Source organism: Pinus tabuliformis, chromosome J (genome assembly GCF_031772625.1).
Source record: "Pinus tabuliformis cultivar Carrire ecotype Pingquan chromosome J, CPIR1, whole genome shotgun sequence".
NCBI lineage: Eukaryota > Viridiplantae > Streptophyta > Pinopsida > Pinales > Pinaceae > Pinus > Pinus tabuliformis.
Window position 1 is genome coordinate 188,069,014 of NC_142295.1, and position 72,089 is coordinate 188,141,102.

General features: G+C 37.1%; 3 non-coding genes across 3 annotated transcripts; all 3 read left to right on the top strand.

Moving 5' to 3' along the window:
- Positions 1-23,170: 23,170 nt before the first annotated feature.
- LOC149226309 (small nucleolar RNA R11/Z151) lies at positions 23,171-23,263 on the top strand. The gene has a single exon (XR_016248570.1). It is a non-coding gene; the product is annotated as a small nucleolar RNA R11/Z151 (small nucleolar RNA).
- Positions 23,264-23,316: 53 nt separating this feature from the next.
- LOC149226310 (small nucleolar RNA Z152/R70/R12) lies at positions 23,317-23,410 on the top strand. Its single transcript, XR_016248561.1, has one exon. It is a non-coding gene; the product is annotated as a small nucleolar RNA Z152/R70/R12 (small nucleolar RNA).
- A 2,166-nt stretch (positions 23,411-25,576) lies between these two features.
- Positions 25,577-25,670, top strand: LOC149226311 (small nucleolar RNA Z152/R70/R12). Its single transcript, XR_016248557.1, has one exon. It is a non-coding gene; the product is annotated as a small nucleolar RNA Z152/R70/R12 (small nucleolar RNA).
- The last annotated feature ends 46,419 nt before the right edge of the window (positions 25,671-72,089 follow it).

Sequence of the window (72,089 nt, forward strand, 5' to 3'; positions counted from 1 at the left end):
ACCTGGAATCTATCACAAGCTTCGCTCCTTCTTCGACTTGTACGCTCTAATCCTATTTTTGATCGTTATAATTAGAACCTGCACAATCAAACAAGACAAGCCAAAGATCTACGACATATATGTAGCAAAATACAATCACTTCATTCAATAGATCAACATGGTATTGAAATACATGAAATCATAACATCACATATAGGAAAATAAAGAAATTGAGAGAGTTACAACAAAAAATAGGAGTTGATCTTGTAGAAGAACTCCCCAAGTTGACTTGTCCTTTCCTTGCCACAAAGTATGCCTCTATGTCACCCTAATGCATGGAATAATGACTCTCAAAACAACAACATGAGGGTAGAATCGATTTCCAAAATTCAACCCCTTGCCCATGGATGGTATAATATATAGATGTGGGAGCTAGTTTATGAATTCTTATCCATTTACTAATCTAGGCTAGAGATCTAAAAGTATTGGGTGGATGAGCTCAAGGGATAAGATGGTGATTTCTCCATGGTAGAATAAGATAGGATTCAAATGTTTATCTAAGGTAAATGGTCGAAACAACCTCAAGAAGCTTCTAGAAGAGGAAGCTTTAGGATTATTTTTATTTTTCCCAAATTTCTAGAATCAGTGCACACCCAAGACCGAGCAACCTGCTGGTGATCAACGCAGGTGCAAAGAGGGTCAATTTGGTAGTCAACGCTGGTCCCTAAAGGTCCAGGGTACGCTGATCCTTATAAGCTTGGGAATTCAACAGTTAAGAGCAGAAACTTAGGGATTCAACAGAGTCATGCTTAGGGCTTTGTGTAGGGATGATGACAATATGTTGAAGGATGTGAATTGATCCCGTTTGAAGGCCTATTTACTAGATGCAACACAATGGCCTATAACACTCCCCTTATCGATCCTACTTTGCATTGATTTTAGTATAATTGGACCACCCAAAATAATCACTCTACTAGTTCCAACCAATTGCATGTTCCCAATTACTTTTGAACCCAATGTAAAACCACTGAAGGCCTCTATCAAAAATATAAATAATGAAACTTACAAAAAATCATCTCATGCCTCTTGTGTTTGGATTGCATGTGATTTCATCATCCCTTATCCCCCTAAGTCTACACATGTGCACTACCAAACAAATATTGGATTAAAAGAATGATTGGTAACAAAGCCCTAATGAATACTCCTCCATCTCAAGTTGACTAGTTTGAGTTGGATGTTGAGGAATACCATCATGAACCAAGGTTAATGCATTGACTTGATTATATCAAGAAGAATATGGCCCTATAACACAAATAAATCATAATACCATTCTTAGTGAGTGGCAATATCCCTTTTGATACTTTGTTACTTAAGTAACATCTGCCTTTGGAACAATGCAAGGAGGGCCCTAAATTGGTCTACTACCACATGAGATCAATAAAGCCATAAAGAGGTCACTTATAAGTACACATGAATGTTGGGTGTGTGTTGTATTCTTTGCATGATTGACCCAAGTGTGATTCATATGCGTTAGGTGCTACAAGAGTGTCATGGGGGGCAGAGCCCCAAAAAAACAAATTTTGGGTGGTTTTTTGCATCAGTGTTTGATAGTTTCGTTTTTTTCTTTCAGATTTTTTTCACATAGTGGTTTAGCCCATATTTCTCTAATTTTGATTAATGAATTAAGATTGTGATATAATCCGAGTTAATGGATTATGGATTTTGGATGCTACAAGATCATATATATTGTAATGTAAAATAACGTAGTTGGCTGATGATAAAATTTAGAGGTGTGACTCTGAATGGTTTGTTGGTTTTCCAGGTTTGGTTTTCTAGGGTAAATCTATATGTAATATGTGATTTCCATTTTTTTAGTTTTATGTTTATTAATAATTTGTGTATGCATTATATTATTGTATAAGGTTTAAACATTACAATACATTAATGGATAACAAATAGAGAAGATATAACCAAAGTACAAGCACACTTGGTAGAAGAAGGCACATGTGAAAGTTAGTTCTTTGGATATGTGGTGTGAATCCATTTAGGGGGTAAGGAATGTTAAGGGAAAGTTTTCTCCCCATCTTCCTTTCTTGACATCTCCAAATGTATAACTTGTGTTAATTCTTATTCTTAACCACCCTAATATCTTCCCCTCCTTATTGATTCCACTTCATGTAGGTCTTAGTGTAATTAGACCACCCAAAGAAATTTCTCCACTAGTTCTAACCAATCCCATGATCCCTATCACTTTTGAACCCAATCTAAAGCCATTGAAGGACTCTATCAAACATAAAAATAATAAACTTACAAAAAATCATTTCATCTCATTTGGGTTTAGATTGCATGTGATTTCATCACTCCCTGTCCCCCCAAGTCGCGATACAACATTAACCCCATCAACATTCTCAATGACGAACCACCCACCATGCCCACCCCCATTATAGAGGAAATATTTGTACCATGCACTTATCTTGTTGTCCTTTTCCATTTACATACAATTTCTATGGTGGACACCCCTTTTTCCATTCCCTTCAAGAAGCTCCATCATTCCAAAATTGTCTACACATGTGCACAAAAATCACTCCATGTCATCCATTACTATACATACACATCATAAGTGACTCCCGTGTCTTACCTTCTTCTACCCCCGTTATGGCAGATTATTTTGTCTCCTCGTCCCTTTTCATTTACAACTTTTGTGATGGACACCCCTTTTTCTATTCCCTGCAAGAGGCTCCCACCATTACAAACTTGCCTACACATGTGCACACAAATCCCTCCATCCCATCCATTACACTACATACACCTCATAATTGACACTCATATATTACCATCTTTTATCCCCCTTATGTCATAGTATGTTGTCTCCTTGTATGTTCCCCACTTAGAGTCCTACCTAGAAATTATTCTACTTTCACCTCACTCCCCTTTGTGGACTCCTACTACTAATTCAAAGGATCCTACCCTTCCCAACTCCTCTACTTTTTATATCCCTAATCCCCCTTGAGCATTTATGCACAATCTAGTCTTACTTTATTCTCCTTTTAAAGACTATGTTATGTTATAGCCCTATTGCATAATTGCATTCTCTTGATCCCTCATACAAGTGATTAAGGGACTTAGACTTACTCGTGCAATCTAAGCGCCAAAACATTTTAAGTGATAATATCCATCTATTTTTAGTTGATAACATCTTTATAGATTGTTTTGAGCAATCAAATATTCATGTTGGGGGATTTTTGTGATTCCCATTAATTTACCAATTATTTCTACTTGTGTATCTTGCTAGAGAATTTCAAACACATGTAGATATCCTTTGTTTCTTTTAAAAGATGTCATTCATGTGTCTAAATATGATTATTTCACATACAATCTAATACTTCACATAAGTCTAGAAATTTGTAAGGGATTAAAAAACAATGGTGTGTGATGCAGGTAAGTTCCCTCTACAAACAAAGACAACCCCTCTAGCCCTAGAGTGGGTCAAGTCACAGCAAGACAAAGACAATAGCTAATTCCTTAAATAGTTATCATTGAAGAGGCCTACCTCATACCGGTGTTTGATGAAGTCTTCATCAAGTCACTTCAGCTATCACTTTCTTCTCCTTGATGAATGATTCACCTGAAACAACATATGAAAATGAAAAAACACATAATAGAGCACAACATCGAACTATCTAATTATAGAGTCAAGGAACCATAAGCTATCAACATACATTTCATACATGATATAGGAAATAACCATTGATTGTATTAATATAAACAATAATAAAGCTTACAACCACGCCTTGACGTCGCAAGCTTCCTTGAAGGGTCCGATCAATATGTCTCCATAAGCATTCACTCTCAAAGGTCTCCCAGAAAGACTGATGACTCTCTCTCACCCAAAAGCACAAGTATGAAACCAAGGCAATCATAACAAGGCTTCCTTCTTATAAAACCATTTCACACTATCAATCCACAACATGAGAGGGTTATTCTCCTACCTCACAAACTATTGCTAGGCTATCAGCAATCCAAACTGTAAGCTATCAATCCAACAAACCAAGAACTAGCTAACTAAGAACCATCACTCCAAAAAAACTAGCTGATCATAGCCATGGAGGATGCTTTTATAAGAGGGGCCTCCATAAATGAGGGGAGAGGAAGCTTATCTTCACGGGAGGTTACTCAAAAGGCAGAACCACCATCTCAAATGAGGAGAGACGAACTTCTTTGACCCAACAACTAGCTCTAGAACCACCTAGAAGCATTCTTTTTGAACTAATTCGCCATATCTGGGTCGTCGCTGGTCAAACACTCAGACTCAGAGACGACGTCGTGAGGCGTTAGTTCATTCTAGGCCATCGTCGCAGGGAGGATACTGATGACCTGCGACGATCTTGAAACATGAGTAAAAAGGGGTCAACTTCAGGAGTAAAGAGTTTAGGCAATCTTCTTGAGTAATAGGAAGATTTGGACACATATTTTTGTATATGACAAAGAGTAGATGTCATTCAGGGACCGACTCTATCCACGATTAGGGGATGCAGGGTCGGTGAAAAAATACTGTGTAACAGATGCCCCCTAAAGCATGAAGGCCGAGAGAGTGGGAGGGGTGAAATGCTTTACGAAACCATAACTGAATCAGAACACCATCGTAGAGAACCTGCAGATGCAAGTACAACTGATATCTCTGATAGTGAAAGAAGTACACATAGTCGAGGTATGGGCGCAGCCATCCAAAGACAAATAGAACTAGTATGTGGTATGGACGTAGCCATCCAGTCAAAAAGACCATATGAAAACACAGGTATGGTCGCAGCCATCCAGAAAAACTCAGGTATGGTCACAACCATCCAATCAAAAGAGTCATGTATAAATAATCCACGCAACCTGGACTTGTGTAATCTGAGCCCAGGGTCTTGAATCCCGACTTGTCCATCGTACAATTTCTAATATGTGAATAAATGTGTTGAAGTCGAGCATACTAGAAAATCACTTGATTATCGGTCAATGATGTGAACCGTTAACAAGCGCGAGAGAGACCACCAGTAATGTCAATGGTTCTCAAGGTACTGCTAGTACAATCCACAAAGTGTGAAGAATGATCTGGAGTCAAACACTTGTGAAATCACCCGATCGAAGACCAATGATGTAAGTCTGTCGTCGAATGTGAAGAACTTGCCATTGAGGCATGCAAGTTCCAAGGTACCCGAAAGGAGTCTCTAGATCAACTTCCTGGATAATGAGTTGATGTCAACAGGAAGCGATCCATCACAGGAGGGCCATAATGTTTCCCACATCAACAACATGAGACAAAGGAACAAGATGAAGATGGATGAAACAGAGAATCAGAGGAGGATGTAAGGGTGAAAACTACAAAAGGATTAAGCTCTTGAACATATCGGTGACACGACTCTAGAATGTGGCAGCATTTTGGTACCAAGGGATTGAAGGTCATGCAGAGACAGTAGGGATCGAATGGAATGAGGCAAAATGAAGAACCCAAATCCCAGAAGGCCAATGACGAAGTGAGGATATCCCAAACCCGATGAGAAGTAAAAAGTGTCGATGTTCAAGAGCGACAAGCTACCGTAGGTAATCAACAGAATATTCCCAAATTTCCCCCCACCATTGCTGGTGAGTACCCCAATTATTTTTGAAACACAAGCTTGAAGGGGATAACATATGATTTCAATATAAGTTTGTCCTTCGGACAAATCCAACACAGTGATATTTTTACGAGCCCTAGGGAGGAGAAGCTCGGGTCTCATCATGGCGACGAGTCCAATGTCGTCAGGGTTTAACGAGTCCGACATAGGTAAAACTCGGAGTCTTTTTCATGTTTAGAGAGTTTGAAAAAGACACAGAAAAGAAAACTCCAAAGGGGCCCTTTTCGTAAATTTGTCCCTCAAATCCGAAAAGGTAGAAAACAATATCCAAGGGAACCTATTGACCATGGAAGATCAACGTATACCTTTTTCATAAGTAATCTATCCCAGCCTGAAAAAGGGGTAAATGTATACTGGGTAGATGACGCTTCACAACGTTTAACAAGTTCAAAGCGACAAGAGCTCGAAGATATTTTCATTTTTAAAAGGGTCAGAAAAGATCTTGAAAGTGGGCCCCCCATTTTATTTCCTTTACGAGTTAAAATGGAAAAATACTTGGCAATCTTTTTAGCTTATACGAGTCAGAAAAGAGCTTAAAGGTGACTCGTCCTAGAGGAAAGAGTGTTATAAAGGGTAGCAACTGGTTCTGACAATGGTGGAACTGCTCAAAACATGTAATGGTCAAGAGGTTGGCTAATAAAACCACTTATCGTTACGGTCCCTTACAAAAAGGAAAAACAACCAAGTGAAAGCATATGATCGGCCAAAGAGATGGTGGTGATGGAATGAAACAACCAAGGCTCATCTAGCAGAAATCAGATGATTAAAATGACAATCACGAGACGTAAATCAAGTGTGGGTTCAGTTTTACACAAGCTTGAAACGAACAACTATGCTTGAATAAGTTTCGCATGCCCCCAACATAATGATTCAATCAAGGTATATCCCCCCCAAGCTTCATTGCATTCAATTAGGTGGATGTAATGAAGGTTCAGTTTCGAGATCCAGGAAAGACTGGACTAGGATTTTACGAGATCTCAATCAAAGACTCGATTGGGAAAAGGGAGTTGTTGTTGAAAATGCAACAAGATGAGAGCTTAGTGGAAAGGAGTCGCCTTCACTAAGTGGGCCCGCAGGCTATTTTTGGCGCAAAGTTTATTTTTAGACTATGTCTATTTTTAGACATATGGATCATGGTCTATGAGTTGTAGGATGCTATTTGTGGATGATTGGTCATGTTGGTAAAAATAGATGGACTTCTATTTTTTAGACATATGGACAGAGTCTATTTTTAGACTGCCAGGCTAAAAATATAACAGTCGAATATTATTAGCTCTTAATAATATTTGGACTATAAACATTATCTTATCCTCTTGGAGCACTTCAGTTTGAGCTACGGATGTGGCACATGCAACTGCCAGAAGGAAATACGCTTTTCTTATGGGTCAGTTGAGCTATTGCATGGTGGACTTCAGTTAGAACTCAAGTGATTGAGTTTGGTGGAGTTGATGGAGTTGTGTTCAGTTTGACTTGGTTGAACTAGTTGTATTTAGTCTAACTGCAGAATACACTAGTGATGATTGATGTGAATTAATTATTCATTAATTCACTAATTATTAACTCATAAAGCAACTAAAGAATACATCAGTTAACTTAGTGCATGGACAGTTCAGTGGAGACAAGTGTTAGAGGTGGGTGAAAGAGTGAGACTGCTATCAGTTGTGACTATAGCTGTGCATGAGATTTGCACATGCAATTGATGGAGATTGCCAATGAGGATTGTGCAGTACAAGCCAAGGAAAACGAGCTTGGATCATTCCTATTCTTGCTTTGGATTGCGCAGTAGAGGCAGGCAGACAACGGAGGAGATTTGAACCTGTGACTTGATTCAGATCTGAGCTAGTTTGTGTGTAGCAGGTGGAGATAGTACTGAGTACTTGTGAGGAGTATTGTACTATGTATTCTTACATGTTCTCTATCATTACAATATACAGATAGTTGGGGGTTTTCAGCTATATGCTTTCCCCGATTACATACTGTGTTGATATGTGTTATTGATGTGTTTCAATGTGCGCATGCGAATGTTTTGATTCTACAAATTGATGATCAACGTAGAGGAGGTTATGTATTATGCATGCATTCCACAAATAGTGTATAATCAGGATAATCTCTGTGAATAAGTGTCATATTATTCAAAATTTCTACATGGTATCAGAGCAGAGTTGATCATCAGATCTATTATTTAGAAAGTGATTACATTTTATTTCTTCAGGCAGAGTCTGTAATCGGGCTAGGTAGCCTCTGGATTCATCCTTCTTTTGGAAGGTGAGATATCCGGTAAAAGCCCATACAGTCAATCTCTGTACGAGAAATACTTTGTTCTCACGAATTTTAGATCAGAAGCGGTTGAGTTTTGAGCTGGTGGAATTCGAATTTGTAGCAGTGTTTTCTTGGTGTCAAAGTTGAAATGTCTTTCAACGGATTGCGATTGGAGTATGCTCTTGAGGGCAGCTTGAATTATATTGCATGGAAAGACAGGATGGAGGCGGTGTTAGATGACAATGGGTTGAAGGAGTTCATAGAGGCTAAGGTCCCAAAGCCTACTGATGCTGCTCACGTTGAGGTTTGGCAAAAGAAGACAACAAAGTGTCGAAGGATTCTGTTGGAGGGCGTGAAGGATCACATTGTATCTAGCCTGCATGGAAAGGCTTCTCCATACTTGATGTGAAAAGTGTTGACAGACTTATTCCAAAGCAAGAGTGACCAGAGGAAGTTGGCGCTCAAGGATAAACTCAGAAACATTAATGTGAGAAAGGAGACAATATGCCCAAGTATCTCACGAAGTTCACTCAATGCTGGGATGAGCTGGGAAGTGTGGGGGTGACTGTCAATGATGAGGACTTAGTGAGCTTGGCTCTACTTGGTCTTTCGAAGAGTTGGCATTCCTATCAGGACTTTGTCAATGGTCAGGAGAAATTGCCAGGATGGGAGAGACTTTGGTCAGATCTTGTGCAAGAGGAGATCAGGCGGAATACCGGGGATGGATCTTCATCAAAGGCACCTGATGAAGAAAATTGCGCTTTGGCTGCCAAAGCAAAGAAGGGGAAGAACAAGAAAGCTTCTCATTCCGGTGCGAAAGGCAAGAAGCAAGACATGTCCAAGGTGAAGTGCTTTCACTGTCACCAGCACGGACATTATGCCACAAATTGTCTACAAAAGAAGAAAAATAAGCAAGCTGCTGGATCTGCAGTGGGAAAGACCTTAGCCTTGTAATTTGAGCTGGATTTTTCATTGATCGCATGCTTGGTATCAAGTGTGATGGGATCGATATGGTTCTTGGACAGTGGTGCATCTTTTCCCATGACAAGAGATCGAGATTTGTTTTCTGATCTGGAGGAGAAAGATCTTGGAGTGCACATCGAGATGGGCGATGATGGTAGATACAGTGCGATCGGTATTGGTACCATTTCATTTGAGAGGGAGTCTGGTAAACCCTTCGTATTTAAGGAAGTGATGCATGTTCGAGGATTGAAGAAGAATCTTATCTCTGTGGCGATGTTAGAAGACAAGGGATATGATGTTGTTTTCAGCGAGGGAAAGGCTTTCCTGCGCAGTAAGACAACTGGAGAAACCCGGAAGATAGGGGTTCGAGTTAGGAACCTTTATCAGTTGCATGTAGATGGCTGCATAGCAATGGCATGCAAGGCAGAAGGATTGGTGAGCCAGGATGATGGCGAGCTATGGCACAGGAGATTGGGCCACCTTCGCCATGGAGCCTTGAAGATACTGCAACAGATTACTACTGGGCTTCCTAAAGGCACTCTTGCACAGTCAAATCAGTGCAAGGGGTGTACTTTGGGAAAATTTGTGAAAGCCACCTTTCGCGAGAAGGATAGTCACGCCACAATGATCCTTGAGAGAATTCACACAAACGTGTGTGGACCTTTCTTAGTAGCTTTGACAGCAAAGCACATGTACTATGTGATATTTGTTGATGATTTCTCTCGGAAGTGTCGGATCTTCTTCATGCAGAAGAAGAGCGAGACATACTCAAAGTTCTATGAGTTCAAAGAACTGGTCGAGAAGGAATCGGGGAAGAAGGTGAAGGCTCTTAGGAGCGACAATGGTGGTGAATTCATCTCTGGCGAGTTCAAGGACTTCTGCAGCGCAGAAGGGATTCGAAGAGAGCTCATAGCTCCCCATAACCCACAGCAGAACGGGGTTGCTGAGCAGAAGAACAGAACGATCGTGGGTGCTGCATGGGTGATGTTGCATGATCAGGGCCTACCCCTTCACTTGTGGGCGGAAGCATGCAATACTGCAGTATATGTGCAAAACCGTTGTCCTCACAAGATACTTGGCATGAGTACACCCGAGGAGGCTTATTCTCGTAAGAGGCCTGATATTTCTCATTTGAGGATTTTTGGTTCTAACGTTTACATGCATGTGACGAAGGATACCAAGAAGAAGCTGGAGCCGACCGCAGAGGTTGGGATATTTGTGGGGTACACTGATACGCCCCACAACTATCGTGTGTATTTGCCAGATAGTCGCAAGACTGTTGTGCGACGGGATATCAAATTTCAGGAGGAGAAAGCCATGAAGTGTTTGCTTGAGAGGGAGCCACACTTGCATGCAGATGAGGAGCTATTAGTTCCTAAGGATGAGCTTTAGGAGGTGGATCAACCACAAGATGAAGTTCATGGAGTGGAAGAGACCACTCATGCAACGCCAACCATCAGAGGGCGAAAGCGCACTATAGAAGATGAGCGACTGGCTCAAGATGCAGAGAAGGTTGTAGGACCACCTACAGGACAACGCAGACAGAGACAGTCACCTGATCGATACACTGGATACATGTCTCTTGTGAGCAAATGTGTTGTGACTGAGCCATCCTCTTTCGAGGAAGCCGTGGAGGATCCTGCATGGGTAGATGCCATGGTGGAAGAGTATGATTCGATTGTCAGAAACAGTGCATGGGAGATTGTCCCAAGACCGGAGGGGAAATCAGTGGTGGGTTCGATATGGATCTACAAAGTGAAGCAGGCAGCTGACGGGAGTGTGGAGAAGTACAAGGCAAGATTTGTTGCCTGAGGCTTCTCACAGATAAAGGGGATCGATTATGAGGAAACCTTTGCACCTGTCGCAAGGTATTCTTCCATACGGATGATTCTTGCTCTCTCAGCGTAGATGGGGTGGCACATTCATCAGATGGATGTGAAGACTGTGTTCCTCAATGGAGTCATTGAGGAGGAGGTGTACATAGAGCAGCCCGAAGGTTTTGAGATCTTCAGCAGTGAGTCACATGTGTGTAGGCTCAAGAGAGCGTTGTATGGGTTGAAACAAGCACCACGTGCTTGGTACACATGGATAGACAGTTATTTCACTGGACTTGGATTCTCCAAGAGTGAGGCGGATCCTAACCTATACCAGATTGTGGTGGAGGGTAAGTTGCTTATCATTGTACTTTATGTAGATGATTTGATTTTGACGGGAGATGAGTTGTTGATACTTTCATGCAAGGAGGATCTTGCTAGGGAGTTTGAAATGAAGGACTTGGGCCTCCTTCATTATTTCCTGGGATTGGAAATTTGGCAGCGCAGTGATGGACTATTTGTTTCTCAGGGTAAGTATGCTCGGGAGATACTGGAGAAGTTCAACATGCATGGCTGCAAGCCTGTTGATACTCCTCTTCTTGGAGGTTGGAGGAAGGAGGATGCTACTTCAGCGGAGGTAGTGGATGCCACTGTTTATCGACAGTTGGTGGGGTCACTTATGTATCTGGTCAATACACGACCCGATATATGCTATGCTGTTAACCAGCTTTCACAAGCTATGGTTAAGCCAACCAAGCTCTTCTGGAAGGCAGGCAAGCATGTATTGCGTTATCTCAGAGGCACATCGGGATATGGATTGTGGTACAGACAGGAGGATGAGGTGAAGCTATGTGGCTTCACGGATGCAGATTGGGCAGGGAGCCCAACAGACAGAAAGAGCACATTTGGAGGGATTTTCAGTATCGGGTCAACAATAGTTTCTTGGTACAGCAGGAAGCAGAGATCCGTGGCACTAAGTTCAGCAAAAGCCGAGTATATGGCAGCAAGTTTGGCTGCATGCGAGGCTCTATGGATGAGGAAGATCCTGGTCGGGTTGTTCGGGTCACACTTGGAGCCTACAATGATTTATTGTGATAACCAGAGTTGCATTAAACTCTCGACTAATCCAGTATTTCATGATAGATCCAAGCACATCGACATTAGGTACCATCATATCAGAGATTGTGTGCAGGGGAGAATCATGTTACTTTCATACATTCCAACGGAGGATCAGGATGCTGATATCTTGACGAAGGCGCTCACCAGGAGCAAATTCAAATACCACCAAGGCAAGATAGGGGTTGCAGATAATCCATATCTTGTTGAGAGGGAGTGTTGAAAATGCAACAAGATGATGGAGCTTAGTGGAAAGGAGTCGCCTTCACTAAGTGGGCCCGCAGGTTATTTTTGGCGCAAAGTCTATTTTTAGACTATGTCTATTTTTAGACATATGGATCAAGGTCTATGAGTTGTAGGATGCTATTTGTGGATGATTGGTCATGTTGGTAAAAATAGATGGACTTCTACTTTTTAGACATATGGGCAGAGTCTATTTTTAGACTGCCAGGCTAAAAATAGAATAGTCGAATATTATTAGCTCTTAATAATATTTGGACTATAAACACTATCTTATCCTCTTGGAGCACTTCAGTTTGAGCTACGGATGTGGCACATGCAACTGCCAGAAGGAAATACGCTTTTCTTATGGGTCAGTTGAGCTATTGCATGATGGACTTTAGTTAGAACTCTAGTGATTGAGTTTGGTGGAGTTGATTGAGGAGGTAATGGAGTTGTGTTCAGTTTGACTTCGTTGAACTAGTTGTATTTAGTCTAACTGCAGAATACACTAGTGATGAGTGATGTGAATTAATTATTAATTAATTCACTAATTATTAACTCATAAAGCAACTAAAGAATACATCAGTTAACTCAGTGCATGGACAATTCAGTGGAGACAAGTGTTAGAGGTGGGTGAAAGAGTGAGACTGCTATCAGTTGTGACTATAGCTGTGCATGAGATTTGCACATGCAATTGATGGAGATTGCCAATGAGGATTGCGCAGTACAAGCCAAGGAAAACGAGCTTGGATCATTCCTATTCTTGCTTTGGATTGCGCAGTAGAGGCAGGCAGACAGCGAAGGAGATTTGAACCTGTGACTTGATTCAGATCTGAGCTAGTTTGTGTGTAGCAAGTCAGGTGGAGATAGTACTAAGTACTTGTGAGGAGTATTGTACGATGTATTGTTACATGTTCTCTATCATTATAATATACAGATAGTTGGGGGTTTTCAGTTGTATGCTCTCCCCGGTTACATACTGTGTTGATATGGGTTATTGATGTGTTTCAATGTGCGCATGCGAATGTTTTGATTCTGCAAATTGATGATCAACGTAGAGGAGGTTATGTATTATGCATGCGTTCCGCAAATAGTGTATAATCAGGATAATCTCTATGAATAAGTGTCATATTATTCAAAATTTCTACAGTTGTTTCATTTTTTAACGAGGTTGACACAGTGAAAGAACTATCCTCAGGACATTTGTTTCATTTTTTAACGAGGTTGACACGAGATCAAGAACTCTCATCAAGACGCCTTGATTCATTTTTTAACGAGCTTTACACAAGACAAGGAACTATGCTCCATACTCCTTGTTGCATTTTTTAACGAGGTTGACACAAGAAAAGAACTATCCTCTGGACCCCTTATTTCATTTTTTAATGAGGTCGACACAAGAAAAGAACTATCCTCGATCAAACTGTTCATGGACCATATGAAAACAGGGCTCCCAAGAGGTCTTCACTAGACAGAAGGACCACACTCTAAGAGGAATACAGGTCATTAGGTACCAATGATAGATCGGGTTCTAATGCCCCCAATACATGATGTACGAGACCATCTGCGTGATCATCAACAAATGTGGAGACAGAACGGCTAGCCACATAATTGACCTGTGGCAAGGAAGGTACTGCTAGAAAATAAGAGCCGATAGGGGATGATGGTTGCAAAGGAGGTACTTGGTGACCAAAGAACGACAATTGATCTATAGTCACAATTATTCTGTCATGTGGAAAACAAACCACATGGAAAAGCAAAGAAACAAGAGCTCCCATGACATAAATATAGTCGCGGCCAAGGAGAAGATTGAAATCCAACGCACCTTGGACGACCATCACGTCTATATAGACGATTTTACCTCCCAAAGTAATAGGGAACTTCAGAAGGATCCCTAAGGGTTGACTGGTTCCTTCGTCGAAAGCCAACAGATTCTGGGTGACAGGCACAAGCTGTGGGGAGCCCAAATCTTGCCAAGTAGTGGAAGACATGAGGCTAATAGATGCACCTTCATCCAAGAGAGTGCCAGGTACTGCCATATTATAGGCGTGTACTGTGATCTGGAAAGGCACATAAGATGGGAGGCGGAAAGTAGTCAAGTGACTCCAATCGAAGGAAACGATAGAACTACTTGGTGGGGGTATCGTATGATTGCCCCCATGCGCTGCGGGAATAGAAGGAGGACTCTCTTGATTAGCTGGGACAGGAGGGTCACTTTTGGATTTATGAGAATCTAAAGAAACTATAAGAACATGAGCAGTATGATCATTATGCTCTTCCGGAACAGAATGAACAACTGGTGGCGAAACCAAGCCGACACTCTCTTCGACCAATGGTTGGTCAGGAACAGACATAACACAGTCAGGCTCAGGAAGAGCAGGATGGGCAAGAGATGAATCCAATTCAATCTCTTTACCAATCTAGGGAGGGTTAGAAGAAAGCCTCTGATAACCAACAAGAAGTTGGGGTTGAGGAGCTGTAAGGTTTTCCAAAACTTTGGAAGCTTTATCCATGAGAGGACAAAGGTGAAGAAGATGTTCGCCTTCACATAACCTACAGGGGAATCTAATCTTCCCTTTCTTCTTACCACTGCTAGCTGAAGGTGTAACATCGACATGATCTTTAGAGGTCGATAAGGATGGTTGAATCATATCTCGAGACCATACTTCTAAGATCCTGGGAATACCAGGACAATCTCAAAGGAAATGGTCACCCTTGCACAACTTACAAGGAAATTTGACCTTCCGTGGAGGATCAGAAGGTTTTTCTATCGGAGGTGCACTTAGAGCAATAGTCGCACGGTTGGCCTCTCGCTTATCTAACTTCTTCTTCTTCGTCTTCCTCTTCTTCTTCTTAGCCTCTTGGTTACTGGATTTGGAACTTTCACCAGGCAAAGTAGAAGAGGAGGGTGAAGAAATAGGGGAAGAAAGCAAAGGGTCAACCCTAGAATCATCGTGATGTGATTCAAATGAAGGAGACAACAGAGCAGGAGTCGGGATGCTCGGGACCATCGAGGTTGAAAACAACCAAACAGGTAGGCCAATGGTTAACCCAGGCAGGGACAACGTTGCCATATAAGGAGCACCAACATTTCCAAAAGAAGGAAAAGGACCAGGATTCCAATCTGGGGGGAGACCTTGACTGGTAGACTTTGGAAATGTTGCCATTGGAATTGACTTGAAAGAAACACTAATTGTAACCAAGAATATTTCATGCGTAGTTAATTTTACAACATTGAAACAAAACTTTGCCTTTTCATATTTTAAGAGTCGAGAAAAGGACGAAAGGTGACTCTCGAAGTTTAATGAGCCTGAAAGGACAAGTGCTCATATGATCCTTTTACTTTTAAGGAGTCGAAAAGGAATGAAAGTGACTACTCTAAAAACTCTAGACAAGAGGGTTTACCAGACAAATCGTAAAACTACATATACACATTGGTAATAAAATGAAAGAGAAATGACCAAGGAATTTCCGTACGGCAGTCAATCTTCCTGAATTCTGTGTTTGGTGTGTTATGATCAGTAAGGCGACAGACTCAACTTCCTAGGGATAAAAGGATTTCAACCTAATGGGGTCTCCCACCATATACTCGACGGTACAGGGAGCACAAGTCCATACTAGCACTTATCGAATCACAGAGGAGGAATCACCCAACCTCAGTGAAAACAACAACCACTAGGTTTAACGACGCCGAAACATGTCTCTAGCCTAGACCTCTAGATATAAGTGTTAAGTTCTAATGTGTTTTTAGGTTAATTCAATGAATTTTAACAGTGGATCTTGAATTAAGTTTCGACTTCAAGGCCTTACTGAATGTATCTTTAACACTCTTATAATGTAATTAGATGAGCAAAAAACCATTCCTTTCGATGAACGACTACCTAAATGAGGGTAAGGAGTTCATTTCCAAGCGAACAAAAACAATAACAAGCAAATGCAAGCATGGCAGTGCAAGCAAGTAATCCAATCAATAGGAAACACAAGGCATCAATTTTCGCTTATCTCGCAACTATATGACGAAAAATGAAAGATTTGAATTTCGCTTTTCAATTCCTAATCATAAAGAATCTACTAATGCAAACATGCTTTCATTTTCATATACTATATGAGTGTAACCCCTCTAGCCCTAGAGTGGGTCTAGTCACAACAAGACAAAGACAATAGCTAGTTCCTTAAATAGTTATCATTGAAGAGGCCTACCTCATACCGATGTTTGATGAAGTCTTCGTCACGTTGCTTCAGTTATCGCTTTCTTCTCCTTGATGAATGATTCACTTGAAACAACATATGAAAATGACAAAGCACATAATAGAGCACAACAACAAACTATCTACTTATAGAGTCAAGGAACCATAAGCTATCGATATACATTTCATACATGATATAGGAAATAACCATTGATTGTATTAATATAAACAACAGTAAAGCTTACAACCATGCCTTGACATCACAAGCTTCCTTGAAGGGTCCAATCAGTATGTCTCCATAAGCATTCACTCTCAAAGGTCTCCCAGAAAGATTGATGACTCTCTCTCACCCAAAAGCACAAGTATGAAACCAAGGCAATCACAACAAGGCTTCCTTCTTATAAAACCATTTCACACTATCAATCCACAACATGAAAGGGCTATTCTCCTACCTCACAAGCTATTGCTAGGCTATCAGCAATCCAAACTGTAAGCTATCAATCTAACAAACCAAGAACTAGCTAACTAAGAACCAACACTCCAAAAAAACTAGCTGATCATAGCCATGGAGGATGCTTTTATAAGAGAAGGGGCCTCCATAAATGAGGGGAGAGGAAGCTTATCTTCATGGGAGGTTACTCAAAAGGCGGAACCACCATCTAAAATGAGGAGAGGCGAACTTATTTGACCCAACAACCAGCCCCAGAACCACCTAGAAGCATTCTATTTGAACTAATTCGCCATATCTGGGTCGTCGCTGGTAAAACACTAAGACTTAGAGATGACGTCGCGAGGTGTTAGTTCATTCTGGGCCATCGTCGCAGGCAAGATACGAATGACCTGCGACGATATTAAAACATGGGTAAAAAGGGGTCAACTTCAGGAGTAAAGAGTTTAGGCAATCTTCTTGAGTAATATGGAAGATTTGGACACATATTTTGGTATATGACAAAGAGTAGATGTCATTCAGGGACCGACTCTATCCAGGATTACAGGATGCGGGGTCGGTGACAAAATACTGTGTAACATGGTGAAATAAGATATATCCATTGAAGGCATAGAAATGGTATGGCTACAACTTTTAAAAGAGTTCCTACCATTAAAGTCTTGATGTGAAGTGCATCATGTGGAAAAAAGATATGAATCGCAATTGTCTCATCAACTTGAGAAATTGGGAATGAAGTACTTTCATGAAGTACACACTATAAACACATGAAGATACAAATGTTACAATTGAGGTTTAATTTGAGAAATTGGTAATGAAATACTTCAATGAATTGAAAATTGCAAACATATGAAGATATTATAAGCGATGTTGCACTTGTTTGCAAGTTTCTACATATTAGCTCTTGTCTAAAAAACAATATAATCAAATGAGATAGAAAATGTTTGAGCCTGATGTCAATTATGAATAAGTGCAATAAGTGTGATATTTAAGTTTAGATCTTGAGAAGGTATGTGGGAAACGTTAAAGGATTTAAAGGAAGTGTTGGTTTTCTTTGAAAATTATTATGAAGTTGCCTTTGCTTTATAGGTTGTTTTTTTGTTTTTTTAAGTTAGTAACTCATGTCTTTAATATTATTAGTCCCCGTCGTCAGGGGGCATGGGACTATTGTAATTGATTTTTTGTCATGGCATTAATCTATCTTGAAACTAAGCTTTTTATTGTCTCTATTTCATAAAGTGTGGTTGCCAAACCTATCAAATAAATGTATAAAATTTTTGATCATCTTATTTGGCCTCTTCCCAAGGCAAAGAGGCTATATTGGTCGTATAATTTCTATATTTTTCATATAATTTTTCAAAACCGAAACTAATGTTGGTATTAGTTTCCCGCCATTAAATGTTTGGTTCTTTTTCGCTTACGAATGGTCTATTTCTATAAGTATGGATGTCTTCTCAGGTGAGCAACACACCATAACACATATCACCAAGTTGCGAGGCCACATGGCCATGTGCATGTGAACCTGTAGACAGTTCTTCAGGTGTGACAGATGCAGGTAGACATAGGTTACGGTTATCCAAATTGTCATTACCACCAAACCCTGTATTGCAGCTTGCCGAAAGCCTGACTTCATTAGATTTCTGAAGAATTCGATTTTTGCAGATTTCACAAACAAATGTTTGTTGGGATGCTCAAAATTGTGCAAAAGCCCAGCTTCATTAAATTTCTAAAGATCTCAATTTTTGCAGATTATGCTCAAAAGCTAAAAATTGTGCATGTGGTTGTTGTAGTGGCAAAAACTCAAAATCTCTTAGATTTCTAGTCCAAATTCACCAATTTGCGTTTAAAAACATGACGAAACAAGCCAAGTGGTAAGTATGCCACAATAGACAAAACTTGTGAAGGTCAAGGAGCTTATATATTTTGTGATTTGTAACTATCAAAGCCATCGAAGTAGCCATCAAAGTCAGAGAAGCCAGAGAAGAAGATACACTCCTGGAAGCCAAGAAGATTGAGACAAGCAGGGCTAGGAGAAAAAGACGGAGAGCCTAGGCAGCCCATATGGAAGTAAGGAAAGAGCCAGGCGTACTGGGGAATGAACTGAAAGGGATGCATGGATGGATGCATGGAAGTGGGCAGAAGTGATTAAATGAATGTATGGCCTACAAGCAAGCAGATGTAACTATATGCGGGGAGTGTACGCGGGGAAATTTTCCATCCTTAGATCGGTAAACATGCCACCCTTATCACTCAACTATTTACTGCTATTTTCTTTTCGAGTACTTTCTATGGATAGTGAAACTAGGTGAATTCTCTGCATGCAGTCTAGTTGGTAGCATAACATCTATACACAGTAGCTAGATTCAATTCAATAATGAGGTGCTGAAGGAATAGGTAGGATAGAAGAGGGAATAACTATCACAAGTAGAGTAAAAGGCAAAGCACTAATAATTTTAGTAATTTATGTTCAAAATTGGTTGCTCTATTTGGTTCGCTACAAGCTTCTTCGTGCTTAGGGTTCGCTCTAGCTACCACCTAGCTCTTGGTAAATCTTTTTTGCTACATGTACTAGGTTGGTTTTGTTCCCTGTGTACTTGACTAAATGATTTCTCCTGAGATCGCAACATGGACATTAATAAGGCTATAATGAACCTAACTACGGGTTTTAGTTACAAACCTCCCTTGATGAATGACTTGACATCGAGCAAGGGAGCGAATTCTCATTCGCATTATGAAATCTCATGTGAGCGAGTAAAGAAATTCCACTCGAGAAGCAGAAGTTGGGCTATGGAGATATGGGGTTAGTTCTTTTCCTATCCAAGGTTCCTTCTTTTACACCGCAATGCTACCCCATCGAACCAAACACATAGTTGTGGTCTCTCCTTCCCGCTCGCACAAGAACTAATGAAGTCTAGTTTAGTGAGGCAGTATTGAATAAATCCAAGCAGTTCCAATCTCTGCTCTGCTGGGAGTAGTTCCTCACCCAATTCAAGAAAGCAATTCCGACAATCCATCCAACGAAGAGTAACTAGTTCCCATTCCTTCACTACCATATATGTGTTTCTCCAGAACCAGTCTCTATCTCATGGATTCAATGTCCTTCTACTGCCTAAATATAAACGTTATCCAACCTTTGGCTAAAACAAAACATACCCTCTCCTCCGGTGGTTGTGATGCTTAAACTAGTGCTTCTACCTAAAATAGTGTTTTGACTCGGTAAAATGTAGCATAGTGGATTAGCCACTTAATTCTATATCTGCTGCCTTTCCTGCCTCCAAAGAATATACTGCATGCTTAGAATGGGATGCCGGACTACCTCACTACTTCTTAGATCAACTATTGTTATTCACCATCCATTGTCTCAGATCCTGTGTTCGTCCTCTCCTGCGTCCAGATAAGCATTTAATGCCAAAGCACCCACAAAGGGCAAAGAAAGATATGGACGAAAATGCTACATGTGATGTGATGCTGGGTGTGGGATTGCAAAGAAAGCACATGGGCTACATGCAAGCTTGAAATGCTTACCGTACAACTTTTATAATTTATTACACTATATTTAATGATTATTTATATTTTTTATATGTGGCTAATAACATTATTTTATACACCGTCAACTACCATTTGTCGGGCACGCATGTTAACCACTTTGCCTATCATATACTTATGTTCTTGTCACTATCAATATTAGCGTCCAATAAATTATTATGGTATGTTTTCTTTACTGTTGATGTGTTATTAATGTGTAGACAATAATTAGCATTTTCATCTTATTAAACAATTCAAATTTGTTATTATTCAATATTCTAATTAAATAGATCTCTATTACTCTGTGTCATTATTGTCAGACAACCGCAAGCAAATGACATAATTGAGGCATTCAATAAAATCTTAGAATGAGGCCTAACTAAGGTTTGTGCGGTCAATCACAATGACTTTGGAGCACACAATGTTAGAATTGATGTTCTAAAGGAAGGACAAAATAGTCACCACACCGACTATTTTCTTTGGTTTCGTTATTGTTTTTTTTTTTTTCTCTTTTCCTTCCCTACTATATTTTGAAATAATATTTTATGGGTCACAAAAAAATTATAGTTAGCACGCCAACTAACTACTATTTGTTTTTCCTGTTGGGGAAGCATCTCGCGATCAAACCATAAGGTTGTATGAGCGGTGGTCAAGTCTGAAGGCCGCCGGTTTGGCACAAGGGACATTTTAGAAGTGGGGGATGAATTTATTTTTTATCCCTACTACATCGAGAGATCCACAATGTCATATTGTCATATTCTATTTTTTTGTTTTTTGTTTTTAATGTTATTATTTCCCTTGGTCTTTCCCTAGTGAATTAGAAGTGGAAAGAATGATTACAGTAGCTAAACTGCTTAGCCCATTCTATTAGTCTAGTCATCCCTTCTCTTTCTCTCATATAAAGCTCATAAGATGTAATGAAGTTGTATGCCACTCCGCAACAATGGGTGGTTGTGAGTCTGAAACTCCATGTTTGCTAAAGTTCTTGTATGTACTTTATGATCAAAGCGGAAAGTCTGGGGTTCAATTCTCTCCAGTGTTAATTCAGGGCATATAGTGTTGTTTCAAAGTCCTTAGATCCGCATGTTAGTGAGTGCAGTGTGATTCGTCTTTAGCTTGTAGAGAAAGCATTGAATTGCCAATGATAACCTAGATGTACTTGAGGATTGTCATGTAATAGTGTGCACACCTCTAATAATGGCGTGATCACAACAGATCAAACTCAAGAAATCTGGGATGAAATACAACACTTTGCAAATAAAGAATGTTGAATACAACTAGCAGATATGCTCTTCTAGCTAGAATACCATGTTGAAAAACATTGGTTAAACATAAAGCTCCATCACCCACCCATGCTTGAAAATGCAAGCATGAAGTTTGACATTCCACAAACATTTTTTTTTGGCATATTAAATAGGTCTTCTGAATTTTATACTTCATAGGTATAACCATATGAAACCATAACATAAGCTTAGTAAGCATGCAAAGGCAAGATACACTCCCTGCTTGGCAAGGACTTGTTGCATAACAACCCTCCTTGTTTCTCTTATAACCTATCACTACGCTGTTAGACATATACAAAAGTTAAGTGGTTTTTGGACCATGTTGTGTAACCATGGGAGACAAATTTGTATGAAAATGTAAAAAAATATAGGTGTTTAGTAATTTTGATAAATACGTGGAAAATATTAAAGATAATAGAAAATAATTTGGAATACCAAGAGTGAGAATTGCTTTGCTTTTAAGAAAATTTATAAAATTAACAAAAACCAAAATTTGGAAAATAAGTAATAAAAATGTATTGAAATATATCAAAATCATATAACATTATGGTAAAGATGAGAAGATATAATGTATAAATGTCATATAACCAGCCTAGATCCATCTTAACTTTGGATTTACCAAGTGGCGAGAGGGATCAAATATCTTCACTATAACTAGATTTGCATATCAAGAGATTTGATCCCTCTCGCTCTTGGTAAATCCAGAGTTAAAATGGATCTAAGCTAGTTTAATTTCCACTTTAAATATGATATATTCCACATGAATATTACAACATCTCTACCATACTCGGTTAAGATGGATCTAGGCTAGTTTAATTTCCCCTTTAAATAAGATATATTCCACATGAATATTACAACATCTCTACCCCAATATTCCTACTAGAGGATACATACTCTACCCCCTTCTGGTTTTGAACCTGTGACCTCTTAGGAGGAAATACACGCTCTTAATCATTCTGGTTTTGAACCTGTGACCTCTTAGGAGGAAATACACGCTCTTAATCATTAGGCCCACTCACGCTGTATAGATGTTGTAATGTAATGTTTAATATTTTGACTAAGTTAAATTCCATATAAATAAATTAAATAAAAAGATTAATATAATGTAATATAAACATTTTAACTCAAAATGAAATAAAAAAATAAAAATAAAAATAACCTTGTAAAAATAAAAATGAGTCATGGTATTTACCTCCTATTAAAAGTCCATAATATTGACCCATGATATTTATGTGAAATATAAACTATTTAAAAAATAAAATTAAGCCTACCTTTTAACTTCATGCGTGAAGCTAAAATTCAAACCCTACCCCTTTATTAGAATTTAAGATGATGCCAAAACCATTCATTTCCATGATGCTACACAATAATTCCTCATTTTTCAATCGTTTTTATATATAAAATAATTTCCCATGGAGGATTATTTCATTTAAAGCATGATTATTTATTTGCGTGGAACTTATAGTATACTTGGAGTTTCATTTTGTGGAACCCTAACGACAAAAGCACTACCGTCCCTAAAACCTAGATATGTTGAAACCCTAAATCGTTGGAAACCCTCGTTGCCAGTCCCCCAAATTTTCTACAAATGGGGGTTTCCCAGCCAGCAGAACTCATCGCAGTCGTCTGCCAATCGCTCAGATTCAACGACTGGTTAGCGGCTGTGTCTTTCTTGAGGTAAGTCGTGGCCTTCGTTCGTAAAATTTATGGGTATTTGTATAGTTGGCTGGTGATGATAAAATAATCTTAGCGGATTTCTCTGAGGCGATGCATTTTATCGCTAGAGATGTGTTATTTGTTACACACCCTGAAGCCAAATCTAATAATAATTATAGATTTTTTTTGTGATGCGAAAGTCTCGCTGTCTGCAACGCTGTGATGAGGTTACCTTAATGTTGTTTGGCAGTGGCGGCTTTGCTGCCGTGAGCCTTAACAAAAACGACTTCTTCTTCCACTGAGCGTTGCTTTCCTTTACCCATTTAATTTTGGATTTGTTTGAAGCCTGCATGTATTTCTATAATCCGTCAATCTTTTCTTTTCTTTTGTCTCTTTGTTTTATTTCTTTTCTATCCTTGTAAAGATTTACGCGAAATGCTATTAACCATTTGTTTTATCCATTTATTTCGTAAGTCTCTCTGCAACAGTCAGGACTCTGCATCTAGCTTAGGTGTGATAATCCAATATATTTACTTACGGAAGTTGGACCCGATCAGTACTGTTTAGTATTTGTAAATGCTTTCAACTATCTTGAAGGTTCCATTATATGGTTGGACAATTTCTGGGTTATGGCCTGTATAGAGCATGCTAGGTTTGGCAATGTCACCTGGGCGTAGTCTCATCATCACTCTCTCGATTTTCTAACCATTGCCCTCTTTGCCTAATGTAGTCATTTTGTCTTTTTGGTTTTTTTGGTCCTAACATTCTTATTTTCTTTTCCGCTTATTTGGTCTTTAAAATTGGTCTAGATTATAGAACTGATTCTCTTATAAATAGTTCTGCTAATCATTCTGATATCTAGGTAGATCATATCAATCAGCGTTAAATATTTAGAAATCGAGGCAGATCATACCTACTGAGTTAGATCATATAAGGTTTTGATTTGTTTTTTAAATGAATTTAGGTCGATAATAGAAGCCAGTGGGAATAGGAACTTGATACCCATTTGGGGATTCTTACCACCCTTTTGTTTGCTGGACAGTGTGACAAGACTTTCAGGTTCTACAACCTAAACTTGTTAGAATGAAATTGAGCATGGATATAGATGTTTTTGCCGATATAGGACTTGGAAGGGAATGTGGTTCAAAATTGATTCTTGATAAGTCTCTGCCTACATCTTCCATTCCTTCCACATCAGTTCATAATAAGGCACACCATGGATATATTAAAACAGTGGCATTGCACTTTGTGAAGTGACATGCGTTCTACATCCCAGTAGTGAACTGATTGTAAACCCATGTCGTTATATTTCTGACCATGACTATGCAAAACTGTAATATAATAGTAAATGAACCCCACATATCGACATATCAAACAGTGAACTGCATGATACCTCTATATAGAGAGAGAGAAGCTTTGTCCTCAAAGAAGGCATGGCCGCAGTGGAAACCCACATTTACCTTTCACCATTTACTAAGGCATTCACGAATAACCATTTTTCATAATGTCAAGATCTTGAGGTACATAAGTACAATGTGAAGGCACATGATAATGTCTAGTTTCTCTTCAAAGGAAGCATGACAATACAAAACACTGAAAACCCACATTCAGTATTCACCAGCGCATTCACGGCCAAAGAAGTTGCATTCAAAGGAATCATGTCAAGATGCGCTGAAGCCCCACATTTACCATTCACCAAGACAATTATGGCTAGCAACTTTCAATGATGTCAAGATATTCAGGTACGTAATCACAATGTTAAGGCACATAATGATGTCTACTAATTTCACCTAGTGAGCTGATGCACTCACTACATTGCTTTCTTTCTTACAGTCATCATCAAAAAATTATGAAGTGAAATGCATTCGATGGTGAAAATAACCATATGTGAACTAGAAATGGGAGGGAGCTCACGTCAGAATCATTTGTATCACCAAGACTACAGAACTAGGGTTAAGTGAATGAATTCTGGAATTGATGGTATGTAAGGTTACACTGAACACAATATAGACGTCAAGGCTTGATTTGATGTTATTTAGAGTTCATAGGCCTAGGGTATATGGAGTTTATATTTTATAGAAGTTATGGCATGAATTGATGTGTTTTGATGGTTTATAGGTCCAGGGTATGGGGTAAGTTACAAGACCCTTTTGATACGTGCAAAGAAAGAAAGTCTTAGATAGAGATAAAAACCTTCAAATGAATAATTTAAAAAAATGCTCTGGTGGACAGAGCGGTGCTGTAGCCTGGTATCCCAGGCTATCATGAACGTAGCTGACAAGTAAAAATTTTCTGAAGTCCAAAATGAGCGCGACTGTTATCTCGCACAGCATCCTGGGTATAGTGCTTGGTTATAAGCTAGGAGGATTTCTCTAAGTTGGTTCATTTCGTTGCCAGATATGTGTTGTTTGTTACACCTAAAATCAATTTTTTTAATAGAAGTTGATTTTAATGTGGAAATCTCTCTGTATGCAACGCTGTGATGAGGTTACACTAATGTTGTTTGGCAGTGGCAGCTTTGCTGCCGTGAGCCTTAACAAAAACGACTTCTTCTTCCACTGAGCGTTGCTTTTCTTTTCTATCTTTTGCATTTAGATTGTCTGTGATCTACACAGTTTTTTTGATTTTTCTGTTAGCTTGTTTCTTCTTTTACTTTAAGATTTCTGCTAATTGTACCAAGCATTTTCTGCTTTTAGTTATGTAGCTTTTGCTGTATTCTGTTGTGATTGAGGCTCATTATGGTTTTGTTTCTAATCTGAATCCATAAGATACGTCTGTAATTTTTTAGATAAAAAGTTTTATGTATAATGTTTTATTTCTCCCAGAATAAGTATTAATGCTACAAACCATAAGATATGTTGCCTCTCTATCGCCCAAAAGACAAGTGATAATGTCCATGCATTTAGCCATTTTCATCTCTATGCCACAAAAAAGGAAAGGAAAATACTAGCATTTCAGGGATGCAACCAGATTATACCATACACAGACTTTCCATTCGAGGAACACGACAAAACCAGTCTTGGTTGAAGATCTTCCTATTTGGTGAAGAGAGAAATCGTCATGTCCTTGATCTTCAGCCATTACCTGCAACCCCACTTGTGAATTGGGTGCCTCTTTCCCCAGATGATGACCACTGCATTGTTTTTTCTGTGCACATGGGTGAAAGTGATATTTGTGAAGGAATGCTCGACATCATGGCATTATCGTAGATAACTGTTTTGGTTACATTTAGCCATTCCATGTCAAGTCCTGATCTCGCAGAAACCTTAATTTCGTTCATGTCACTTTGTTGCACCGCTGCAAGGAGTATTTATATAGCTCTGGGGTCAGCCTAGTTGTTTGAGGCTCTGCTAAAAACCCAAGGGTAAGTTATGTCTTTCTTGACCTCCCTTTTCTCTTTGTCTATTGGGGATCTTCATAGTTGAACGTGATCATACAAGCGTGTTACTATATAGATGTAACATCAAGGAGGGCATGCAACAAATGTAGCCATTGTAGGGAATCGACTCCAATATTTTTTGAATGAAGCTCAGCTCTCAATCACTCAAGCTAGCCACCATGTTTATTTATTTATCTTTGTTAATGATAGAGATGTTTTGGAAAAGATGGTAATAAACCTGTTGTTGATTACAGCCCGAGATTTGGTTACAATACCTGAATTGGTAGGAATATCTAGGGAGGCACATAACAGAAACAGCAGAGCCATGGAGTTGAGCCTCTTGTATGAAGTTGAAAGCAATCAACCACTTGCTAGTAGTTCATGAGCTTACATGTTTGCTTATTTAATGTATGTTTTTAGGAAATTGAATTATTCTGTTTGAAACTTACTCATTTATTTCATAAGTCCTTGTGCAACTGCTTGGGCTTTTTTTCCTTTGATATTTTTGCTAGCCCTTATATGTTAGTTTATTTAATGCATGTTTTTAGGAAATGGTTTGGAGTTGTTTTTAGTGCAACTTTTTGGACTTTCCAGTGCTGGAATCTAGTGGTTTCAATAAATTCTTGTTGGATTTGAGAGAAATTAGACCAGAAAAACTCACCAGAAAAGCTTCTAAAAAGTTTCACTAAAAATTGAGTTGAAATCTTGATTTGTGTTATTTAAACTGGTTTTCTGACTATTTATAGATTCAGCGCCCTTAAAAACCTCTAGGGCACTTTGATTGTGCAGGGGTTACCCATCAAACTGGTGATTTCAATACATTCCTGCCGGAATTTAGAGAAATTAGACCAAAAAAACTCACCAGAAAAGCTTTCAAAAAATCTCACTAGAGACAACCCAAATAGGATTAATTATTATTTGTTTGAAACAAACTTACTTGATTTATTCATTTATTTTACAAGTCCTTGTGCAACTGCTTATGTTGGTTAAGAGCTTTTTTTCGTATCATGAAACATGTCAATTGCCTAGTCTAACTAGGGGGAGGAGTTGCCCAGAAAGTTATGGAAATTCCGGTCATATTTAGAGAAAATCCGGCAAGGATTTTTGTAAATCCAAATTATAGTTAAACCTCAAAATTTTAGGTGTTTTAGACGTTTTTGATGGTGCTGAATCTATTTCCACCATTAAAAACACGATTCAAACACTGCCTCTACAAGATTTTTTGAAATTTTTTTTATTTGGATTCTGGCCACTTTTGACCGTTCGGGCAATTCCTCTGTCTCATTAAACGACTCCATGTCAATTACTCAAGATTTGTTTCTAATTGGTAAGAGCTCATCTTCCTCTAGGCAGCCGATCTGCCTAATAGTACAATACCTCACAACGTAGGAATATCTAGAGAGTCACCCAATGGAAACAACCTGCCCAAGGAGTTGACGTTGAACCACTTGTGTGAAGTTCAAAGCAATCAACCACTTGCTAGCTAAGGGCTCATCTTCCTCTAGGCAAATTGGCTACCTAATGGTACAATATCTGACACCCTAGGAATATTTAGGGAGGCACAACGGAAACAACCGGCCCAAGGAGTTGACTTTGAACCTCTTGTGTGAAGTTCAAAGCAATCAACCACTTGCTAGCTCATGAGTTTATATGTTTGCTTAGCTAATGCATGTTTTTGGGAAATTGAATTATTATATGTTTGCTTAGCCAATACATGTTTTTGGGAAATTGAATTATTATATGTTTGCTTAGCCAATACATGTTTTTGGGAAATTGAATTATTATCTGTGTAAAACAAACTTATTTGATTTATTCATTTATTTCACGAGTCCTTGTGCAACATTGAAGTTCAAAGCAATCAACCACGTGCTAGCTCGTGAGATTATATGTTTGTTTAGCTAATTCATGTTTTTGGGAAATTTTATTATTATATGTTTGGAACAAACTTACTTGACCATAGCATATAATATATACATAGACCAATATATAATGTATATATAGTAATTGATTTTAAACTATTGTACGTAACATGTGAATTCAATGTATATAGAGTAGTTGATTTTAAACTATTTTACGTAACATGTGAATTCAAACATTTTATTTATTGATTACATTGTGTATATTAAAAATGACTCAAATTAAATTATTTTTATTATTATAAATATTTTCAAATGTTACATTATTGTTATATAAAGAATTGAATGATGTACATATTTTCTTTGTTATTTTTAGAAATTCTTGATATTTTTTATTTTATTTTTTGATTTTCATTTTTTTTGTTGACTTTGAATTTCTCTAAAATTCAATAGAAATTTATTGAAATCACAAGTTAGTTTAATTTCTCTAAAATTTGATAGGAATTTATTGAAATCACAAGTTTGATAAGTAAGTGAGGGTGGGGGTTTGTATCGTTGGATTACACATTTGTCTTAATGAGTTTTTTTGGAAGTTTTTCTAGTGGGTTTTTGGTTTAATTTCTCTTAAATTAAATAGGAATTTATTGAAATGGTTTAATTTCTCTAAAATTTTATATGAATTTATTGAAATCACAAGTTTGATAGTTAACCCTTGCACAATCAAAGGGCCCTAGGGGGCTTGTATTTTCACTTCAATTTTTTTTTTTTTGTTGGATTGGAAGTTCAAAAAGTTATACTAAAGGCAACTTTTATTTTATTATATATAATATTATATGTGAATAAATTATTTAGTATTGAAATATTTTTTAAATATTTTACACTTTCTTTTTTCATCTTCAATTACTGCTCCTTTTTTAAAGTTGCTAAGAAATTCAAATAGTTTATTTAAATCTTGTATTGAAATAGTTTATTTATCAAATTAGTTTATTTAAATCTTGTATTGAAATAGTTTATTTATCAAATTAATTTTGTAAGTACAATTTGATTTTTGAAGTCCATGGAAGTGTACACACTAGCCCCTTTGGATTTGAACTTATAATCTCTTTCAAAGAAACACATGTTCTTAACTATTAGCTCCATTCAAATTGTACTTACAGTTTAATTTTAATGTCACAACCAAATCAGATACCAAATTGCTTTACAAAACCATCTAATTGCTTTACAAAACCATCTACCTTAATTTGTGAAACAAGAGCATTGTATTTTCATAATGATTATACTATAGCCCTAAATTTGAATTAATAAATTCACAAAAGAAAACACATTTTTAATAATTAAACCTATCCACTTGTGTATTTTTTATGGTTAATTTTAGCTTTATCCCTCCAATGTCATACAATTTCCAAACTATAAGAGCGTGATGCCTTTAAAACATATATGTTGGTGTTTTCTATTTTATTCTCCAATAAAAAACACTAGATTAAAAAACATGACATTTAACGATAGTTGTATGATGAAGTGAATTCAATTTTGATATATAAATTGAAAAACAAAAATTTGTGTTCACCATTCATCTTTCAAATAAAAAACCTTTTTGTACATTCTCATATATATACATTGAACAATGTGTTCAAACTAATGATAATGTTTTAGAAAAAATTATTATAGTAATAATCAAATCAACAATTCATTTTTTATAACTCTAATTTTACATGTTTTTCAGTATGAAAAAGCTTTATATATTGATATAATTTTGTTACAGAAATTTTGATACAGAAAAGTATAGGTATATGGAAAGAAAAAGTAAAATTTTGCTTCAGCCCTAGGACATGCCGTATGACATTAGGAACATGTCAGTGATGTATGGATATACATATAACATAAGCAAAAGAGTAATAAACTTGTATTAAGAGAAATGGAACATTAGAGGTACCTGATCATAAAACAATGGATAAATGGATAGGAACATGATACATACTAGGATGATAGACTCCTATATACCCGGCATTGAGAATTGATGAATATGATGCGTGATGCTCCCCACAGTGATGCTCACGTTCCAAATATTGCATTGTGAGTGTAAGCCCTTCTTTGTTAAAGCATTGGTGATCGAATTTTGGGAGTGATTTACATGAGAAATGGAGAAATCCTTTGAAGACTTGCAAAATATTGGAGATTCTTTGCATCCACCTAGAGAGGTTGGCATTGTTAATGAAGTGCTTTCCAATGACACGATCAATAATGATTTTTGAATTTCCATAGATTTGGAGGCTGCCATGTTTAAGAAAGTGCATAAATTAATAAGGCCAAATAAAGCCATGGCTTCAACGTTATTGTTCGTGCCAGCACCCCCGTTCCAATATATTTCATAGAGTTGATCTTCCATAAAATTTATGAGGACTCCACACCCACAAATACCTTCCTGTGTAGTGCCATCAAAATGAGCCCTCGGGAAAGACAAATGAGGATTGGAAGGCACTTTTGGAATTCCATTCACATGCTGAGGGGTCGTGGGGATGAGCGAGAGATATACAGAAATTATTTGGTCAAATAATAGCATGAAGTTTTCCTTATAGTCTTGAAAAATGACCCGATTCCTCCATTTCCCTATGTACCAGAACACAATAAGAGGAATAGGTCTCCATATCACCTTCTGCTTGCTCCACCATATAATAGCATCTTTTATGGATGAATGTGAGATGAAATTGAAGCCAAAATGTGAGGCTAGTTTTTTCCATAGAAACTGAGTTTGTGAACACTGAAGAAAGATGTGTGGATTGTCCTCCGAGTCAAATAGACAAATGGCGCAGATGGTAGGGCCATGCTAGTTTCTCTTTTGAAGGTTGACCCAAGTGAGATTTTTGTTGTGAAACATTAGCCATGTAAATAAGATAAGTTTGTAAGGGCATTTAGATTGCCAAAAAGTGAAAGGAAAAATGTATTCGAGACTTGTATATTGTTCCTCTAAGATAGATAGGTATATATCTTTAACAAGAGTATTTGATTTTCCACCCCTCTTCTGCCAGACTATGTAGTTTTCTTCTACGGTTTTGTATATACCACAGAGCTTTATTTTCTAGAAAATGCCATCCCATTGGGACGCTGCTTGACCATATAGGCCAAAATCATTTGCAGGTTTCTTCTACGGTTTTGTATATACCACAGAGCTTTATTTTCCAGAAAATGCCATCCCATTGGGATGCTGCTTGACCATATAGGCCAAAATCATTTGCAGACTTCCATATAAGAGCACCCTGCCATTCCTTTATAACTCGTGCCCAATAAAAGATACCTTTTTGATGGAGCGTGTTAATGAGCTGATGAGGAATATGTGAAACTTCTTCGCCTTTCACAAATGGATCAATACCAATAAGAATACTATTTCCAGACTGAAAATTCCACTTAAGATTTTAGAAAAAGAAATCTTGGATTTTATGAAAACCCCTCCATATAGCAGATCCGTGTGTCGATCCAAAAGAACCAAGTCTGAACCAGAAAGTAATATCTATGTTCCCCAAGTATTTCTTTTTGATAGCGATGCTCCATATGCTATCTCCAAAAACAACTTTCCATAAAGATTTACATAATAAGGCTAGGCCAAATTTTCGAAAATTCAAAATGCCCCACCCCCCCATCTTTTTGGGTAGGGTCAATTTAGAAAATTTGGATAAATGAAATTTCCGTTTTTCCTTACAGCGCCCCCATATGAAGAAAGACATCAATTTATTTAATTTTTGGATGATACTGGTAGGAATGAAAAATAGGTGGGGCCAATAGATTAAAAGCTAGGCGAGCACTGTTTGTGATAGAATCATTCTACCGGCCAGTGAGAGACATTTATACTCCCAGCTTGTAATCCTTTTATAGAATTTGTTGAGGATCCATAACCAATCTGACGAAGAATAGCTTATAGATTTCAGATGGTAGCCCAAATATTTCATTCCCTCATAGATAGATTTAGCTTGTATATTGAAAAGTTGAGTGAGGAAATCCATTTCTGCCATATTAATATCCCCATGATGGAATGATGATTTACCCTCATTTATATGCAAACCGGTGGCCCTTTGAAAGTAATATAATATCATGTGCAAATAAAACTAGGTTTGTCTACATATAATGGCAAAAATTAGTATGTCATCTACGAAAAGATTGTGAGAGAAATTAATACCTCTTTTGATGGTGAGAGGTCGAACGTGACTTTCATAAACAACTCTTTTAATGTGAAGGCTGAGCAAATCCATAACAAGGATGAATAGAAGAGGCGAGAGGGAGCATCTTTGACGGAAGCCTCTGGCAATAGTGAAAAAAGGAGTGGGGATTCTATTTACGATAATGGCATTCTTGACATTCTTCACGCAGGCCATAATCCAGTTGGTGCATTGATAATTTAGTCATATTTTAATTAGGAGGCATCTCAAAAGCCCCAGTCCAGACAATCATATGTTTTTTTCAGGTCAATTTTTAGAATAGCTGTATCAATTTTTTTGATATGAATAGAATGAAGACATTCTTGAGTAATGACGATCACATCCAATATATTCCTCCATGTCAAGAAACCGTGCTATTTACTGGAGAGAAATTTAAACAAAATGTTTTTGATCATTTTTGCAATGATTTTTGAAATGATTTTATATATGATGTTACAAAGTGATATAGGCCTATAGTCTGCGAAGGTAAGAAAGACTTTTTTCTTAGGGATCAAGGCAATAAATGTAGATGATATGATATGATTTATATTGCCCTTTAATATGGTCTCATCAATTATATCCAGGATATCATTTTTCATGAGGTGAAAAAAGTGAATGAAAATGTCAATGGTCCATCTGTCTGGACCCGGGGATTTGTCTTTTTTGAAAGATTTCATGACAAACAACAATTCATTTTTTGATATTGTAGCAAAAAGACTCATTTTGTTCTGGGCCAAACATGGAGGGATAAGGCTTTATACCTCATATGATATCATCCATCCCAATATCCCTATCTTTTTTGTATGCATTTCAGAAAATTTTACTGTTGCTTTTGAAATCTCCTCATGTGAGTGGAGAAGGATCCCCTCATCATTTTTAATTTCCTATATAGAATTTGTTTCCCTTTTCTTATTTGCAAAACGATGGAAAAATTTGGTATTCTTGTCGCCTTCCTTTAACTAGATAGCCCGATTTTTTAGTCTCTATGACAATTCTTCGATGGCTAGTAGATTTTCTCTTTTTTTTTTTTTCCAGCTCCCATATCCGAAAACGTATATCCCATGTGATTTTGTGATAAAAAAAAATTGGCTATGTTTTCAAATTTCTTATTAATCTCATGTAGCTCTAATCTGTTAGATCTTTTCTTATAAACTTGCCATTCTTTAACCTTTTTCGGAGCTGTGTCAAACGATTTAACAATATTCAGAGTGTGAGCACTCAGAAGGTGGCTCGAAAGACAACCAGGTGTTCTGGACCATATTGGTGAAAACATTATCCTCTAACCAAATCCTGTTAAACTTGAATGGATATGCTTTCTTATGATTGAGAGTCGGCCATTGAAGAGATATAGACCTGTGGTCAGAGATAAAACAGGGGAGGATGCCAGAAATGGGAAAGCCAATACGTTCAATAAATCTATCATGAATAATGAATCTGTCCAGTGTTTTGGCAATGAAAGCATCCCCAGACCTTCCATTATCCCATGTAGGAGCTAAAATGGATGGGCAAATATCAACAAAATTATATTGAAGAAGAACATCCTTGATGGACCCCCCCACTGGATCGACTTTTCTTCCATTTTCCTAGACTTCATAAGAGCTTAAAGTGCAATTAAGGTTCCCAGCGATTATGAGGGAGTCTATCTCCATAATCTCTGAGCCCATGAATCGATTCCAATAAATAGATCTATCCTTATATGGAGTGTATACATTCAGAATATGAACGGGGTTAGCCATGCTCCGAATTTTTGCCAAAATCAGAGTACCATCCAGACAGCGAAAGGTCTTAGCCGAAATCCATGCTGGGTCCCATAGAACAGCGAGCGCCCCAGCTAGTCCTGTTGCCTCTGTGGCCGAAATATGCCACTTAGGGAACATGTGCCTGAAATATTCAATAGTCTCCGCCCGATCATGCATAGTTTCTTGTAATATGATAATTTTAGATGTTGAAGAAAGAAATAATTTTTTCAGGGCCAAAAATTTAGGGGATGCCCTAAGACCCTTAATGTTCATTGAGAGAATTTTGATCATGTGTCCCCCATCCCAGGCAAACCTGCTCTAAGAGGCTTGGATCTTGCCAGATTAGAAATAAGAATGTCTACAGGAGAGGAGTCCTGTAGATTAATTTTAGATATTCCTGTCCTACCTCGGAAATGCTGAGTGCCCCTATTTTGTTTTCCTCTGACTGTGATGTTTTTGGCCGAAGAGGGGCTCATGACAGGCGAGGTTGGTAAATTCGGTTTATGGATGGTCAGAGGCTTGAGATGGAGAGATTCTCTATGCAGAAGTAAGTCAAGATCATTCCCAATAGAGTTTGTAGGGGATGAAATAGGAGAGTTTGCCGGAGTGACCGAAATTACCGAAGCGACCGAAATCACTGGAGCTTTATCTTTTAATGCAGCGTTGTCAGATTGAGTGGCAAGATGAGAAAGCGGGGAGGTAGGAATATCTTTGGGCGCTGATTTGATATGAATAGGTGAAGAAGATGAGGATGGAATGATAGTGTTGTTCGGCATCGAATCGCGGAACGAGTGCGGGAGAGGAATAGACATCAGAGACTTTATGGCAGACTCCGGAGATGGTTCCGGGAGATGGGGTTGAATATTTTGAAATGAAATCAGAATATACCTCTAAATGTCTTTCAGGGTTGCAAAATATGGTCAGTCTTATAATCAATTGTATATATATTTTCCTACATGGAAAATATTTGTTACAAACAAAAAATAATCAGTCTTGTACTTTACCTAATCAGAGTATATCTCTTAATGTCTTTCAAGGTTGCAAAAAATAGTCAATCTTGTACTTTACCTAATCAATTATATATATATTTTCCTACATGGAAAAGATTTGTTACAAACAGTGATTAGCAAAAAAATACCCTCACATGCTACAACCATGAGCTTTAAAAGCAAATTCTTTACGTAATTAATTGTATATATATTTTCCTACATGGAAAAGATCGTTACGAACAACCATTAGCAAAAAAATACCCTCACATTTGCTACAACCATGAGCTTTAAAAGCAAAAAAACATAAGAATAGAGGCGTGGCCCAAAGAGAATCAGTTTTACTAGAATCAAGTTTAGAACAAAGACCTTTAGAGAAAAGAAATGTGTGCCCCTCCATTGAATTCACACTCCCTTTTTGGAGTGGCAAAGCTTCTTGGGATAAACTATTAGTGATGTTTTTAAAATTCACTATATAACCATGTGGAAGTTTTTCAAACCTTCTCTTTAATTTCAACATTCGATTTGTGGTAGACCTAAGTTGTTAGGTCCCTATAATACTAGTGATTCACTCATTACTATTGTCATTGTATCCCTTATTGATATTATTGTGCTCCATAGAATCCCATTATTGTTATTTCTGTGTCTTTATATTATTATTGTTAGGTCAGCTTGGTTATATTTTGATCCCTTAGACCCCTATATATAGAAAATAGGTTTTGTCATTTGTATCATACAAAAATTGTTCACTTGTGTAATGTAAATGAAGTTGCTCCCTCGAAGAGGCTGAATTCTAAGGCGTTGATCTATCTTTTTTTATCTTTTTGTGAGCTGAAAAGTATCCCTCCAAACATCAGGCCTTATAGATATCCCTATGTCCAAAAGAGTGAAATTGAACGCATGGTTGCAGAAATGTTAGAGGTTAGTATAATTCAACCTAGTCAAAGTTCTTTTTCTGCTCCAGTAATATTGGTGCACAAGAAGGATGGATCATGGCACGTGTCCAGATTATAGAGAGCTCAACAAGCTCACTATTAAAAATAAATTTCCCATTCCTGTCATAGATGAATTATTGGATGAATTGCATGGATCAATTTACTTCACCAAGTTGGATTTTCGTTCATGATATCATCAAATCAGAATGAACACTAAAGACATTCTAAAAACAACATTTCTTTGTGCCATTTCTATTATCCAACCAGATTGGATAAATGAAGCAAGGAATGAATGGAAAAATAATGAGGAAGTGAGGGCACTCATTCAAAAGATACAAGATCCCAGTACATTTGATACATTTAGTTGGAAAAATGATTCGTTATGGTACAAGGATTGGTTATGCCTATGTAAGAATTTCCAACTCGAACAAAAGATTCTTAGGGAATTGCACACCTTTCCCTTAGGAGGGCACTCAGGATTTCTAAAAACCTACCACAGGGTTAAGAAGGATTTTTTTTGGGATGGCCTTAAATCGGACATTCAAAAGTTTATGGCGAAATGTTTGGTTTGCCAACAAAATAAAGTTGAAACAATTAAAACCCCAAGATTATTACAACCTTTATCGATTCCAAGCCAACGTTGGGAGGAGGTTTCAATGGATTTTATCATAGGTTTACCCAAGTTCGAAGGAAAGAGTGTTATCATGGTGGTAGTTGACAGGCTTACCAAGTATGCACAATTTTGTGCTTATCTCGTCCATTTAAAGTGAGTATAGTTTCTACTGCATTTATGGAAACAATTCAAAAGCTACATGGAAACCCAAAGATTATTGTAAGCGACAGAGATCCCATTTTCACTGGAAATTTTTGGACATAATTATTTTCTTGTCTTGGTATTCAGTTAGCCCATAGCTCATCTTATCATCCTCAATCTGATGGGCAAACTGAGATAGTAAACAAATGTTTGGAAGGATATCTTCGTTGCTTTGTATCTGATAACCAAACACAATGGGTCAAATGGTTGCCTCTGGCTGAATGGTGGTATAACACTTCCTTCCATACTGCAACAAAAATAACCCCTTTTATGGCACTTATGGATATCATCCACCACCCATCACATCATATTTAAGAGAAAAGTTTAAGGTTCAAGCAGTGGAAAATCACATCGAGCATCAACAACAAGTTCTCCAACTCTTAAAGGATAACCTCACCTTGGCGCAAAATAGAATGAAACAGCAGGCAGATCAACATCACAGCGAAAGAAGTTTTGATATAGGTGATTGAGTATTCCTACTGCTACAACCATATAAACAAATGTCTTTCAAACAAATTAAGAAGGATAATAAATTATCACCAAAGTATTATGGTCCGTACAAGGTGTTGCAAAAGATAGGTATTATGGCATACAATTTGGAGCTTCCCGAGTGCACTCAGTTTTCCATGTTTCATGCTTAAAGAAGGTTATAGGTGACAAGGTTTCAGTTCAAACAATATTGCTAGAATTTGATGAGGGAGGAAAAATAATATTGGAACCTGAAGCAGTCAAAGAAACAAGAACTCGACAGCGACGAAATCGATTAATTTCAGAGTATCTCATCAAGTGGAAGAACTTACCCATTGAAGATTCTACATGGAAGGGTGAGAATTTTATATAGAAGCATCCAAAACTACTCAAGCGTTGAGGAAAACACTTTTTTGAAGGAGAGGGGCATGTTAGGTCCCTATAATACTAGTGATTCATCCATTACTATTGTCATTATATCCCTTATTGTTATTATTGTGCCCCATAGAATCCCACTATTGTTATTTTTGTGCCTTTATGTTATTATTGTTAGGTCAGCTTGGTTATATTGTGACCCCTTAGACTCCTATATATAGAAATGAGGTTTTGTCATTTGTATCATACAAGAATTGTTCATTTGTGTAATGTAAACGAGGTTGCCTCTTCGAAGAGGTTGAATTCTAAAGCGTTGATCTATCTTTTCTATCTTTTTGTGAGCTAGTTTCATAACACAAGCATCATGTTTATTCAATTTGTGGTAGGCCCAAACATCATGTTATACAATATCCACTATTTATTTGTCTAATTCATTATTAGTTTAAATTCTCCAAAATGTGAAGATTCTTCACACCATTCTCAGCCACTTTTTTCAAAGAGGCTTCATTGCAATCATCTTTACCTTCTTATTAGTGACTTGAAATATATTGATGATCTCATTGTTAAATATGTTTGTTTTAAACAAGTTGATCATTAAGATTCTTAAAGCTATATTTTCATTATATGTGTTTTAATGTGTAACTAATTTATTTGTTTTTAGAGGAAGAGTTACTATGCTCATTGACAATCTCTCAAGATTTACCTTGTTTATTGATGATCTCTCAAGATTATGCCTCTATTGCATGAATGACATTAGTTGCTTAACCTTCAATATGGACAAAGTTATTTACCTTTAATGAGAAACCGACTTAAGCCTAGGTCGAGGCTAGCACATCTATTGGATAGAATAATGATCTACCCACCAATAAGTTGCTATCATCAAGATTGTGAGGCTCAATTGAGCCTGAACACCTTTTGGGATAGTTTTAATTTTCCCAAAGGTGGTTTACATTCTCAATCCCTCCTCATGAGGTTTGAAATTGAGACCCAGCAGGGACTAAAATTCACACACACCAATTGGTCTACACCTCATGGGTGATGAAAGAGAATTGTTAATACACGTAATAGAACCCTTCTTAGGACTCTTTGAGCTCAACCACATTGTAGTACAATCATCCAGCCTTGTTGTGTAATCTCTTTGATCAATTAATGGGGCCCTATTTCAAGGAGGGCCAATGATGAAATTGTTGAGGCATCCACATAGTAATCATGGATTATGTTTTATTTAATTGTTGAGTCATCCAAATATTCTTTCATCATTAAAGAGACTAAACATATAGGGTTTTGGTAAGTACTCGAAACTACATCCCTACCTTCTTCTCTTTTAGTTTGGAATAACCTATATCAAGATAAAGAGCTTGTTTAGAGAGTTCATTTACATTAACATTTAATACTTTATAAGAATAGCAAAAAGAGGGACATGAAAATTCTTTATAAGTTGGGGCTTGAGATATTTTGTTGTTTCTCCAATCAATTACTAGCTTTGAAATTTCCCAAGAAAGGTCATCCAAATGCAATTCTTATGAACAAAAACCATAATGCAAGTTCTACACATTGATTAGTACCTTTACCTAATGTTTCTTTGAAGCTCATTGAATAGCCTTCCTTTGAAGAAAGGATTATTCCCACCCAATTTATCCTTGGGTTTACTAGGGTTACACCATTGAAGAGTCCCCATGTTATAGCTTTATCTTTCTTGGCTTTCACATCCTTGCATAAGCAAATCTTATTTAGAAAGATACTCGAATAGAAAGTATTTCCTTACAATGAAATACCATTTTTTTTGTTCATTAACCATAGTAGCTAATAGATTACACAAGTCTCTTTTAGAGCTTTTTATTTGAATTGTCGCTCCAAACAACTCTCCATATTTCTACCTTGCCAATTACCTTTCATATTTTGCTAGCTTCATAGTTTCTAGACTATCCTTCTTTGTAAAGGGGCAATATATTATGAAACAGGATATAGACTCATCATCATTTTTTAAATACATCTACTTGGACCACTCCATGCTCTTTTTTAAAATTATCCCATGTTAGTTATTTGTTGGATATTATTGACATATCTCCTAGATGAATTTTTTGTGTCCATGCTAAATCATCATTTTTTAAATACATCTACTTGGATCACTCCATGCTCTTTTTTTAAATTATCCCATGTTAGTTATTTGTTGGATATTATTGACATATCTCCTAGATAAATTTTTTGGGTCCATGCTAAATCATCTTCATTTTTTAATCTTGATTGAGATTTGTTTTAGTCTTTGCATATACTGTGCTTCCTCACCGTAGAGCCCCAATATGTCTAAACTCTTTTAGCCTTGATTGTTGATAGTTTAGATGTTTGGATGTTGATTTCATTGATTTCCTTGGTAATCTTTTTCATTCCTTGAGAGAAAAGGCTCAATATGATTTTGGAACATATTTTTGTTCCATAAACCAATTTTTTTACAAGTATTAATATATATTTTTCATAGTTAATGCTTTCCCAAATAAACGAATTGTGTTTCAAACTCCATCCAATACATCCATAGGGTTTGCAAGCTTTGTCTATTTCACCAAAGGAACCCCTACTATCTCTTTTTTTTTGTCCATAAAAAATTGAAACAATTATTTTTGACTTTTCTAATTAAGCTTTGGGGATAAAAGCCAATGAGTGTCGATAGACCGAAATTGCTTCTAAGATAGATTTTACCAACAATATCCCACCTTTTAAAGTTGCCTATAACACCAATCCCATTGGATAAGGATTGTTGTTTTTCTACCTCTCTTAAAGTCCTTGACCCAAAAACAAAACATCATTTACAAATAGAAGATGGCACAAAGATAGACCAAAATTGCTTCTAAGATAGATTTTACCAACAATATCCCACCTTTAAAAGTTGCCTATAACACCAATCCCATTGGATAAGGATTGTTGATTTTCTACCTCTCTTAAAGTCCTTGACCCAAAAACAAAACATCATTTACAAATAGAAGATGGCACAAAGAGGTATTTCTCCTTCTCCCTTACCAACTTGGGCTATGTTGCTTAGACTCTTTGCTAGTGATGGAAAGAACAAGGTTGACATATGGCAACCTTTTCTTAAACCTCTCGAGGGGATAAAACAAATCAAGTAGATCCATCAATTGAATGAGCCAAAACAATAGAGGACAAGCATTCCATTATTCAATTCACTATTTGAATGTTCATTCCAATAAGAATTGTTTTCTCCACGGTGCCCCATACCCTCTCATCGTGTATGCCTTTTCTTTTGTTCCAATCATTACTTTTGATTTTTAATTTTTTAAATGGTTATGTTCATTGAGAAACTTCTCATAAAGTCACAAGTAATTTTTTTTCCCAAAGAAAAGACACCTGTAATTGTATTCATTTTGAAAGAAAGAACAAAATTACATTTTTGCATATGCTATAAGCATTATGGAAATAATGTCTCACAACTTTGAGCTAAAAAGAAAAAAAACAATTTTTTTTTTTTACAAATAAGTGCTCTTTTTCGCCTTTCATTTTTTGCACTTTTTGCTATCCTTCAGAGTTTGGTTCAACAAGAGCCATTGCCAGATCTCTTCATGTTTCCTTTGGTGAGGTTTCTTCGTATAAGTCTGAACTCTCATATACATGTGCTCTTTTAGTGCCCCACATCCCATTAGAGGCTTGAATCATATTAGACTCGAGACCCTTTTGTATAATGGTAATGTGTTTGCACTGTGCCACAACATCCCCTTCTACTTGGTTACCATATTGACCCTGTGCATCCACTTCCGCTTGGACAAGATGGCTCTCTATGGTATCTATTTCTTATTCTTCTAAAAGGTGCAGATCTAATATTTTCTGTCCTTTCGGCCTATGGGCTTCTGTCTTTTTCTTTTTTGGGTTCTTTTTAATGTAGGGCATGTTCTGTAAATGTCCAATTTGGAAACAAATTCGACATTTGAATGTTGTGTTTTTGTAATCTAATACTTAGGACCACTGAAAGTTTTTGTGTTTCAATACAATGTGATTCGATAGACCTTTGCTATGGTCTATCTCCACGCAAATTCTGGCACAAGTAAAAAAACTTTTCTTTGTTCTTTCAAGGTCCATTTTTTAACATACCTAGAGAATTTCCGATATCCTCTAGGAACTTATGGTGTAAAAAAGGAAGAGGGAGGTTTGAGAGTCTCACCCATACTAACTTTGTTGAGACTAACATATTTTTGGCATCAAAATATGGAAACCATGGAGTAATGAAGAGCCCAACTCTACCCCAAAACCATGGTTATTCATTTAGAACATACTCTAGATCTTTTTGTGTATCAAATTGAACAATGAAGAAACGTTTTGAACATAAATAAATATCATAGTTGGGTGTCTAAGAAGAAAAAACCCACTGGTGTAATTGATGAGCCTCCGTATCGCAACAATAATTTTGTAACTCCCAGCGCTACCAACTTTAATTTATCAATACAAAGTTTGTACAAAATTAAGAGGTATCGACACTATGTATGCATTGTGCAATGTGTCTTTTCGCTGATTTGAAACAATGATTTGAACTAGAATGTGTACAGACCATTTTGCAAAATTCTAATGAAAACAAAACCATTGAACTCAACATTGGAAGGAAAAAAACAATTGGAATTTTACTTGTCAATGCATTAAGGGAACCCTAATCTACTTGTAGGAAAAGAAATGCTAGAAAAGAAAGCCCTAACGTGTTTTGACATAAATTAAATGGACCTAAACTAGTTGTAGGAAAGTAAATACAAGAAAGAAAAGCTACACCATTGCATTCAAATTAAACCCTAATCTATTTGCAGAAATCATCAAATGCTCAAGAGAAATCAATGCAAACTATTTATATGCTATTTAACTCATGATTAAAACAATAAACCCTAATTATAGATTTAAAACTATGGTGATAAAAAGATGTTGTGCAAGGTGCAAGGGTCTCTGATCTCTTCAAGTTGAATTCCAAAGCTTGGTGGGCATTGTAATGTGATGAAAAAGTGAAAAACATGCTTAAGAGGCAATTCTTTTCGAATTCTGGTCTATTCTATGAAGTGCTACAGGATGCTACAAGACTACTACATGATGCCTTGTATTGCTACAAGATTGCATCCAAAAGCATTGTAAATGCTCTAGAAGTGATATGAAGGTGGGGGAATACGATAGAAGGTTGGGAAAGAGTGTAAAGGACCTTGCCAAGCCTAGATCTACTAAATAGCCCATCTTGCAAAGGAGAAAAGTCAAACTAATGCTCTCTTGTAACCCTGTAATGTGATTTTTGTGCATAGGCAAGTTGGAGGAATGAATGGAAGTGGGAAGAAGGGTGATGGAGGAGATGATATAGGTGATGGAGCATAATTCTATTTTGTATTTTGAACCAATAAATCTCACCTACACATAAAGTGATTATTCAACTAACAAAGACATCACGATTTAAAGGTTTGCTAAAAGGCTAATTGCAAAAAATCAAAATGCAAAGGAAAGGATGAGTTGAATTTAAACTAGAGTCTAACTATGAAATAAAAGAAAGGATATATTTTTTTGCTTGTCCTCACAGGGCTTACAACCAAGCTTTTCAAGAGAATCAACCGACCAATCTGCAGAGACAATTTTTTTTCTTCATATAAACGAAATTTGTAGAACATTGAATTATTAAGCTTATCTAAGCACCCAAATGCCTAGGTTGATCACATGCAAAGGCTATGGGGTATATTTTGTTATTAATTTGGATGTTTCTAGGCTTCAATCCAAGTGGAATCAACTCGAAAGAAGCTCATTAACACGTGTTAAAATTTAGTAGAAATTTATTACTAAAAAGTAGAAATAAAAAAAAATGAACTAGTAAACCGATCTAAGTAACCAAATACCTAAGCTAATCAAGTGAAAATGTTGTGGGATGAATTTCGTTATTAATTTGAATGTTTTTAGACTTTGATTAAAGTGGAATGAACTCAAAATGAATTTATTATGGTGTACTAAAATTTAGCAGAAATTTACCACTGTTTTGCTACAAGAAACTTCCAGAAATTCCAGAATTGTGAACTAGTAAATGAATCTAGTTATCTCGATAATGAACATGACTTTGTAAACTTATTCTAAAGACGCATCATACTTATGAATCTATAAATAACCTGCAAAAAAAGTCACTTCAATCATTTAACCAATATAACCTACAACAAATGAAGCATGAATACTAAATGCAAGAATAGAAAATGAAAGAACAAGAGATGTAAGTGAACAAGAAATGCAAAGTAAACAAAGAAGTGTACAACTAGGCTCTGAGGCTCCTGGGATAACCAAGCCCGAGGATACTCAGAGTCCTATGAAGGAAACCAAGGCTTAGAAGCAGAAAATGAGACCAAACTTTATTATTAGAACCAATTCAAGTACATCCATGTTGAAAATGAAAGTAGAATTGCTAAATAACAAGTTTTATTCATAAGGAGACTAAAAAATCCATGCCCCTAGAGGATCATTCAAATTGGTACTTATTCAAATTGACGGGGAAGCATTCTCCTTGAAAGGAGACAACTTTCCCTTCCAAAATCTCTCAAAAAATGGATTTGGTTCCCAACAACAGGAATCTTCCTTAAATATTGAGTTCTGGATTTTCTTGTGGCACGTAACACATCCCAAAATTTTCTAAATCAATGGAGCTCCATAATCTGTTAATGATTATTAGTCCATCCTATGAAATCTTGTTGCAGGAAGAAAGTCCTTAAATTCTCTCATTCTGCAAATCTTCATAATTTACTCAATATTTTGCAAAATAAATAATATTAGGCACATAATATGCAATCTAATGAACACATTATAGCTCAAAAATATGCCATCAAATGAAAAAAGAGAGGTTAAATGTGTGGAAGGATGGTGAGATGGACCTTGAATTGTACCTTTTTGGGAGGCCCATCAATAATGATTTAAATTTAGGCCAAAACCCATTAAACTTACAAATAACAACCTTGGAATGGAGGGTTGAGAAGAGAGAATTTACCTCAGGAAGATTAACTTCCATGACTGGTACTTGTTCCATTTGTTCTATAATGTATGGTCATGATTATTTTGAATCTAATCCACTGGGATATAAGACATCTCTTTCATTGCATCCTTGAAAGATAGATGTTCCATTAGATATCTTGAGTCCCAGAGTTCCACCTTGCAGCCGCAAGTTTAGGACAATGGTGGAGTTCCTTTTAATGTAATAGTTTTTAATCTGGGAATACTCCTGAAGCATCTTCCCTTCATAGTACATGTTTTGGTATTTTTCAAGTATGCCCCATTTAATCTCTAAGCTATGTTTTAGGGTGTTAAGAGGGTTTGAGGTCCTTGTCTATAGGAAAGAGGTCTTCCCACTTACATTATTGATCAAAATCTGGAAAGTACTTTGTTCCATCTCTTCTTGAGGAACATATTTCTCAGACCGAGGAGAGTAGATGGGTGCACTTTAAGGAGAAGGCTCCATATGTGCTCAATTAAAGTAGTTGTTGCCAAAACCAACACCAAAGAAGCAGAGTAGGCAAAAGATACCCAAACAAAGGATAAAAGGGGTTTGAAAAGCCCCTTGTTACAGGTCATTTTGTCACATCCAATCAAATGGCATTGAAGTCGGATCAATCATCATCCATTCAAACTTTGCAATCATCCTCTACATATCCAAAAACATCTCCTTTCCAAAAGTTCTAATAATCTTAAATTACATTGACTAAAAACCCCATTTTTGAGGATCAACACACTTCCCTTTAGGGCAATTTGTGATGTCTTTGCACACATGTCAACTGCGCTGGCCATCGTAGGTTGCTTTCCCAAAAAGTGTGATGATAGATAGAAATGAGTAAAAAATAAAAAATAATTTTGAAGTTTCTTTTTCTAAAAGCTTTAGAAGTGGTTTTAACCATTTACTATTGGATAAGATCTCGAACTCCTGGTCTTGAGGCCTCATCTCTTATCCCCTAGAACTTACCTCCCCATAATATGGATCTGAGCCCTAGAATGATAAATCCCAAACCACCTCATTTACCCTATAAATTCACTGCCTCCCATAGGGTCTGGGTTGGCTTTTGGAGACTCTATTATGCCCTCATGCTATTGATTTGTGCGTAGAGGTCCATAATCCATCCATGTGCTTGAAGTATGATTGAGGGCTTGCTATTGTGGCAAAGGAAGGACAAGATAGCTGGGAGAGATCTACACGGTCAAGGCCTATAAGGGTTGTATTCTTCTCGTACTTTTATTAATACAAAAGTATCTTGTTTTCCTATACATTATGTCTCATTTATGCATACATAGAACAATGAATCATTGACTTCTTGTTTAGAGTTGTTTGTATATGCTATTTGTATGTTTTGGTTCTCTCTTTTTTTTGGATGTTTTGCAAGTTCCAATTTTAGAAATTGGAGTTTAAGTTAAAGCCTGCAAGCAGGGAGGAGGAGGAAAATTGCATTAGATTCCAAGTAGATATTCTTCCCATATTTCAAACTTCCCTAAGGAAAGCATAACAATTTTGTCTTTGTTGTTTCTAGATCAAACCACTAGGTTTAGGGAGTTTGCTTCTGTTTGCAAAATGAATTTATCAATAAAACAACTTGGCGACCATACTGGGGAACGAGATGTTCTTTAGTGGTTTCCTTTGTTTACCCTTTTAGGACCTCCGAAATCAACTCATTTTGACATGTTCATACAATTATTGGACCTAAGAAAGTATAATTTTGAGTTTGGTTAGGGTTTGATTTTGTAACACCCCTCCCTTGTGTACTACATTATTGTAAACCTAAGCTAAGTTAAAGCTAGGTGTGATATCCTCCCTTGTGTGTTAAATGTTGTAAACCTAAGCTGAGGAAAGCTAGGTTTGATACCCTCCTTAGTGGGTTAAACTATTCTACACCTAAGCTGAGGAAAGCTAGGTGATATGTAATATGAAAAGCAAATGTATTATTAAATAAATTAATAAAATAAATCACTTGGAGGGTGGAGCACGAAGAGAGAAGAGATTCTTGCCAATCCCACGAGGAATGGGATAGAGATGAATCTTTCATGATAAGCTTCTAGATGTGATTCTAGATAAGCTTGGATGGATTGGATATCCATCGGATGGATGGGAGATAAATATCCATTGGACATAAAAGCTTTGCGGGAGATAAAGGCAAGCTTTTATGTGGAAAAGCGTTGTGGGAGATAAAGATGAGCTTTTTTGGATAAGACTTAGGCAAATGGAAAAAATCCATAAAGCGGGACGCCGCAAATGGTAACTAAATCATGAAAGAGGGTATTAAATACCCAGTGCATCGATCAATTGAGGATAGTTGATCCTTGGCAAGATCTTCGGCTCGGGGGAATTAGAGGTGATTCATGGCTGGGTGGTGGTGCTCCTCCCTCTAAGTGAGATTTAGTTGGTGTCATTTACATGGAATGGTTGTATGTTGACTCTTACTCTCTCTCTCTGTTACTATTCCAATTTCCTTATGAGTAGTTTTTCTTAGTTCTGAGAATATTTGAAGGAATTACCTGTGCTTGGATATTAATAGATTTAATGATGTTCCCTCTATTCAGATGAGATTTACTTGCACGGTATGTGATCATGTTTAAATCCTTACTTAATAAGATGTTAAATTAGTATGGCTTGCTTAATTTCCTCTCTTATGGAAATGATGGTTAGAGTAATGCATGTGACTTACATGTGAACGCATATGCATGTCAAGGATATTATGATCATATTTATATTTGATAAGGAGGGATAGTATGCTCGGTAATATGCAAAGTTTTATGCATGTGGAATTGTTATGCAAAAATGTCTCCCATAGAATTGTCGATGATTCTTGCACGCTGCTTAAAGAACGGACGATGTCATGTCTCATACTGGTATTGGGATTTTTAATCATTGTTCCTAGCCTATTTAGCTACAACAAAACTCAAACATTTATTCCAAATATTATGAGATAGGGATATCAAAAAGTTCTAATAATTGTATGCTATAAATTAATCCTTATCCTAGTTGCATTTTAATGACTAAGGGCTGATATAAAGAGTACTGTAATCACTGTATCTGTAATACACTTGTGATGACTACTAAAAACACCACTATAAATGAAGAAATCTTTAATTGAATGGAGCCTAAGGGCGAAATTTCCAGGTAGGTTAAGGAGGTTCGTTACAAATTTGCATGTTTTGAGAAAAATTATCCCCATCACACTTTTTGTTATGAGAAAGAGTGTCCTAATGCACGTCATGTTTTGTAAGTGCGAGTCGTACTCACACTGGTTGTTATACATCACCTGCAATGATCCTGTGAAGTGCAAACAAATTGCATTTTCCTTACCTTTCCCTAAATCTATTTTGTTTGCAGTGTCTTCCTAAGTCTCTGGTTTGTTCAAGGTCTCTGTAAATCCAACAGCTTGTTTGGAATTGAGTTTGATTTCCTTTTTGATGAGAGGGTCTCTTTTTGTTTCTTCTTGTCAATTAGGGTTTCTAATCATTTGGCTTGCTTACTGATTTGTTAAAAGACTTTCATGTTACGGTTCTAATCTATGTGAATGTTTTTTATTCAATAATTTAGTCATATTTCATATTTCACTGCATTGAAAATTAAAAAGAAAGAGAAAAATTTCATTTCTTCATGGATTAGGGATTTGGATCTTTGCATTGATATAATGAAAGTTGAGTATCTTGTTTGGAAGTTCTTGTTTACTATGTTATTGTTTGGAATGTCTTCCCTTCTTTAGATAGATCTTCATTGAATAAAAAATAGTTCAGGTGAATTCGTTTTGATCCATGAAATTGAAACTTTAATCAAGATCAAAATTAAAATTTATCAATTAACCTAAGGATCATTTTGAACATTAACGACACATTTAGTGATCTAGGCTAGAAGACGTGTTCCGACGTTGTTAAACATTGGAGTTGTCGTTACTTGTTAGCATTACATTTTAGGGATGGTTGTTGGTTTTCCACGTATTTTAGAGTATATCAGAACGTTATTCCACATACCTTTTAGTATATAGGACAATGCTTCACGTGCAACGAGTAAATTAGATCCCCTACTCCCAATCGTACGTTTACACATTAGACAACACTACTACAGACTGCACTTCCATGTACCTTCGGGTATATTTTGGAAGTCCCCACTAGGTTGCAAACTCGCCATAGATAACCGAGTCAACCGCCTTGTTAATTGTGATACATCGAACACAACATTCATGGAGATTTCCTTCACGTACTTAATCGTATATTGTAGTTCACAGTGACTTGGTAATCCTTTCTGCGTAGTTACCCCTCTTTGTTTTTAATGGTATTTTTAATTTCTAAAATCAATTAATTAACCCTGGAACAACACCGTTGTCATTTGCATAGAATGCAAAGGTTTCCTTCTCTACCTCCAGAGGTAACACCTAGGCGTCGTAAAAATAATAAAACACAAACTATCAAACCTAGTACATTGAAAGCTACCCCATCTGGAACTACATCTGAAATTAATCGACTAGAATCATCTCTTCTTATTAGTACCGAACCTGAAGTTACATCTTTGGAAACTAGTGAGTTTCTGATAGTTGAAACTTCTCAACTAGAAGTTATTCAGACATTAGAACCTGAAATTATAGAACCTAAAGTTGTAGACTCATAAATAATACACCCTGAGGTAATTCAACCTAAGGAACCACAAGTTACCTAAATAGTCACTTTAGGAACTTATTCTTACACTTCTCGGCCTTACTCTCATCTTCAACCTTTGTCTTTAGGTGTTGAAGAAGAAAAAATTCCACCTGGTTTATTGAGTATAGAGGAAATTACTGAGGAAGATCCTTCTCGACCTCAAACTCCTTTTCACATAATATGAGCTCCTCTTTATCAAGCTTTTTCTTTTGTTACCCCTAATACTCGACTAGAAGCTCCTTTACGTCCAATTCCTTGATTTAATTCACTCTCAAACTCCCCTCGGAAAGTTCATCGACACACTCCTTTGAGAGGTCTAACCATGATGGAATCAATGACAGTCACCCAACTTGTATCTTCCATTATGAGTGAATCGAATGAAGTTTTGGTGAACTCTGTGTTCGTCACTTCATTAGAAACTCGCCTATATGGTGGTCCATCAGTACCACCTGGATACCAATCGTTGTTAGGAACATTTTCAGGTGTATTGACTAGTCCTAGGACTTCTCATTCACCTTCATTATCGGGAATACCATCTGGTTTATCTTTACCAAACACCTCACCATCTGTCCCACCTATTTCACCCCAAAATTCTTTAGATCAACAATATAGATTTTTTTCAGTGGATTAGGACACCCACAACAACCCAATCCATCTTATACTGGGTATCGTCTTACTAGGGGGTTGTGACCTCCTTTCATTCCTTATCTTCCAATTGGGGGGCAACTTGTTGCTGAAATGTTCACACCCACTGACCAGATGTTACAAGTTGGTTTTTCGCCTGTCACAAGTCCTCTTCCTATTGGTACTCCATTTCTAGGAATGGTTGCCACTCCTTAAAATGCTACCCCACCTGTGTCTGGTCAACCTAGTCAGGTCTTCACTCAAGTTCCAACCTATCAACATGTCCAGGCCATGCCTCAAGTTCCTACTTGTCAACCTATCCAGTACATACCTCCTTATCCTGGTGGAATGCAAATTTCAGTGGCTCAACCCATTTCATCTTATCTAGTATATTCCCCCCCGAGGAATTAACCTTTACCCACAAGGTTACTAACCTCCACAAACATGCTATAATAGGCAGTTTTCATTTATCGCAACATTAGAATTACTAGATCTTTCCCGTCTTACCAATGATCCAATCTATCATTATCCTTGGTGGCCAGCTATTCTAGCTAAATTGCCGAGTGATATTCCAAAGTTCAATGGGAATCCTGGAGAAGACCCATTAAACCATATCATGAATTATCATTTATGTGTTCTTCAAACTCCTTAAATGATGATTCCATTCGTTTCCGTCTTTTCCAACAAACTCTTACTATTCCAACAACAAAATGGTATGTCGAACTATCAAGGGCTTCATTTAACAACTTCAATGTCTTGGCAACAAATTTTCTAACCCATTTTCAACTCAACATTTGACCTCTCTAAAACAATTCGACTATACTCATATATTTGATCTCATATATGAGTGGAGACGTCGTTGTCAATTGATCAAGGCCATTATTCCAGATCAATTATTGGTAGTGGTTTGTTAAATCTTTACTGCCTAATATAACTGAGGATGTTGCTAAAGCCGAAATTGTTACTGTAGAGCAAGCTTTTCCTCGTGCCCAATATTTAGACCTAGTTTATACCCAATTAGGCGCACTCTACCAAAAAATACCTAATGCTCCATGACCATTTCATACTATTCCACCTACTTCCTCAAAGTAATCACATGCCACTGATGGGGTGATTGGTTCTGTCAGTCAACAGTCAACGGGAAAATCTTCTAGTCAATCTATCCAAAAGTCTGCTCCTACTGTGGCCAATCAAAGTCCCTCTCCTACTTCTCCTGTGAATACTTTCGAGATTAATATTGTTCAATCTACCAAAGGAAAAACTTAGCAATTAGGAAGTAAAAAGAAGGGTAAAGGCAAGAATAAACAAGAAAACTCTGCACGGGATAAGAAAAAAAATCAGTCTCCTGATGAGAAACGCAAGCCGTGCTATCCCTGTCTCATCTGCAATGAAGAACATTTTACCAAATGTTTTCCACATCGAGCAGAAACCAATCAATTCTTGAAAGTTGCATCCACTGCATCTTCTGTGTTGACAGACCCTTTCCCGAAATAGGAGACGAATATGGTTGCACAAAATGCATCCTCCTCTTCCCAAATTACTTTTAACATATTCATGTGTCAGAAAGATGCCTTGGTGGCTACCAAAAATAAGAACTATGGTAACCCAAATCCTTCTAATGGAAAGGCTACTGATCAACCTTCCAATTCGACTCCACCTACCTTTGGTCCTCTACAAATTGAGAAACCAACTGCTGAACTGATAATTAAACCTCCACCCAAGGGAATTATTCAGAAATAATTGTTTAACTCTCACACAAAATTATAATGTAGTTGAATATTTAGCTCATGTTCCTTTAACTATGTCAACTCTCAAAGTTTTGCAGAACTCTCCTACACAGAGAAAATCAATATTAGCAACAATCAGATGAGTAGATCCTTCAGATTCGGGCCTCAATATATTTAATCATGAGAATTATATGCCTAAGCTTCTACCTCAACTTGCATTCATGATTCACGTTGTGGTTAGGGGAAAAAACGTGTTCCACACGATAGTAGATGAAGATGCCTCTACTTGTATCATGTCACTCTCGTGTTGGAAAGCTTTAGGTTCTCCATCGCTTAACCAATCACCAACAACCCTTAAAGCCTTTGACGGAAGAGGGTTCAAACCTTATGGGATATTAAACTCATTACAAGTGGAATTAGCGGGTAAGACAATCTTAGTAGAGGTAGAAGTCATTGATGGACCGTTAGATTATAACCTCTTACTGGGCCGTACTTGGGTTTATGCTATGGTAGTTGCAGTCTCATCCTATTTTCAGATTATTAATTTCCCTCATCAATGAGGCATTGTGGCTATTTATCAACTTTCCTTTTTCTCCGCTAATCCCTAAACTACTAGTAACGTACCACTTGTGGGCAAGATCCCACCTCCTTATGACAATGTTAGAGTAGGATTATTAAAAGATTCATCCTTACTGGGAACTTCCATGCTCCCTCCTCCCGAAATTTCCACTATAGTTGCTCTGATCAACATGATTTCATCTAGTACTATTCCATATGATCCCTAGATAGTACCTGACAGTTCCAACATCAAATATTTTGGGGACTGTATGCCACTCAATCCTATTGAGTTAGCTTAAGAGGTTATTCACCTGGCATGTCTGGCAGTTTCTAAAAACAATAACTTAGTAAACTTGGTTGATTATCCCCCTCAAGATTCAAACTTAATTTCTCACTCTGACCCTTTCGATGACATCTTTCCCACTGACGAAAGCATCATTGAGATCATGACGTTAGATGAGAAACCTTGGTGCGATAGTCATCATCGTTCCTTCCCCTCCCCTCAACTAAAAAATCTTGAGGTAATTTTTAATGACTTTTTCTTACCCAAGATTACTGAGAAACATCAAAATCCCATTTCCATTCATGAGGTGATTTCTGAGAAAAAAATGGCGAATATTGAGGAAACTATTTCCCTCGATATTTTAATCAAACCCAAAATTGTTGAAAACATCCATATAGATGCCTCTTATTCTTAAGATGAGATTACAATTTACAAGGCCCTTTTTCAAGAATTTTGTGATGTGTTTACTTGGACCTAAGAAGAGATGTCAGACATTGATCTGAATATAGTGGTGCACGAAATTAAAACATATATGGATGCCAAACCAATTTGACAACGTCTATATCCGATCCATTGTAAGAAAGTTATTGCAATTAAAGTAGAAGTTGAGAAAATATTGAGTGCTAGTTTCATTTATCCTATTCCCTTAACCAATTGAGTCTCAAATATAGTTCCCGTAATGAAGAAACAAGGTATGATCCAAGTATGTGTCGATTACCGAGATATTAATTGAACTTTTCCAAAAGAAAACTATCCAACCCCTTTTATCGACCAAATTGTTGATGATTATGTCAGGAGTGAGATTTTATCATTCATTGATGGATTTTATGACTACAATCAGATAAACATAATCCATTCAAACTAGCATAAGACTGCGTTCATCTGTCCTTGGGGTACATTTTTTTATTGCAAACTTCCTTTCGGTCGTAAGAATGCAAGAGAAACTTTCCAATGGGTAATGAACTATGTTTTTCACAATATTAAGCATTTCGTGCAACCATACCTTGATGATTTTCCTACCCATTCTAAATGTCGTCAAGATCATCCAAAACATCTCAGAGCAATCTTCTTACCATGTTGACATTATAAAATATGTTTGAATCCACATAAGTGTGTCTTATGTGTTCAATCTGGTCAACTTCTAGGATTCGTTGTGTCTAAGCAAGGAATTTGTATTGATCCACTGAAAATCCGGGCAATTCTTGATTTGCCTTCTCCTTTCACTATTGTTCAATTATAATGCCTGCAAAGGAAGGCTAACTTTCTATGATGTTTCGTTCCTAATTATACAGAACTTACCAAAGGTTTCACTCGTTTATCGAAAAAAGGGATTCCCTTTAATTGGGATAATGCCACTCAAAAGGATTTTGATGCCCTGAAAGATGTATTAGCCTGAAAATCATTATTGTATCCCCCTGATTATCATCAAGACTATTTTTTGTATCTTGCTGCAACTGTTACCACTCTTTCTATGGTATTGGTACAAGAAGATGACTTAGGTGACAAACACCCTATTTACTACTTGAGCCGTAATTTGACCGATACTGAAGCCAAGTACTCTCATGTTGAAAGTTAGTTTTGGCAGTTGTGCAAGTTGTTCAAATATTTTGCTACTATATTATGCTTTTCAAGACTATTGTGGTTTCCCTTTGCTACCATTTGACATACATCCTGTCATGTCAATTGTTGAGGGGAAAATACTCTAAGTGGATCTTTAACCTCCAAGAGTTTGATTTGGAGTTAATTAAATCCAAGTCTAAGAAATCTTTAGTCTTTTTCGAACTAATATGCAAACTTTCCTCTTTTGAATCAAAATAAAAATTTGATGACTTTATCTCTGATGAAACGATGTTTCTGATTAACTCCTCTAATCCATGGTATGGTGATATCATCATTTATATGTAGAACCATACTTTCCGACTTGAAACTGTTATGCAACGAACTCACAAAATAGAAGAAAAAATAGATCAACGACTTAAAAATTAGCCTCTTCGAAGGGGAAACATCTTTTACATTACATAAGTGAACAATTCTTGGATGATACAAATGACGATACCTCGCTTCTATATATAGGAGTCTAAGGGGTCACAATAGAATCAGAGCCTACATAACAATAATAATGTAAGGGCACAACAATAACAATAAGGGGGATACACTAACAATAACAATAAGAGGCTACACTAGTAGCATAGGGACCTAACATGTCCCTCTCCTTCAAAAAAGTGTTGTCCTCAATGCTTGAGTAGTTTTGGATGCTTATGTATAAAATTCTCATCCTCCCATGTGGAATATTCAATGGATAATTTATTCCACTTGATGAGATACTCTGAAATTGATCGATTTTGTAGCTGTCGGGTTCTTGTTTTCGTGACTTCTTCAAGTTCCAATGTGATTTTTCCTTCCTCGTCAAGTTCTAGCAATATTGTTTGAACTGGGAGCTTGTCACCTATAACCTTCTTTAAGCATGAAACACGGAAAACTAGGTGCACTTGAGAAGATGCAGGAAGCTCCAATTTGTATGCCATATTACCAATATTTTGCAACACTTTGTAAAGACGATAGTACTTTGGTGATAATTTATTATCCTTCTTAGCTTGCTTGAGGGACATTTGTTTGTATGGTTGTAGCCGTAAAAATACCCAGTCCCCTACATAAAAACTTCTTTTGTTGCAATGCTAATTTTCCTGTTGTTTCATTTGATTATGTGCTAAAGTGAGGTTATCCTTTAAGAGTTGGAGAACTTGTTATTGATGCTAGATGTGATCTTCCATTGCTTGAACCTTATAATTTTCTCTTAAATATGATGTGATGGATGGTGGATGATATCCATAAAGTTCCATAAATGGGGTCATTTTTGCTGCAGTATGGAAGGAAGCACCATTCAACTAGAGGTAACCACTTAACCCATTATGTTTGTTTATCAGATATAAAGCAACGAAGATATCCTTCCAAACATTTATTCACTATCTCAGTTTCCCCATTAGATTGAGGATGATAAGATGAGTTATGAGCTGCTTGAGTACCCAGACAAGAAAATAATTCCGTCCAAAAATTTCCAGTGAAAATGGGACTTCTATCGCCCACAATAATATTTGGGTTTCCATGTAGCTTTTGAATTGTTTCCATAAATGCAGTAGCAACTGTAATGGCTTTAAATGGATGAGATAATGCACAAAAATGTGCATACTTGGTAAGTCTATCAACTACCACCATGTTGACACTCTTTCCTTCAAACTTGGGTAAATCCGTGATAAAATCCATTGAAACCTCCTCCCAACGTTAACTTGGAATGGCTAATGGTTGTAATAGACCCGGGGTCTTAATTGCCTCAACTTTCTTTTGTTGGCAAACCAAACATTTAGCCACAAAATTTTGAATATCATATTTAAGGCCCTCCAAAAAAAAATCCTTCCTGACCCTATGGCAAGTTTTTAAAAATCTTGAGTGCCCTCCTAAGGGAAGTGTGCAATTCCAAAATAATATTTTGTTTGAGTTGGGAATTCTTACAAAGATATAAGTGATCTTTGTACCACAGTGAATCAGTTTTCCAACTAAATGTATCATATATACTGAGATATTGCTGCAACTTTTGAATGAGCGTCCAAACTTCTTCATCATTCTTCCATTCATCCCTTGCTTCGGTTATCTAATTTGGTTGGATAATAGAAACAACACAAAGCAATCCTTCCACATCCTCATCCTTTCTTGAGAGTGCATATGTAACAACATTTTGCTTCCCTTTTGTGTAGATGATTTCAAAGTAATAACCCAACATATTTGTGACCAAGTTTGTTGCTCTTCTAAAGATAGTCTTTGTTCCAAAAAGTATTTAAGACTTTCATGATCCTTTTTTACCTTGAAGTGTCTTCCCATTAGGTAAGATCTTCATTGCTTTAGTGCATGTAGTATTGCCAAGATTTCCTTCTCATAAATGGGTTTGTGTCAATAATTTGCTTTTATTGGACAACTTTCAAAAGAAATGGGTCTTCCTTCTTGCATCAAAACAACACCAATTCCATTTCCTGAGGCATCACATTCCACAATAAAGGTTTTTGTGAATTCTAGCGTAGTTAATACCGGTGCTTGGCACATTGCCTCTTAAGATGTTCAAAGGCCTTAGTTGCTTCTTAAGTCCAAGAAAATGCATCTTTCTTCAGTAATGTTGTTAGAGGTGCTGCTATTCTCCCATAATTCTTAACAAACTTGCTATAATACCCTGTCAACCTGAGAAATCCTTGAAGATGCTTTATGGTTGTGGGGATTTTCCATTCCTTAATGGATTTAATTTTTCTAGGGTCTACCTTAATACCCTCATGAGATATAATATGACCTAGATATTCCACTTCCTGTACTCCAAAGAAACATTTGGAGGTTTTTTCATATAATTGTTTCTCCTCCAATAGTTTGAGCACCCTATCGACATGTTGAACATGATCCTTCCAAGACTTGTTGTGGACTAGTATTTGAAAGAAGGATATAATTTTTCTCTTTGTTTTCAAAATGGTCTTTTTTCCCTCTTATTTTTTTGGATCAACTAGATATTTATTGAATATTTATGAAAATAAGTCATTGGTGATCGTATCAATACGTGACCCAATAGCCCGATCCGAAGTGAGCGGTGGGATCGACAAAATAGTCAAGGTATTTATGGGAATAGGTACCATCCGTATCACTCGGAAAATAAAAGCTTCCTTTTGCAAGCTAAGGATGAAAGGAAGCCCCAAGGAGAAGAGAGAGCCCTTGCCCCCCGGAGGGAACAAGCGGCTTCTGCCCGTGCACTTAGTAAACTTAGGACTTAGAAATGGATGCCCACACCGTGCGTGCCTCCTTTGCCTTAGTCTCCAGACCAAATATCATGAAGCGGCATGAACTGACCTATATCATCAAAAAGTACTAACACAAATTTTCTAAGGAAGGGTTTGAAAATGGAATTCATCAAACCTTGAAATGTAGAAGGGGCATTGGTAAGGCCAAAATGCATGACCAAAAATTCATAATGACCCTCATGATTTCTAAATGTTGTTTTCAGAATGTCTTCAGTATTAACTCTAATTTGATGATATCCAGAATAAAGATCCAACTTGGTGAAGTAAATTGCTCCATGTAATTCATCCAACAATTCATCAATGACATGAATGGGAAATTTATCTTTAATAGTGAGTTTGTTGAGCTCCCGACAATCTGGACATATGCACCATGATCCATCCTTCTTATGCACCAATAATACTGGAGAATAGAAATAAATTTGACTTGGTTGAATTATACTGGCCTCTAGCATTTCGGTAACCATACGTTCAATTTCACTCTTTTGGGCATAGGGATATTTGTAAGGCCTGATGTTTGGAGGAACACTTCCTGGAATCAGATGAATAGCATGATCATGATCACGAATAGGTGGTAGGCCTTTAGGAGTCTAAAATATATTGGAATGATTGTCCAATACTTTTTGGAGATCTAGAGAAAGAGATGATTTCAATGTTTGAATCTCTAGTGAGCATAATTGTGCAATTACGCATCGTTTTTCTTTCTTTAGAATCTTTGTCATGCCATTAGAGCTGATTATATTTCTTGGTTTCCCTGTGATACCACTTAATTCAACTTCCTTTCCCTCCCAAAAAAATTTCAAGAAAAGTTATTGAAAATTAAAAGTTATCATACCCAAAGATTGTAACCATTGGATTCCTAGTACAACATCAACACCACCCATTGGAATGGAAAGCATTAGAATATTCAATAAATATTCCCTCATGGTTAGCTTGATATTATGGCACTTTCCAGAGCAATTTATAGTTCCTCCATTTGCAACCATCACTTGACACTCTGGTGCTGGATATAGGAAACAATTCAATTCCTTGGCTAGCTTACAATGAATAAAATTATGGGTACTACCCGAATCAATCAACACTATTACCTTTTTCTTCTTGATATGTCCTTCCATATTAAGAGTTTGAGGAGCGGTAATTCCTGCCAATGCATTATAAGATATGGCCGGATTCGTTTATTCTTTCTCTAGGGTTGGTTCCTCTTGTATATCATCTTCTTTTAACGTTTCTTGTCCATTTTACCCCCCTTCACAATCTATGTAAAATCATTTCTTGTGAGAACACTTATGATCTTTAGTGTATTTGCTATCACAACTGTAACAAATCCCTTTTGATTTTTTTTTCTTCAATTGGTTGTGGTTTCAACCTTGTAGGTTGTGGAAGGCTAGGTGCAACAATACTTCCATCTTTATAGTTATGGGTGGTAGCCTTCCTTGTTGCCATAAATTTGCTTTCAAATTTTCTTGCCACCTTGAATGCCTTCTCCAATGAATCGGGTTCCCAAAGGCGAACCTCATGTTGGATTTATCTTTTAAAGTACCTATGAAGACATCAATCCTATGTTCCTCTAGAATATCATTTACCCTTATATTTAATTTTTGGAAGTCCTCAATGTGCTCTGCTATTGAACCCTTTTGTTTGAGATTTATCAATTGACTAAAGAAGGTGCTTCTCTTTGTGTCCTCATATTGTTATATCACTTCCTCCGTAGAATTTGACCAAGTGACAAGTGGTTTATGAGAACAAAGCCATCGATACCATACAAATTGATTGGGTTCTAAATGTAAAGTCACAAGGCGTACCTTTTGTGTGTTACACATTATGGAGATCAAAATATTGCTCCATCTGTACTATCCATGTTACTAAATCCTTTCCATCAAAATTCCTCATATCAATCTTTGGAATATGGCGAGTCTTCAATCCAACATTATAGTCTATGAAATCATGATGAACATTTTATTTGTTCTTATCATGAGTTTCATCTAATATCTTTTCGCCATTAGGAAGCATTTGTTGTAGCAACTTTGTCAAACCTTCTTTCAAACCTTCCATGTATGCTTTTAAACCATCCTTAAAACCTTCCATGTTTTCTTTTAATCCATACTTCATACCTTCCATATCTTATTTTAAACCATTCTTCAAAACATCCACCTTAGCTTCCATTTCATTTTTGGTTACTTTTTCTGAGAGAGGAATTTGTTACACTTGGTCTCGTAATTTTGATATATCATGTTGCATTTCTTTCTCTTCTTCATGTGTCATAGTAGAGATTTTTGGTTGCTTACTAGGTGTTTCCATTTTCTTGCTTCAAGTCATTTTGGAATCAAACAATGATATTTATGCTTCACTATGCCCCTTGAATCACTTCAAATTGTTTTTTCAAACAAAACTTATAAAAATTAAAAAAAAATACATATTTTTTTTCTTGTTTTGTAAGAGCTCGATATTGAATTTGTTGTATCTCTATAAATTCGAATCCCAAAAGTCCAAAATTTGGTATTGTGGTAGCCCTCTGAGTTTTCTTTCCAATTCTTCAATTTAGACCAAATTTGGATTCTTCAAGACAAATTTATGTCTAATCTCCCACAATGGCCTAATTATGGACTGGTTCAGTAGAAAAAACTTGTACGAAGTGCCACGTGTCGATGTTTCGAATTTCAGCCCTAAAAATGATACACAAGATATTGAAGTTCGTGTGATTTTGGCCACTTTTTATGAAATTCAAATCTAATGCCTATAGAGGAAGATATGACAATTTTCCCAAGGTCACCTACTTGAGACGAAATTATGGAGCATGCAAAAACCTTAAATTATTTGGATCATATCTCCAAAAATATAACAAAACAAGATCTAAAAATTTTACATGAAGTTAATAAGGATTTCATCTCCTTGTGGTAAAAATTTCAGCTTCTTAACCTTCATAGAAAAAAATTTACAGTGAAAATTCCATGATGATCTATTTGCAACAGCAGAATTGAAAGCTCTGATACAAATGTTATGCAACCAACTCACAAAATAGAAGGAAGATAGATCAACGACTTAAAAAGTAGCCTCTTCGAAGGGGAAACCTCCTTTACATTACATATTAAATGAAAAAATATTGGATGATACAAATGACAAGACCTCTTTTCTATATATAAGAGTCTAAGTGGTCACAATACAATCAGAGCCTACATAACAATAATAATGTAAGGGCACACAATAACAATAGTGGGCTTCTATGGGGCACAATAATAAAATTATGGGGACTACATGGGCAAAACAATAAAAATAAGGGGGCTACACTAACAATAACAATAAGGGGCTACACTAGTAGTATATGGACCTAACATTGAAACCACTCGTTTCGATCACCATCAAATTCGATACCAGGATCACCATTATATCATAATCGGCGACACTCTTTATCATCATGGTGTCAATATGATCTTCTAAAGGTGGATCACTCATGAGGAGGCCGAGAAAGATTTAGATGATTTTTATGTTGGAGCATGTGACAGATAGATATTTGGATATTCCACAACCCAAAAAATCTTACGTGTCGATTACTTTTGGCCGACTATGTTCAGAGATTGCATTCTAGCAGTCCAAAAGTGCCACGCATGCCATATCCATAACCATAAATCATGTGCTCCACCTTCTCCATTACATCCAATTTTCGTTGTTGGACCCTTTGCCAAATGGGGTATTAACTTCATGACATGTAACCCCCGCTCGGCTGGGGGGCATGATTACATAATCATTGCAGTGGATTAGTTTACTAAAGGGGCTGAAGTGATGCCTACATATGACAACAATGATAAAACTGCTACATTATTCCTTTTTAACTACGTTATCGCGAGATTCGGTGTACCACAAGCTATAATCACGAACCATGGAAAATATTTTGATAATTACACAATGTCTAAACTGACTACCAAGTTGGGCTTACAACATGATAACTCAACTCCCTACTACCCACAAGCTAACGACCAAGTAAAATCCATTAATAAGGTCTTGAAAACGATGCTTCAACGCATGGTAGGGATTCATAAAACTAATTGGCAAACTATCCTTTTTTTAGATTTGTGGGCATATCATACCTCTGTCCGATCTACGATTGAATTGACACCTTTTCAGCTGGTGTATGGTGTTATCACTTAGAACTAATTTTTTTTTTTTTTTGCATATAATCCTTTGTCCTAGTTCAATGTCAAAAGTCTGTGTCAAATTGTTTTCGTTTTATGTTTCTTACTTAGGGTTGGAGCTTTAAGGTGTTTGATTTAAATTATACTCGAATCCTATTGGTCCTCCTCCACCATCATGGTTTCATAAGTCATGTCTTGTCTTATCCTAGTCACCGATTCTTTTCGTGATTTCGCAGCGTAATCTCCTATTGGCCAGTTTCGCAGCGTAATCATTGTTCAGCCATTCCGCAGCGCGTTATCATTAAGCCGTTTCGCAGCGCATTATTAGAATTCAAAACTAACCGCGCTGCGAAATCGTGGATTCGTGCATTTCGCAACGAATCTTTCCCAAAGTGTCAAGTCTGTTGATGAGTCACCAATTCTGTCCTCTCATGTCAGTTTGTGTACCTCCCGTAGCATGTCTAAACGCTCATTAGTCACTACTCCACCAATAGATTTGTTGAAATGCACAGAAATATCATTCCAATGGATTTTACCGTGCATGGATCTTTATGATGATCGTAAGCGATGCATAAGTGACAAGCTTGTATGATGATGTATTTGAGTTTTCAAGCGAGGCTGTTTTCAAGCGAGCCTGATTACAAGCAAGGCCGAGTTAAAGAGAACTGAACCGCCATTTCAACTGAAGCTGTTGGTCATTGTGTGTGTGAAGATTTCAAAAGCAAAATGGAGAGGAAAGAACACAAATCTGGAAAATGCCAGAGGACCGAACCTGAAGGTTTTGACATAGCATTGAGAGATGAAGGCGTGAAGAAAGCATTCAAAGATGCCGGGTGCTGGAACTTTTGTAAAAAGCTGCAAGGAGGACATGCGCAGGTAACCAAAGAGTTTGCTTTAAGCTTCACCGGTTTAAATTCAAAAATAGCTATGTTGGAAGTTCAAGTGTCTCCGGAGGCAATAGCTGCTGTAACAGAGATCCCAAGAGGGCGGCAAGAATGGTTTAAGAATTTCAAGTTTGATATGAATCCATGCAAAGAGTTTTTAAAAGAGGCATATGTGAATGAAGACCTAAAAAAGCAGTGCCCAGAAACTATGTCAAGGAGCATTATGCCCTTCTTCTCACCTGTATTCAGAAATACTTGACCTGTGAAGGAAGATACAATAAGGTCTACTCTTATCACTTCAAGCTGCTTTTACATTTCACTGGGAAAGCTTCCATAGATATTCCTTTTTACTTATTTCGCAGTTTGAGTAAAATGTGTGATAAGGTGCAGCTGAGGAAAGAGGATTGTGAAACCTCTTTGTTTCACCATGGTTTGGTTAAATTGTTAGTTTTAGATGGCCTCCAGAAGATAGGCAGAGACTGGAATTCGTTCATTTTCATGGCTGGTTTCCAAAGCAAAACTGGCCTTACTCCACAACCAGTTAAAGAACAACCAGTCAAAGAACTCACGATAGCTGAGCTTCAAAAAGAGGCAAGAGATAAAAAGCAAACCAAGTCACAGCTAAGAAAACCAGTGAAGCCACTGATCATTAGAGAACAACCTCAACAATCAACAAAAGAAGAAGCTCAGCATAAGAGGACTGTACTTGAAACAAGTAGATCTGAAACAATGTCAAGGGTAAGGACAAGAAGCCAAATAAGTAAAGAAAAAGGTAAAGCCATAGCTGTTGAAGAAAGCCCAGTATCTAAGGCAAGCCTGAATAATTTATTGGAGGCCATTGAGTTTGAGCAAATTGAACCAGTGCATATTGATTTGACACAGTCATCACCAGAAAGTACCAAGAAGTCTAAGGCCTCAAAAAGGCTGAAGTTTGATGAGCCAGGTGAAGAATTCATTTTCAAACCCAGAAGACCTATTACAAGGAAGCAAGTAAAGGAAGCCGAGAAATTGCCCAGAACAGAGGAAGCCGAGGAATTGCCCAGAACAGAGGAGGCAGAGAAAATTAAGCAAAAAGACACAAATAGAACAGTCATCATATCTCAAGGAGGTAATATTATAGCTGTAAGGAACCAGTTAGAAGCAGCTAAACATGAGATTGCTAAGGTGAAGAATGCCACTAGGGAGTCTGTAGTCAGGTATGCAAATTATCGTAAAGCTGTATGGAAAGGAAGTGAAAACCTAGTAAACCAGTTGGATTCAGTAGCCGATGTTTACACATGGACAATTCCAGCAATCAAAGAGGCCAAATTCATCAGAAAGATAAATATGCATCTAAGAGCTGAAAATAAAGCTATGAGGAAGAAAGTTGAAGACTTGAAGGCACATCTAGGCCAGTTAGCTGCTAAATGAAGTTGCTGTTCAAAGAAAGGTTTTGTTCCAAATTTTGCTTAGTTTTATTGTTTTGAGGACATGTAGATCCCTGCTATATGTATCAAAGATCAAAAGGAGTTTTGGCAATCAAATGTCTAGGCGGTAAATACCTCAGGGCAAAGACAAGCTGTTTAAACAATTCAGCAGTTTCGTAGCGCGCTACGAAACTGCTGTAGGTGGTGTTTTCAACGCAGACAAACAGTTTGGTAATATGTGCGGAAATTTTCAAAAGGAAACACCTAAAGGATATGTAAGAGACCAAATGAAGCCATCACAACCATTCAGATCAAGACAGGTGTACCTTTAAAAGGTGGAATGCTTTAACTCAAGTTTAAAGTTTCTGTTATAAAGCCACTTTATTACCGGTCATAGGGTATTGAATGAGTTGCATACAAGGAATTTTGGCTTGCACACTTGGCCAACGATGAAGCCTCCAACACATCAGGAACATGGTGGTGTTCTATATTTTTGGGTTATTAAAAGGGCTAAAAGACATGCTGCTGTATACTCGAAGTTATGGAGGACTGGAACCGAAAAGCAAGGGATATCACCTAACATCACTGAGCAGTTAAAGCATTCAGCATCCAAGGCCAACATGGAGAATTAAATACTCATCTCAGCAATCATCTCAGCCATCTCAGCCAAACTGTAAGGAGACCAGGTGTTAAAGAACAAGGAGGAATCATTCTACGAAGAAGATAGAGTTAGAGTCATAGTCAAATTAGAACTCTTTAGAACTCCAGTTAGCACTTATTGTATTTAATAGTTTGTTGCAAAGCAGATAGGTGTCATAAAAAGTAGTTATTGAATTCCCCTCATACTGGAGGAGGAATCTCGAATTAGGTAGAATAAGAATTCTATATATAGCTAAGACAGTGATGTAATGAGGGTTGGATATTTTTATAAAACAGAGGACTGTTTTGGCTTATGTAAAAACAGAGTTCAGTAATATAAATGACTGTTTTACTTCTCAGGATTCATAAGGGATTTTCTTGTTCATAATGTGTGATGGTATATTTTCTTTAGTGTTCTTTTACAGTTGTACAAATGCATAATCACTCAGAATTCATTGATCATGATCTGACTTCCTGTATGTCTTTGTAAACTGTGGTTTTATATAAGTGGTATTCTGAACATCCAAATGCTAAATGCCCTGACTTCTATGTAAGGCATCATCATTGTTTGCTGTAGTATGTTTGACTCCATAGGCCCAATGGAAACTTATGTAATGTTTGTCCAGCCTTCATTATTTGTCAATGTTATTCACAAGAGTTAGCCATCTTACTAATAATCAAAATCAATAATCCTTTGAGAGAGCCCTCTCAGGCTAAGGAGGCTAAGCCTTAGTCAAAAGATTGGTCTGAAACAGTTACTTGAAGTCTTCCTGGTCAGTAGCCTACCAGGGTCTGATTTTGAGATAACATTTTGGTGCGTCTGCCGGGAGCCTGAAGATTACTCATTCCCGAAATTATGAAGCTGAACTTATGAAGGTAGCAGGAGCTCAGAAAGGTTTTCGAGGCTGCATTCTACCTTGGTGACTCCATTCAATCTTAAAGTTAAAAAGGTGGCTTCGAGAGGAAGATATACAAGGAGTAATCCTGACCCAAACCCACCTAGTCCTGTGGATAATCCCAACATTATCTCAAGGAGTAGACAAAGATTTTCTGATATACCAGGTACTTCAAACATTTCAAAATCTTTGTTTCCTGAATTTTCTAGAAGTCCTGAAGATAAAATTGTTGAGGATAAAATTCAAGAGGTATTGTTGAGGTCTGAAAACGAAGAAGAGCTTATTGGAATTATTTTAGATTTACAAAAGAGAGGCATTGATACTTCATCTTTAGTGTCACAAAAAGATAAGGAAGAGTTTTGGGAGGTTGTTACTTCAGAATTGCTATTAGAGGAAGAGGACTTGAATCAGCTCAAAGAGCTTGACCCTTTTGAAGTTTTGCTCAAATCTAAAACTGGTTTACCTCTCCCAAATTGGAGTTCTTTTGTCAGTGGTTTACAAAGTCCAAATAGCCCTTTTCATACCCATACTTTATCTTCTGCCTCTGCTAGTTCAAATAGTCCTCAGACAACATCTCATACTAGTTCTGGTTCCACTGGTCATACAATACCTGTTATCACTGTTCCCCCATTCACTATGGCTATACCTGCTAGGTATGCACCTCTAGCTCTCCCTGCTGTTTTGCATGATCTTCCTAGTAAATATGCTTCCGGAATTCCAACATGGGGAGGAGATGAAGATATTACAGCCGAGGAACATGTAGATAGGTTCAATGATTTTGTTGACAGGGAAGAAGTGGATGATGAAGATGTAAAATTAAGACTGTTTGCTCAAACTTTCATTGGGGAAGTCAGAAAATGGTTTAAAGCCCTTAGAGCTGGAAGCATTCATAGTTGGGTAGAATTTGAAGACAGCTTTCTAAGGAAATGGGGAAACAGAACTAACCCTGTCCAAGCCCTTACTGAGTATAACAATCTTAGGAGAGCTCCAGAGGAAACTGTTCAAAGTTTCTCTAAGAGGTTTAACAAAGTTTATAATTCTATTCCAACTCATTTGAAGCCTCCTGGAGCTTTGGCACAGTTGAGATATGCTGAGTCCTTTGATTCAGATTTTTCTCTTTTACTCAGAGAAAGGGAGTCAGCCTCTCTTGCTGACATGCAAAATGATGCAATTAAGGTAGAAGTGAATATGCTTGCTGCTAAGAAATCAAAGATGGCAAAGACAAAGATAAAGGAAGAAGAGAAGCCTTCTACCTCTGCTCAAGAAGACAAGTTTGAAACAATGATGAAAACCATGGAGAAATTGATGGACCGATTAGCTCTTGGGAATACTTCTGCTCCTCAAGCACAACAAGAACCTCAATTTAGAAACCCACAGTTCAGAAGACCTCAGAATCAGCAAAGGCCAAGAGACAACAGAAATCAGCAGGCAGATCCTCCAGTGAGACCTCATTTCCAACAAAACTTGGTGGATGAAGAAGAAGAACCTGAAGTCCCTGAGGAATCTATCCATTGCTTTGATGAAGAAGATTCAGGAATTTTCTTAACTAAGGAGGAACATGATGAGTCTAGCATGATAAAATCAGAAGAGGAGCCTTCATATTTCTTAAAAGGTTATCAACATGCTATATTTGAGATACAGAAGCAGTACAATCTTAGGAATAGAGATGTTCCTATCACAGCAAACAAGGCACAGCCCAAGAAGAATTCCTCAAGAACAGCTGATGATAAAAAGGAAAAGGCAAAGGTAGGTGAAAGTAAAGATGATCCTCCTCTTGACAAAAGGGACATTCAAATTTCTTCTCCTCCCAAAGAAAGTGACAAGTCTACCTCTGTTTTTAATATTGAGAATGAGATTGCAAAAATTAAAATATCAGTCCCTTTTAATGAAATTCTCAAAGTAGATAAGTACAGAAGCAAAATTGTTGAAATGCTAAATTCACAACCAGGAGTGGCTGATATCCTAAATGTACAAGAAGATAATCCTATTATATGCTTGGGTCCAAGGCTTGAGGATGAACAAAATGAAGAATTTCCTCCTTTCTACATAAGCATTACCATCCATGACATGACTCTACATAATGCTATGTTAGATTCAGGGGCATCACATAATCTTATGCCTAAGGTAATTATGGAAAGACTGGGGTTAGAGATTACTAGGCCATATAAGGATTTATTCTCCTTTGATTCAAAGAGAGTTCACTGCATTGGTTTGATAAAAGATGTTGTTGTGGGTCTTACACAAATTCCAGCAAAAACCACTGTTATGGACATTGTTGTTGCAGACATTCCACCTAAGTTTGGAATGCTTCTTTCAAGGTCATGGGCAGCCAAAATCAAGGGCACAATGCAGATGGATCTTACATATGCTACTATTCCAGTGTTTGGTGAGCAAAGGAGGTTGTACCGTGAAACTAGGATGGCCTACATGGTGAGCAGCAAAGAAAAGCCTCAGAATTTTCCTATTTACTCATGTGATACTGGTCTTGGTTCAGCTATCCTTTTCAATGAATCAGTTGGGAGAGAATTAGAAGATAAACCTGCAGAAAATCAGAGTCATGAAGGACAGCAAGGAGATGAAAAAGATATCATGGGCTGTTGGTCATTGTACTTTGATGGATCAGCAGGAAAAGAAGGGGTAGGAGCTGGCATTTGGATCACTAGTCCAACTGAAGAAAGTAAGTTTCTCTCATACAAATTAAATTTTGATTGTACCAACAACATGGCTGAGTACGAATCTCTAGTTTTAGGTCTGGAAGCCTTGATAAAGTTGAAAGCCAAAAACATTGCTGTTTGTGGAGATTCTGAATTGGTAATTAAACAAATAGAGGGTGCATATCAAACCAAGGATGCAAGAATGAGAGCATACAGAAATTTAGTGTTGGAGATGTTAGAAAAATTTCAGACTTACTCTTTTAGCATCAAAACTAGAGCCCAAAACTCTATTGCAGATTCTCTTGCTGTTTCAGCCAGTTTATTTGTCATTCCTAAGCACTCTTCTGATAGTTATGAGGTGGAGGTTCGCCATAGACCAGTCATACCAGATAATATCATAAATTGGCAAGTTTTTGAGGATGACCAGCAGGTAAGAAATTTCATTGAATTAAAAGAAGAGTTTGAGCACAATCAAATAGATCAGCAGAACATGTTAGTAGAATCAAAGGAAGGTTCTGAAGTCTTACAGTTACAAAATAATTTAATCCCTAAAGGCCTCATTCCTTTGGAGAAATTATTTGATCAAAATGATGTGTTCAAAGCACCAAGACTGCAAGCTAATGAGGAGGAAGTGGAAAGCTATAATTTAGGTGACTCAGTAGTGCCTAAAATAGTCAAGATTTCAAAGTTCCTTTCAGCTGATATGAAGACTAAATATGTTGAAATGATGAAAAGATTCATTGATGTTTTTGCATGGAGCTATGCTGATTTGAAACAGTATGATTCTTCAATCATACAACATACCATCCCAATTAAGCAAAATGAGAAGCCTTTTAAGCAGAAATTAAGGAGGATTAATCCTCTTCTAATGCCACTGATTGAAAAAGAGGTGAAAAAGCTTTTTGATGCCAAAATTATTGTTCCAATCAGATTCTCAAATTGGCTTGCTAACTTGGTACCAGTTAGGAAAAAGAATGGGGAGATCAGAATTTGTATAGACTTCAGGAACTTAATCAAAGCTTCATTGAAGGATAATTACCCTCTTCCCAAAATGGATTTCATTTTGCAAAACATTGTTGGTTCACAAAGGATGTCTATGCTTGATGGCTTCTCAGGGTACAATCAGATTCTTGTTCACCCAGATGATCAGGAGAAGACAACTTTCACTACACCTTGGGGAACATTTATGTATGAAAAAATGCCCTTTGGCCTCATGAATGCTGGAGCAACTTTCCAGAGAGCAATGGACATTGCTTTTGCTGAAGAAAAGGACAAATCAGTGGTGGTTTATCTTGATGATATCACAGTTTTTTCAAAAAAGGAAGAAGACCACTTAAAGCACCTTGAAAGGGTCCTACTGAAATGTAGGAGGTTTGGTATTTCTCTAAACCCAACCAAAAGTATTTTTGCTTTAACTTCTGGCAAACTGCTTGGACATATTATTTCTGAAGAGGGAATTAGGATTGATCCTAATAGAGTTAGTGCAATTCAAAAGTTAGATTTACCAAGAAGTAAGAAGGAGATTCAATCTTTTCTTGGGAAAGTTAACTTTGTTAGAAGATTCATTCCTAACTTTGCTGAAGTGGTTAAGAACATAACAAAGATGTTAAAGAAAGGAGCAGATTTTAAATGGACACCTGAAGCAAAGAAATCATTTGAAGAAATTAAGAAAGCACTTACTCAAGCACCAGTACTCATCAGCCCGGATTTTACCAAGGAGTTTCTGATCTTCACATTTGCTTCTGAAGACACAATTGCTGGAGTTTTATTGCAAAAAGGAAGTCAAGGTACTGAATAGCCCATTTCCTTCTTTAGCAAGACATTGGCTAATGCTGAATTGAAATATAATATCTTAGAGAAACATGCTTATGCATTGGTGAAAGCCGTTAAGGATTTCAGAATTTATGTTTTTCACTCTCACATTGTTGCATACGTGCCAAATACTATTATAAAAGACATTCTTACACAAGCTGATCCAGATGGAAAAAGGGGGAAGTGGATAGCAAAGTTGTTGGAATATGATATTGAGATCAAACCCACCAAGTTGGTAAAGGGTCAAGGCCTAGCCAAATTGTTGACTCAGTCAAATCTGGACTGTATTGATATTAATTTAAGCACAGAAATCTCAGAAATTTCTGAAAATGAAGAAGAGTTGGTCCAGATAAATGAAAAATTCCTGATCTCTGAATGGTATAAGGATATAGCATTTGTTTTGCAGCATAATAGAGCTCCTGATAACCTTTCAAAGTCCAAAGCTCGGTTTACCAAGTTGAAATCTCTCAGATATTTTGTGTATGATCAAAATCTGTTTTGGAAAGATGCAGGAGGAATATTATTAAATTGTCTCATTGAAGAAGAAGCTGATAAAGTAATTGATGAGTTTCATAAAGGGGATTGCGGAGGTCATCATTATTGGAAAGCCACTGCAAACAAGGTTTTGAGAGCTGGCTATTTTTGGCCAACTATGTTTAGAGATATTTATAAAAAGATAGCCACATGCCATGAATGTCAAGTATTTGAAGGAAAAAGAAAGCTCATGCCAATGCCCTTGGTTCCTATTTATGTTGAAGCACCATTCCAGCAGTGGGGATTAGATTTTATAGGGGAAATCCATCCTCCCTCATCAGGACAGCATCGCTGGATTCTCACAGCCACTGATTACTTTACAAAATGGATAGAGGCAATACCCACAAGGCAAGCAAATGATTCTGTGATTATTTCTTTCTTAGAAAATAATATATTATCAAGGTTTGGTTGTCCAATCAAGATCATTACAAATAATGCTCAAGCTTTCAAGTCCAAAAGAATGATTAATTTTTGTCATCAGTATCACTTTTCCCTTGGACATTCCACTGCTTATTATCCACAGGGAAACGGATTAGCTGAGTCATCAAACAAGAGTCTTGTGAGAATCATAAAGAAGCTGCTGCAAGAAAATAAAAAAGCTTGGCATTTGAAACTGAAATATGCCTTGTGGGCTGACCGGATTTGCACAAAGAGGTCCATTGGAACATCACCATATGAACTTGTGTATGGAGCAGAGGCTATATTCCCAACATCTCTCGGGGTACCAGTAATGAAGCTGATTCAAGGATTAGAAGAGGAACCAAATGCTATACAACGAAGGATCAATCAGCTAATAGCTTTGCAGGAGAAAAGAAGTGAGGTGTTTGACAGTCATCAACAAAACCAGAACAGGGTCAAGAGAGCATTTGACAAAAAGATCAAAGAGGTCACATTTCAGATTCATGATAAAGTCCTGAAATGGGAAGCCAGAATTGAAGAGAAAGGTAAACATGGTAAATTTGAAAATTTGTGGAAAGGGCCATATCAGATTTCTGCTTTCCATGGAAATAACACCTACATTCTGCAGGAAGTTGATGGAACACCATATGCTGGAGGACCTGTTAATGGCAGGTTCTTAAAGCATTACAATTAATGAATTTCTGCCAAGTGTCTCACAAACATTGTATATAACCGTTTTATGAATCTTTCTTGTTGAAAATAAATGACAAGCTGAACAGAAAGCTTAAGCCCGAGGTGAAGGCCCACAAAGCTAGAAAGGAATGCTTGTCAACTCTGTGTGTGTTTTTAAGAAATTGAACAAAGCACTGGACCTACGAGTTCTTAGTGTACTACAGGAGCACACTATCCCAAGTGGAGCCACTGTTATCACTTAGAACTAATTTTTTTTTTTTTTTTGCATATAATCCTTTGTCCTAGTTCAATGTCAAAAGTCTGTGTCAAATTGTTTTCGTTTTATGTTTCTTACTTAGGGTTGGAGCTTTAAAGGTGTTTGATTTAAATTATACTCGAATCCTATTGGTCCTCCTCCACCATCATGGTTTCATAAGTCATGTCTTGTCTTATCCTAGTCACCGATTCTTTTCGTGATTTCGCAGCGTAATCTCCTATTGGCCAGTTTCGCAGCGTAATCATTGTTCAGCCATTCCGCAGCGCGTTATCATTAAGCCATTTCGCAGCGCATTATTAGAATT